This window comes from Oryzias latipes, chromosome 1 (assembly GCF_053564925.1).
Source record: "Oryzias latipes strain Hd-rR chromosome 1, Olatipes_Hd-rR_3.1".
NCBI classification, from domain to species: Eukaryota; Metazoa; Chordata; class Actinopteri; order Beloniformes; family Adrianichthyidae; genus Oryzias; species Oryzias latipes.
This window is the reverse complement of record NC_136237.1, coordinates 2,334,813-2,403,562: the sequence shown is the minus strand read 5'-3', so window position 1 is coordinate 2,403,562 and position 68,750 is coordinate 2,334,813. Positions and strand designations below refer to the sequence as shown.

The window sequence follows — 68,750 nt, the reverse complement described above, 5'->3', positions numbered from 1 at the left end:
TCAAAGCGGCTCTTTTAAAGACAACTGTTTCCGAACGCGGCGTAAATATTTACACACGTGGAATGTGGTTTCAGAACTTTTTTATGTCACAGAGATACGTAATTTTTGCTTACTTTAGAAGTTTGATGACAAGCGAAACCCACGCAAGAAAATGCTTTTTTTGAAGGTTTCTTTCTATGAGAAATAAAAATGACGCTAAACTAAACTTTCCTAGCTTTTTAAAGGCCTATATCCTGCTTTTCTTGAGCCTTTCAGAGGAAACTATATCCAGATAAATGATAATATTTGTATGTGTCTTCTTTCTCTTTCGGCTTTTCCCATCAGGGGTCGCCACAGCGAATCATCCTTTTCCACCTCACTCTATCATGGACATCTTCTACCCTAACATTAGCCAACTTCATGTCCTCTGTTAAGACATCCATGTATCTCCTCTTTGGCCGTCCTCTTGCCCTCCTGCCAGGCAGCTCCATCTCCAACATCCTTCTACCAATATATCCACTATCCCTCCTCTGAACATGTCCAAACCATCTCAGTCTGGCTTCTCTGACTTTGTCGCTAACACAGGCAACATGAGCCGTCCCTCTGATGTACTCGTTCCTTATCCTGTCTAACCTGGTCACTCCTAAGGAGAACCTCAACATCTTCATCTCCGCTACCTCCATCTCAGCCTCTTGTCTCTGTCTCACTGCTACCGTCTCTAACCCATAGAGCAGAGCTGGTCTCACCACTGTCTTGTACACCTTTCCTTTGAGTCTTGCTGGCACTCTTCTGTCACACAACACTCCTGACACTTTCCTCCAACCGCTCCAACCTGCCTGCACTCGCCTCTTCACCTCTTTTCCACAATCCCCATCACACTGAACTGTTGACCCCAAGTACTTAAACTCCTGCACCTTCTTCACCTCAGCCCCCTGTAACCTAACGCTTCTACCTTGATCCCTCTCGTTCAGACACATGTATTCTGTCTTACTACGACTGACCTTCATACCTCTTCTTTCCAGAGCAAACCTCCACCTCTCTAGCTGTTCCTCCACCTGCTCTCTACTCTCACTGCAAATTACAATGTCATCCGCAAACATCATTGTCCAGGGAGATTCCTGTCTTACCTCGTCTGTCAGCCTGTCCATCAGCATAGCAAACAAAAAGGGACTCAAAGCTGATCCTTGGTGTAGTCCCACCTCCACCTTGAACTCCTCTGTCTGACCTACAGCACATCTCACCACCGTCATACTTCTCTCATACATGTCCTGAACTACTCTGACATACTTTTCTGCCACTCCAGACGACCTCATACAGTACCACAGCTCCTCCCTCGGCACCCTGTCATACGCCTTCTCTAAATCTACGAACACACAATGCAGCTCCTTCTGACCTTCTCTGTACTTTTCCATCAACATTCTCAAAGCAAAAATGGCATCAGTGGTGCTCTTACGGGGCATGAAACCATACTGCTGCTCACAAATCTCCACCTTCTTCCTAAGCCTGGCTTCCACTACTCTTTCCCACAGCTTCATTGTGTGGCTCATCAACTTTATTCCTCTATAGTTGCTGCAGTTCTGCATGTCACCCTTGTTCTTAAAGATCGGAACCAGAACGCTTCTCCTCCATTCCTCAGGCATCTTCTCACTCTCTAAAATCCTATTGAACAACCTCGTTAGAAATTCCACTGCTGTCTCTCCTAAGCACTTCCATACCTCCACAGGTACGTCATCAGGACCAACGGCCTTTCCGCTCTTCATCCTTTTCAGAGCCTTCCTAACCTCATCCTTTCCAATCTCTGCTACTTCCTGCTCCACAACAACCACATCTTCCTCCCTTCTTTCCCTGTCATTTTCCTCGTTCATCAGCTCCTCAAAATACTCCTTCCATCTTTTCTGTACACTCTCCTGGGTTGTTAGCACCTTTCCATCTCTGTCCTTAATCACCCTTATCTGTTGCACGTCCTTCCCATCTCTGTCTCTCTGTCTGGCTAGCCTGTACAAGTCCTTCTCTCCTTCCTTTGTGTCTAACCTGTCATATAGCTCATCGTAAGCTTTCTGTTTGGCCTTTGCCACCTCTCTCTTCACTCTACGCTGCGCTTCCTTGTACTCCTGTCTACCTTCCTCAGTCCTTTCTACATCCCACTTCCTTTTAGCCAACCTCTTCCTTTGGACGCATTCCTGTACTTCCTCGTTCCACCACCAAGTCTCTTTACCGTCTTTCCTCTTTCCAGATGACACACCTAGCACCTTCCTACCTGTTTCCCTGATAATCTCTGCTGTAGTTTCCCAGTCCTCTGGAAGCTCATCCTGACCACCCAGGACCTGCCTCAACTTCTGCCTAAATTCCTCACAAGTTTCTTCATTCTGTAGCTTCCACCACTTGGTCTTCTTTTCTGTTTTCCCTCTCTTCTTCTTCCTGACCTCCAGAGTCATCTTACACACCACCATGCGGTGCTGTCTGGCTACACTCTCTCCTACCACCACTTTGCAGTCATTAACCTCTCTCAAATGACCTCGTCTACATAGGAAGTAGTCCACCTGAGTACTCCTACCTCCACTTCTGTATGTCACTCTATGTTCCTCTCTCTTCTGGAAGTAAGTGTTGACTACAGCCATTTCCATCCTCTTCGCAAAGTCCACCACCATCTGTCCCTCCAGATTCCTTTCCTTCACACCAAACCTGCCCATCACCTCCTCATCACCTCTATTGCCCTCACCAACATGCCCATTAAAGTCTGCTCCAATAACAACTCTCTCTCCTCTGGGAAAACTCTCTATGACCTCATCCAACTCACTCCAGAATCTCTCCTTCACTTCTAACTCACAGCCAACCTGTGGCGCATACCCACTGACTACATTCACCATCACCCCTTCAATTTCTAACTTTAGGCTCATCATCCTGTCTGAGACTCTTTTCACCTCTAGAACACTGTTTACAAACTCCCCCTTCAGAATCACACCTACCCCGTTTCTCTTCCTATCAACACCATGATAGAACAGTTTGTATCCTCCTCCAATACTACGTGCCTTGCTGCCCTTCCACCTTGTCTCCTGCACACACAGTACATCTACCTTCCTTCTCTCCATCATGTCTGCCAGCTCTCTGCCTTTCCCTGTCATTGTGCCAACGTTAAGAGTCCCTATTCTCAAACCTATGTTCCTGCCTTTTCCCTTCTCTCTCTGGCCACGGACCCTTCTGCCTCCCCTCTTTCTTCCACCAACAGTAGTCAAATTTCCACCGACACCCTGTAGGTTAACAGCATCGGTGGCGGTCGTTGTTAACCCGGGCCTCGACCGATCCGGTATGTCTAAAGTGTTGTGGATGATTCGCATGGTTATTTTGGCAATTTTTTACGCCGGATGCCCTTCCTGACGCAACCCTCTCTATTTATCCGGGCTTGGGACCGGCACAGAAGTTACTGGCTTGCAACCCCTGTGGCTAGATGTGTATTTAGGAAATTATTGTTGTAACACCCCATTTTCCAACCCGGATGGAGGACTCTTCGATCTCTGAGGCTCCGCCTTTTTCTCCTTGTGGGTGCCGACCATTTCATGACATCACCATAGAGTCGGCCTCAGCAGCGTGTCTGCGTTTCTCCCACGAAACATTTGAACTTTTGCAAAGAAGGATGTTCATATCTTTAATAGAAAATAAAAGCATTTAGCCGATCACCGCTAGCTCCACAGAGAAAGTGGGCGTGTCTGTTAGCCGAGGGGCGGAGCTGGCAGCGGGGACTCGTCCTGGAAGGGGCGGTTCCTCACTTTGTGACATCACAAAGTGAGGGCCCACTGGTTTTGGTGGATTAGGAGAGGCTGGAGATCAGAGAGCAGGTTTTTAGAGGAATACTCAAAAATGCATGAATGGATTAAATTGCCACTTTTGGTTGTTTTTTGTGAGGAATTAACATAATAATGCATTAAAAAGCTGATTATGCATGATATAGACCCTTTAATAAAGTTAGTTAGTAATTCTGTATGTATTTATATGGTGCCTTAAAATGAATACAGTCACACCAGGCGGCGTACATTAAAAACTTAGAAACATTACAAACAACAACTAAGAGGTTAAAACAAATGGTAAAAAAAAAAAGTATAAATAAATGTCGTAAAAATATTGAAACACAAGATGAAAGCAAAACAATAAAAACAGTAAAACACAGCAGAGCATTACTGCTTTTGCTGAAAGCCATAAAGTATCAGGCGCTCATTTACTGGGAAAGACAATAATTTAAATAATTTAAACGCATGAAACATAATCAGGCACAGAATCTGTTCTGCACAGCGGCCCTTAAAGTTTTTCATTTACAGTTTGATCATTGATTTTGTGATTGATATTTACCAGACCTTAATGCTTATATTTATGATAGTTATTCAAACAATCTAACTTTTCTTTTTTTAATCATAACTTTGTGATTCTTTCTATGTTCTGGAGGTGTTTGGGGACAGCAGAAGAGGCAGAAGGTTAAACATAACCTGAAGACAAACTTCACTTGTATCACCTAAAAACCAAACAAAGGAAACTGAACTGCAGGAAACGTCCTCACGCACCAACCAGAAGGGTTTCACTGCAGTCTGAGCCCAGAGTCACACACTGCTGCTCTGCCAAAGCTGCATGAAGGGAAGCGTTAGCAGGAGCGTTAATGAAGCCCCCTCATTAACGCTCCCTCCCACCCATTTGGGTCAACATTTCTTTCACTTCCTAAACCCACTTTGGGGTCGCAGGGTTGCTGGAGCCTATCCCAGCCACTTTGGACAAAGGCAAGGTACCACCCTAGAACAGGGGTGTTCAGCTAAAATGTAAAGATGTCCAGTTACAAAAAGTTACTTGAAATTAAGGTCTGAAAAAAAAAATAGATTTCTAAACATTCAGTGTAATATATTTCTAAGTACATTTCACATACACACACACACACACACACCCACACACACACACACACACACACACACACAACAAGAACACTACCGGAAAAACTGCTGACATCACCAAGAAAACTAGGTAGAGGAGGATCCACAGCCCTCATCAGCTTCTTCCACAAATCAAACACCTCCCTGGAAAAATGTACCTTTGAACAAATGTTTGGAGTTATTAGATCCATCAGGGTTGCATTTCCAAACTGGAGAATTCCTGCTTAATTCAGCCGTTCAGTAGGACAAATTCCTAAAAGTCCCTTTTTCCTCGGCTCAGAAACATCTTCAGCAGGTCCCCAACTTTATCTGATTGAATCTTCATTTTCAAATGTTTGCGGCTGGTTTAAACTCAAACTTTGTGATGAAGATTTTCCCTTGTGACGGATAAATAAAGCAAAATAATACGACACTACAATTATCTGAAACACACATGAATCCATCGTGTGTGCATCTGTATTATTGTGAGGTTATGTGAAACATTCAACAGTCAGTCGCTGCATCTCATGCAGAGCGACTTGGTACGTGGAAACAACTGTCTCCACAAACCGTGGAGGAAAACTCCTGGTTTTGTCGGTTAACAGCAGCTTCATGTTTCTTTGAAGTTGAAGCTCTTCTTCAGTTTCCTCACTGACTTTTTTCTCCCCACAGAAACTTTCCAAACACCTTTTTGTTTGGCTTTTGTTCACGTTTAGCTTTGGGCTTAAAACTAGCTAGCGCTCTGAGATTTATGTCATGCGACGCGACAAGACAAGCATGTCAACAGAATCCGGTAGTTTTCCAAAAGAAAACTTCCCTCTGAGTCAGAAAACAGAAAAGCAGAAAGAATCAAAGTTAGCGTTTCCGTTTTTTCCTGTCTGCAGCCGGTACCAAGTGGACCGATGGTACCCCATGGGGACCCATGATGAACATCAAAGGGACGCGGAGGGGGCCCCGAAAATACGTTCATGATGAGTTGAGGCTGAGAATGTGTTGGTTGCAACGACAACAAGAGCTACTTTATTTGAAAAAGAGCTGCACATCGTGTTAGTTTTGCGTCAAGTTTGAATCCGGGTCTGGGTCCACATGACCCAGCGTCTGGAGGAGGAATTATGGTGTGGGCTTGTTCTTCAGGACTTGGCCCCTTAGTTCCAGTGAAAGGAACTCTGAATGCTTAAGGATACCAAAACATTCTGGACAATTCCATGCATGGGATAAGTTTGGAGCGGCCCCTTCCTCTTCCAACACGACTGTGCACCAGTGACCAAAGCAAGGTCCATGAAGACATGGAGGACAGAGTCTGGTGTGGATGAACTGGACCGAGTCCTGACCTGAACCCCATAGAACACCATTGTGATGAATTAGAGCGGAGACTGAGAGCCAGGCCTTCTCCACCAACATCAGTGTGTGACCTCACCAATGACCTTCTGGAAGAATGGTCAGAAATTCCTAGAAACACTCTCCTCAACCTCATAGACAGTCTTCCGAGAAGAGTTGAACCTGTAAAAGCTGCAAAAGGTGCACCAACATAATATTGAACTCTACGGGTTAGGAATGGGACTTTAGTTCATGTGTGAGTCAAGGCTGGTGAGCAGAATGAACTGTACCCTGCTCTGACATGTTCTAACCGGCTGGACATACCTGAATCAGGAAACAGTCATGAGTTGGGCTTGAAGTTTAGAAGTTTAGACCTCCTTCAACATTTCCGTGTCACTTCTGCTCTGAAGGCTTATCTTTCTCGTTTTGACACTTTGACAGTGAGTTCCCACCTCATCAGACGTGCTAACGGGACTCCGCCACAGAAATGCAAGTATCTTCCAGCAGCGGCTGACCGTGAGAGAAGGCCAAAAATGTCAGTTTGAGGTGGATTTGAAGCGTGACGCCTTTCTGGATTGAGGTCAGAAAATGCAGCACACACCCACGCATGGTTTGTGAGACGGAGAGAGGAAAAAAGCCACGGCAGAACGTTCCATCTGTGAAATGTTCTCAACCCCTCCAGTTCACACGTTCTCTTCTCAATCCGCCTTCATTCTGTCCCGCGGCGTTCTGGATGCAAACACCAAAGGATTGTTTCAGATTCTTCTTTCTTACTGCGTTGTTGAGTAAATGTTTGACAAACTCAAAAACTAACCAAAATTTGAACGCACCAAGTTCCAGACGAAAAGGAATTTTGGGCAAAAAATAACGATGACATCACAGTGGGAGAAACCATCAGGAAAAAGATTGGGGCCCAAATCTCTTGAGAAAATCCACTAATGAAACCACAGGTGTTGGCAGTGGCGGTTTTTCCATGGGCAATGTGGGCAGACGCCCAGGGCGCAACCTTGTGGGAGGTGCAGAAACATTGACAGTTTTTCTTTTTTCTGCAGTTTCGCTAGGCTAAACCCCCCTTTTCCACGTAAAATTAATGAAATTTGCACTGAAACGCTCCTACTATCGTGTCAACTTGCTGCTATAATGACAATATGGGGGGGTGAGGGTGGGGGGCACCGTCCAGTGTTTCGCCCAGGGCAATATCCAAATGGCGTTTTGAAATTATTATGGGGAGGACAACAGCTCCTACAACTGGGCAGCCATTTTGTTGCCAAGTGTGAAATTTTGTCAATTTTTTTACATTTTCCCACAACATGACATACGAAAACTTTTTTTCGAGCGATCTTCACGAAATTCCAAACGCACACACAGCCAGGTTAAGTTTACAATCATGACTGATGTTTGTTCAGTCATCTTGAACTAAAAAACAAAAATCCCCTTTAGCGCCAGCTATAAATTTAAACTCCTCCTTCGGATTTGGATCTAATCCCCCTAACTCCTCGAGCATCACTGGGAAGTTACTCGTGACATTATGTTGGAATTGGAGGTGGTGGATTTTAAAAAGGGGTCAGCGTGGTGAGCTCGAAAAAGTCATGTTTACCCTGTTGCACATACATTTTTTACAGAAATATTCTAAAAATGAAATCCATGAATCCCTGGCTTAAGATAAACGAAACGATGTGACATCCAATGTGACTATATTAGGAATGTGGTTACCAGAAAACCTGCGTTACCAAGGAAATCCAAAAGTTTACTTTTGCAGATTCTTCTAAAAATTACATGGGTGTGTTTTTCAGACCCAGGAGACCAAAAAATAAAATGGTTGCTATGCATATAAAACCTACAGAAAAGCTGCTATTTTGGAAAAACTGTTTTTTTCACCAATTTGTCATAGACAGATCTGCCCGGGGTGGCAGAGGCAGAAGTGGAGGGCCTAAAACAGCCGCTCCACCAGTGAAGGCGGGAAAAAAGGCGTAATAGAGGGCAGGTTGGCCATAAAACACCAGTCCCAGCAATAGATTGTAGTTCAGCAACCTGATGGGTCAGAGTGGTGTGTACAACGCTCTGAAAAAAGGCTGACGTCATGGCGATGAGCGGTACTTTACTTCTGCGTGTGAGAAAGCGAGGCTGCATTGGTGCAGAGCAGACTGATGTAAATAAAGCCCCTTTACCTCATTGAGGCGTCTCCTTCATTCTGTCATGTCTCCTCATCTTCACACGTCATAGTTTCTGCACAGAATTAGTGCCCCCCCCCCCCCCCCCCCCTTATTTTTTAAGCATCATTCAGGCTCCTGAACCGTTTAAAAGTACTGGAGAAGCTACATTAATGTTGAAAATATACAGAACTTTATTTCCTCAATCTTACTTTTAGAACCTTATTGGTTATTTGTTTGGGTAAAAGCAACTTATATATGAGATCCAGTTGCAGGGCTTAATATTGTGATCATTAAAGAAACTAAATTTTACCATTTTATTACAATGGAAGGTGTATTGATTTTCAGGTAGAGTTTTTTCTAAGTCATACTTAAAAAAAGAAAGAAAATGTGTTCCGGTAGAATATCGTGATACGTATCTTATTGCCAGACTCTTGTCAATATGAATCCCTATTCTCAATCATCCAGGTGACATTGTCTTGAAGTTTGGTAATGGCTTCCGGACTAAAAGTCTTCTTTCTTGTAACGTTTCACCACAAGGATGAGACTCTGTGATCTGAGGTCAGCCGTTCTACCACAGTCGCCCCACGGGTGTTCTCTGAGTCTCTGCTGGAGATTGGATTAGACTTAAACTAACCTCTCTGATCAAATCTCTTCATATCTGACCCTAAGAAAAAGACCAAAACACGGAGTGACTTGATTCACAAACCTTCTGGAGCAGCAACAGTCATGGGGTCCATGTCAGAGAGAAATATCAACAGACGGGTTAGAGACATGGAGGTGGCATGGCAGATGAACACACCTACCCTGACCATCATCCAGGACCACGTGTCTGAAGGTGGGAGGCTGCTCACTGACTTGAGAGGCAGCAGTGGCATATGTCCACCAGCAGAGGTCACACAACAACAAAATACTTTGGGTAAAACATTGTATTTCTCTTGTAAAAACCACAATAAGTCAAACTTTTGGCTTTTTGAAAAATTAATTCCAGCATTTATTTATTTAACATAAATTCTGAGTACAGGGTGGAAAAAAGCTGGGAAAAAAGGGGATTTTGTCTGTGTTCCTGGTGAATAGAGTACAATGTTATTGCCTTTGTGTTCTGTCTTTAGTGAACATGTTAAATGAAGATTATAGAACCGATCCACTTTGTTCTGTGAGGGTAAAAGCCTCTATAAAGCTGGGGTGACCCTTTTGGTGCTTTTCAAATAAAAAAGCTTAGGATAGGACAAATCCTGCTGAGAGTGAAAACTCCTCTCCATTGGGATTTTTTAGGGTTTCATGTGGCTAAGAGAGCAATCAAAAATGCATCTACAATAACACATTAAAGGAAAATAATTTGGTGTTTTGTATTTTTTTTTTTTAAACAAATAAAATAAATAGGGATTTAGCTTTGAAATGACTATTTTCTTACTGCTAGCACAAACCAAAGGTCAAAGAAATCCACAAACCCCGCTAACCTGATAATGTAATAAATAACAGGTGTTTTTCCTCAGAAACAAGTGAACCAGGCAGTTAGGATTCTGATCTCTGACTCATGGCCAGGCCTTCTCGGAGGAAGGCCAGCGCTTGAGCCGCCTCCAGCAGCTCCCGGTTCAGCTTGGAGCAGCTCTCCAGCACCTTGGACAGCTCCTGCAGCTTCACCTGCATCTCGTCACTGTTCTCCTCGTAAACCGTGTACATGTGCTCCTTCATCTGCCGACACGTCTCTGTCACCTGCCGGGGGAAATGAGGTTGATTCTCAGATGTGGGTAAACGCTCCGAAAAGCACAAGCATCTGTGTTTTTGAACTTTTTTACCTTAAAAAGGTACAACCCAGCACTAACTCTGTCCTTGCATGGAAATAAAGTTTTGCACCTTTTCTGCTAATTTCTCCTGAAAGTCGTCCATCACTTTCTGGTCATTGGTGCGGCTGTGGTTGATGTCCTCCACCGTCTCCTGTGCTCGGCGGCTGATGTCCTCTATGCCTAGACTTTGATGAAATGACAACGCGTCACCAGCTGCTCTGAATGAGAAGAGCCACAGGTGAAGTCACCTGTGTAATGTGGGGGCGTGGCAGATACCTGCTGCTCTGCTCTGGAACCTCACACATGCTCATGTTTGAGGACCTGTCCTTTGAGGAGTTAAACTCTGCGTCTTCGGACTCCATCGTGTTAAAAATAAAAATGTTTCAAAGCATCAGACATACTTTAGAAATAAGGAAGTAACAGAAGTGGTTTAATTCAATATTAGCGGCAGTCTCAGAAAGAGATCCTTCACCCCGGAGCGTTTAGTGAGATCATTTTCACATCTTACCATCTGCGTGTCATCCTGCGCTTTCTTCGGGGTGGACTGTGAGGTGGAAGGTAGGTCATCGAAGTAGAAATCCATTTCTTTCTTTTTCCTCTGGAGAGCAGAAATTGAAAGAAAAAAACATAAATAACTGCATAAAACAGGAAAACAGCTGAAGATAAGCATCTGCAAAAAGAACTTCCGAATAAGTCCCACTCCGATCATTTCAAAGTGGTCTTTTCATTCTGATGATGCCGTTTTAGACAAAATCCAAAAAACGTGTTGTTTTCTAGGACATAGTTTCTGCAGAGCAGCAGGAGTTCATTAGAAATTCACCTCTGAATTCTGGGCGGGAAGCCTGCACTAGTTTCCCATCATCCCTTTGTTTACACTCTCTCCCGCTATCTTACAGCCCCTCAGCCCCCCAACCCAAAATTAGCGGTGCCACAAAAATGGCGAGCCGTCCAGTTCAAATCCAGATTCCTGCTCAGACGAAGAAAACAAAGACGTTCGTGGATCTGTTGGTCTGACCGTGGATGCATCAGAATGGAGTGGAGCAGCAAGCTCGTGACCCGTCAAATGTGGTTTCTACGTCACAAATACAAGCAAAATTTTTATTTTCTGCTCTTGATTCACAATGTTTTGTATGAAGAAATACTCAGAAACACAAATTTAACCGTAATTTTCTTTATACATACTCTCCATTCTGAGAAAAATGCCACAAGAACATATTAAAAACACGATTTTTATTAAAGCGAGACTTTCAGGGGATTTCTAGGTTATAATTGAATGAAGATAAAATTCAATCATAATACATAAACCTGTAATTACTGCTTTATTATTATCAAAGTGTGTTTGCTGATTGGGTTGTTTAAAAATAAATTAAGGAAAAGTTTAACTGGACATATCTTAGCATTAAAGCGGAGACAAACAAGTAAACTGGTATCTTTTTATTTAATAACATTATATTGACTCTCCTTCACAATGAAATCCTCAGTTGAAGAAAGAAAAGGAAAAAAAGTGTTGTCAGTTTGTAATCTGAAAGAGATTACCTGATCAAACGGAATGATCTCGTTACAAAGAAGCGATTAAAAGTCATCAGTAAACACGACAATCCCGGCCAAAGATCACACAGCAGCACATTGCATGTTGAGCCCTGCACTTTTTGGAATTTGAAAGATGATTCTTTGGAACATTTGTTTTTCTCGTGTTCACAAACCAGGACTTTTTGGGTAAACATTAGAAATGGGATTAGCCTTCAACTTTAAATTCCCCCTTTTTGTGCCTCTGATGTAATAACATTTGTGCATAATTTAGATCAGGGGTCGGGAACCTTTTTGGCCAAGAGAGCCATAAACGCCACATATTTTTAAATGTAATTTCGAAAGAGCCATACAATAATGTAGTGTCTCTTTCCCACACTGAGGCACGGAGACTTAACCTCATTTAAGGTTCTTTATTCTGGTTACTGCAGACCACAACAAACGCCGTACAATTAATTCAGCAACTCCTCAATCTCTCCCGCAGAGACGAGAGCGCTTCTCCCAACTTTATATTCGCTCCTGCCGCGTCAGCCCTCCCATTTCCCTTATTCGGCCCACAGCTGAACCTCATTGGTCCAAACTACCTAACAACAGGCTGAGCGACAGAACTGAGAGCCAATCAGATCTCTGCTTGATGCGTTCATGAACTCCAGAACTTTTAACGCGGCCCAACAGTCATCCAACTCAGTCCGCGACAATATGTTTAAAACTAAATATACAAGTGAATGTGTGCATTTGATGTAATTTCAACATTTTTAAAGTACAATAAGTCTGTGGATTCTTTTTAATAACATTGTTATGCTGTTGCTAATAAATGATGAGTATTTCTCGTGGTGGTTTTGCTGATGGTCTAGTCTGGTTGATACGTGGTGAGTTTCTGCTTCATCATGCAGGCGTTGAGACTTTAAACGTGATCGTAGGTCTGAATGTTCTGTAGATGTGAGACAGACTGATCACATGCAGACCTGGAGCCAAACACACACTCACACGCTGCAGTGAGTGACGGGAAGCGGGTTTTATGTTATTACAATCCCTGCGCGTTTCACCTGCTGCTGGACCCCTCACCCCCACCCTCTGGTTTCTCCCTCACACATCCCGTCCCCGCAACTGCGCGCTCTTTCTCAGAGACGGGAGCGCGCAGTTTTAGGCACGGCAATTCACAGGTTTCCGGCTGGTACAAACTCTGTGAAATAATAGATAATAGTAACTGATAGCGCTGGCGCAGATTTCTCTCTCCAAGCACCGCTACTACTGCGCGCCTCTGGCATCGCATCGCGCCCTAGATGGACTGGTCTAATGAAAAAAAAAGTATAATTAAAGATTTGTCTGCGAGCCACATGTGACCATCAAAAGAGCCATATATGGCTCGCGAGCCATAGGTTCCCGACCCCTGATTTAGATGATTCATTCTCAAATATGATTAATATCATCTTATTATTCAGCAAATATCACATTTATTGTTGTAAATGGAGTGGTAGCAAACCGTCCTTTCCATGCATTAACAAAGTAAAAACATATTATAGCTCATTAAAAACCATACAAACCTGGAAAACTGCCCAATTAACCTTTCAACAAATCTCTACTTGGTTACTGTCTTTATTTTTTGGATCCTTCTTTATTTTATATTTTTATTATTTATTCTTATGTTATTTTATTTTGTTTCAAATATTTGGTAATTTGGTCATGATGCCTATTGTACAGCCACTATAATGTTAAGTCCTTATCCTCTGTCAGAAATATTATCAAGTGTGTTGTGATCATTTTTAAAATTAAAAAGAAAAAGATCACACAAGACCAGCTGGGCTCCTTTACCTCATTTAAAATAATAATAATAATTTAACTACAACATTGTATCTAATTGAATTAAATAATGTGAATAAATTAAAAATCTGACACACAGCCTCAAAACTCGCATGAACTTCACTTTTACCTGGAAACAGGCTAAGCTAACGTAGCCTAGCTTAAATTAACTATTTTGCTTCAGAAAATATTAATATATTCGTTTACATTTATTTACTCCCAAAAACCCACACAAACACAGCTCACTTGTTCGTGAATATACATATAATTTTGTTAAAAGCCAGCCAGAAGATGAACTTTTCTTCTTTAGCGCAGGTTAGCTTCATGCTAACGTTTGAGGTTGTTGGACTCTCTTACCTCGACAGCAGGATCCGGTCTAACGGCGGCTGTGGCGGAATCAGAAGAGACTGTTTTAGATCATTTGTGACGTCACCGTTGCTGCACGGGCGCACGTGGGAAAGTTAGGAGGCAAAAACAAACAAACAAAAGCGCTGACTCAGCAATAAAGGTTTTTGTCAGATTTGATCCCTAAAGTTTACTCTCACCAAAGAAAATAGGCCCGAATCCAGCCGGTAAAAGCCTTTAGTTTGTTTATTTTACCTTAATTTAACAGACCTGACACCATCCATCAGATTGTGTAAACGTACACGTCAGACGAAGCGCGTGTCTATCATAACACTGCAGCCCAAGCAACACTGCGCGTGCGTGCGTGGAGCTGCGATGTGTTTTTAGTTTGCAGAGTTATTTGTGCGCGCGCGCTATAGACTTATTTTTTTAGTGTGCCAGGGTCCGTCTGAGCGCGTGCTTCGGACCCCTTCCATAAGGCACGCGCGTTAGAACCTTTCAGTTTGCAGTATCTATCCGTTACTGAGTAATTACAGGACTAGTATAACCAATATCAATACTGATACTTTAAATCAATACGGAATTTAAATATTAGTGTTAATTATAGGTTTATTAAATCATAGGACAAATACTTTCTGCAAATACAAACATTTATTGACTATAACTACAACCATCTACACGGAAGATGCATCAAATATAAAACAGTTTAACAGTATTTGAATAGAGACATAAATCAACAAGAAAACAGTTACTACTGCAAAAATTAGCAACAATTTAACAGTGATGTAAACATAACAGCAACTCAAACTATTACATTGTAAAAGTAAAGGCAGTCATAAATTAAAGAGCCTATATCATAGTTTTCTTAAGTCTTTCAGAGTAAACCATATGCATACATATGATCATAAATTATTTTCTTCTCAGAAGTAAGACGCTTCCATCTCTGAGGCTCCGCCCTCCGCTCCTTGTGAGTGTCTGTGTTTCTCCCACGAAAAAAAACATCCGAACTTTTGCAAAGATGGACGTGCATATTGTTAAATAAAATAAAAGCGTTTAGCCCAATGAGTTATATCATTAGAGGAGACACGCCTGCTTTAGAAGCCTGGCCGACGGTGGCGGAGCGCGACGCCATCTTGGTGAGGTCGACGACGCCCACATGACAATGATTTCTATTGCTTTTAGTGGTGTCTAAGTAGCTTTTAAATACTATATATATATATATAAATATACGGTATATATATATATATATATATTCATCATTTGTTGTTGTTAAAGAAGAGAAACAGTCAGCCTTAAAAGCTCAAACTTTAATGAAAATGCATTGTTGCAGGACTTCTTACAATAAAAAAATTATTACAAAGAATTTTTAAAAATAATTTCTAAACATTCAGAAGTTTTAGACCTTTTTGACATGTAATTTAAATTATTTAGAAAAAACCCAACAATAAGTCAATAATAATAATAAGAAGAAATCAATACTAATTCAATACAAACAATTAATAATAACAATAAATAAATAATAAGTCAATAAATAAATAAGTCTATTAATAATAAAAACACAGATGTTGTGGTGTCGGGTTTCAAGCGAACAGTCTGGCCTCTTATCAAAATCTGTTTCCCCAAAATCTTGTGAACATATCCAGACTGTATTACTAGTTGGTTCCACAATGATCCATCTGGATTAGCTCTTTTTATTGCTAAGATCCACTTTTCCCTGAAGTCTGAATCCTTTGGAAACCTGCAAGAAAAGTTCAGCCACTGAGTCAGAAATGTATAAATCTATATTACTATAATAGCCTAGTATGCTGTATACAGGTTTAGCAAAATAAAATGTAAATTTATGTCGACAGCAAATTATACGTACATCATGCAGCATGTTGATAACAGCCCTGCAGCATCATGCATGTCAACATGTGTTCTATTAATGAAGCCCCTGCAGCATAAAAAGAAAAAAATTATAGTACTTACCTGTGAAACGATATACCTTCCTCCTTCATGGACTCAGTTCTCTGATTTTGGCAGTTGAAACCCAAACAATGAACTGGTATTATGCAAAATATGTGTTCACATGCTGCACTGCAGCAGTGACTGGACCTCACCAAGATGGTGGTGCTCTCCTCCCATGAGGAACCAGGTGATGTCTCCGCTAGCGATAGAACTCATTGGTTTAGCCGATCACCGCTAGCTCCACGGAGAAAGTGGTCATGTGTGTTAGCCTGGGGGCGGGGCTGGCAGCGCAGACTCTTCCTGGAAGGGGCGGTTCCTCACCTTGTGACATCACAAGGTGAGTAACCTACTGGTTTTGGTGGATTGGGAGGGGAAGGTGCTCAGAGAGCAGGTTTTTAGAGTAATACTCATAATGCATGAACAGATCAAAACACCACTCTGGGGTTGTTGTTGTTTTAGAAATGCACATTACAATACACTTCAAAAACCTCAAGAAATTGATTTTGCGTGATTTAGGCCCTCTAACAAAGCCACCAGTGCAACATAAACAAAAGCAGCACTGTAGCAAGTATAAAAATAAAAACAACACCAAAGAAATCCAGCCATTGGCTGCAAATATGTGAGAAAAATGATGTCAACAGTGTAAAAATACTGCCAGTGGTTTGTAACTTTTGGATCTTTGATCACAAACCCTCCCCTGAGGTGGCCTTTAGGCCGTGTTCCCCTGTTGGAAAAAAGATTTCAAGATTTCTGTTCAGGAATGTTAACATGTTCACACTCTTCCCTTTCATTGCACTTCTTTCAGTGATTAACTGAAAATCTCTCTGCGGGTACGGATGATGTAATTACACCCAGGTGTTTATTTTTATCTTGCTCAGAAAAGGAACAGCTGGCTGGCTGATTTCCCCCCAAAGAAGTGGGTCTTCATCCCATGGAACCGGCTTCTCTTCTGTGTATCGTCGCACAATGTCTGTGCTGCTGTGATTCCAGGATTTGAGTGTCAAACTCTGTTTCAGCTGATGGAGAAGCTCTTTCAGGGTAGTGTGAGGAAGTTGCAGCCGAGGCAGACGTGGTTTGGGTTGAGGATCTGATTCTGAATAGACAGGAATAGTGACACGGCGCCTGCATGAACTCTGTGAGCAAACTGGAGTACTTCACAGCACATGCTGAAGAAAAACTGTGGTGAAAGTTGTGACGGTCCTTCAAATTCTTGAACTTTTTAAGATATTCCAGGATTTCCAGGATTTTTGCCTCCTTCTATAATTTTTCAGCTATTTCAACCATTTAACTATTCGGATGTTCAGCTCTTTCAACTTTTTTCCAGCTATGACTTTTGCTCCTTCAAATCCTTGAACTTTTCAAGATATTCCATGATTATATGGATCATATGTCCTTCTCACTGTACCTGGTTGGTGGTGTCATGGCATGACATGTGAGCTGAGGCGCACTACTTCGCTGGTTCCATACCTGATGCTGGCATTTTCCACTTTTGTTATTGTGCTGTTTTCACTTTATTTATGGTCAACTTTGATCATTTCTTTATTGTGCCAAATCTTATTCTTTAAGTTTTCATTTTCATTCAGCAATATAGCATTCAACCCTGGAAATGCAGCTCCTTTAGTTAATAACGATTATCAACCTTATAAAACCTGGTCTCCAAATGTACATAAATAAAACAGGAGCTGCACAACCCGAGTGTCACAATCAGAAAAAAGAGGGAAGTTATTGCAGACGTATAACTGAGTGTGCGCTTCAGTCCCGAGAGGCAAAAACTGATGAGCTCATCACCAAAGGAAACTTAAAAGTGAAAAAGTTGTAGTCTTTATGTGAAATTTTCACAGATACATCAGGAATGAACCGTGTTAAAACAACAGTTGTACGAATAAACCACGCAAAGAACACGTGAACTAATGTAGAACATGAACTGTTTGTGATTATTGTGCTGTTTATATGCGATTCATTAGTGATTCACGCTTCAATTATGTCATTTGAACCTGCCGTATGCGTGATATAAAGTTATCCATCGGTGGTTCGTGCGTGAAAGGTCCGTTAGACAGCCGTGGAACGGTCGTGGAAAGACACAAATTTGTGTATGCATCTCACAAAAATCACACACAATAGTGTAAGATTTACGTTATAATTGAGTATGAGCTATGTTGATATGAATAAACTGTAATTTTCAACCGATCAAAGATTTTGAACAGCTCAAAACCGAATTCACGTAAAGACCTGTCTGTTGAAACCCTGGACGGACATCTGCGCACATCGACGAACACAAGAAACACGTATGAATGACGTAGATCACTCATGGATAATGAAAGACCGACGTGTAATGCGTGGAAAATGCGGTAAATGTGCGTGGTGGCTGTGTGACACGGCCTTCAGGTCCACACACCCATCCCTGTCCCTGGTGCTGGATGGCTTGAGCGTGCACGGCGGGCCACGCAGAGCTGCAGAGCCTGACCCCACAGGAACCCTGAGGATTAAAGCCCTCCCTGATGCCGTGTGGGCGGGGCAGTTTGGGTGGAGGTGTTGATTGATGGCTGATGTGATCTGATTTAATCCGTTCCTCCTCTCCATCTGCTGCTTCGTCACCAGGGATTATGTCAGCGGCGCAGAGGCTGCTGGAAACGCACCGGTGCCTCCTCAGCCTTTTCCCTCAGACATCGGGCCGAAGATTATAACATGAGACTGATTGAAGTCATTAGGAGCTGTTGGTGGTGATCAGGAAGAGCGAGGATCCAAAAGGGTTCACAGACTTGCTCCTGGCAGGTGGGTGAGTGGATTGGTTTCCTAATGAAGCAGCGGTACACTCTGTCGGTCCTCTCTGCGTTTCAGCGGCAGAGGCCGTTGAAGCTGTTGTAGAATGAATTAAGAGCTTCCAACCAAAGAGAGAAGACGCTTCTGGAAGTATGGAAAGCTTTAACTTTACAGATTCTGGAGCCAAGTCCTTCCAGTTTTTGGCCCAAAACATGCAGCCTGTGTACGAGCAGTACAAGCCTCCACCCAGGGACATCATCCAGCTCCCCAAATCCATCCTCTACCTCCTCATGGCCGCCCTGGTCATCGTTGCTGTGGCTTACGCCATCGTTGGTCACCTCATCAAAGATCTCATGCTGGACATCACAGGTATGACTGGATTGGTGTGGGTTTTTAGTGTCGCAGAGCAGAAAAAAAAGGTTTTCTGTTCAAACCAAGCTTAAGGTGCATCCAGAAAAGCAGAACAACATGCGGCTTCTCCGTCCTTCTGGAGGTTTTCACCTCCACCAAAGGGAGCAGCCACAAAAATACAATCGCAGTTTCTCCTTCTTTTCTAGAATATCGTCTCTTTTTCTAAAGGAAAACACGAGTAAAGAAACATCCAAGTTGAGAGAACATTATGCTAAAAAAGCAAATAAGAAAAGTTCATGTCAAAACTATTAGGATAGAAACACTGTCTTTGTGTTAGCGTGAGTAGATGAGAGGTCTGCAACCTTCAGGCGCAGGAGCTCCGCCTCTTTGGCTTTGAAGGAAAAAGGTCATCATTAGAACAAATCGTAGTTTAGCCTCGTTTTCGTAAAGTTTAGTCCAAACTGAGCAAAATAAGCTGTTGGGTTTTTTAACGTCAGCTGTCAAAAGTAAAAAGTGTGAGCATGACCTCTACTCCAAAACTGCAGGAAGGAAGATAAAAGGTTGAATCTAAGTTTTTGACACAAATTCTTCCATTCTGCTGCACAGCAGTGACTATTCAGACATAAAGCCCTTAAAGTTTACAATCTACATAAATACGTTTGAAAATATGAAACCAATCTTAGGATCGTGATTTGAGTGAAGAGAAAAAGGTGGCCTTTAACTGCCTGCTTGGTAGAGCACATTTCCTGTTCCTTTTTTTTAAACTGATTGTGTCAGTAACAAAGGCCAATATGGATTAAAGCAATAAAAATATGATATTTTTTCCCGGTTTGGGTTGTGAAAGACCCACTCAGATGAAAATCTTTGGTGTTTTTAACATGTTATTGCGACATTTCTGAGTATTTTTTATTCAAATCGTTGTGAATCAGGAGCAGATGAAAAAAGGACGTTTGAAAAAGATCCTATAGAAAATACGCTGCATGGAACTCAAGCTTCCTGCTCCAAGGTCTTTGCAACGGCGAGAGAAAGAGGGGACGGGGTTGCTTCGTTCTTCCGCTCTGCAGAAAATTAGCACTAGAAAATGACAGGTTTTTGGGGATTTAGGCTAAAATAATTTTTTTAAATTAAAATTATAATTTTATAAAGAAAGCACTGGGAACACTTTGAAAGCAGATCAGAACATGATCACAGTTGGACGTGTTCAGGATGGTCTCATCTGACTGATGGTGTGGTTTTTTGAAAGTAACTTGGATGTGCTGCCGTCAAAAATATTAAATACAGGGGATTTTTCTAACGGCTGAAGTGGGACTGAGCAGCTCCAGACCCTAAAGACTCTTTTAGTGCCATTTTCTCCATTTATTTTACCAGTCTTTGATCTGGATTGAACTCTTCTGAAAGGTTCAAACTCAAAGAAGAAAGAAGATGCTGTCTATCATGTTTGAATGAAAATGCATGTGCGTGATGAGCTTCCTCTTCTCTTGGCTCCGCCCACAGACTGTTTGCTTGGACCACTTGATGAGGATCTGGGGAAAGACAGGAAAGCAGAAGGCAACAACCCCCTTCACATGCCTCCGGCCCTCAGCCACTCCCACCCGAATGCCTTCCACGTGTGGGACCAGGACGACATCATCATCCCCATGACGCCACTGCACGAGAGCCCACTGGCGAGCCCTATGATGTCCGTCATCCCGTACATACCCTCGTTTTTCCCGCACACGTACAACCCCAGCAGCCCGTCCTACAACCAGCCGATCCCCAAGGAGAGCGAGGCTTGACACTTGGGCTTCACCCGAAGCCCCACCCCTCGTGTTCTTCATGAGCGACCTCCAGACCTCAGGAAAGTGTGACGACGACCAGCCTCCACCTGCAGACTTTTCTTCCACCGGGAGAAGGGAGCAAAGACCGCCAGGAGCTTAAACTCCACATCCACCGCTTTACTTCCGGTCCCCTCCAGTGCATTTGTGCCAAGTCAGCACTGTGAGCATCCACCTGCCAAAATCAGACGTGGGACTTTTACCTGATTGCCTTCGTGACTTCACGGCTTTGGAAACACGCTGCAGACGACGCACGCCGAAACGAATCTTTGATGTCAACAGCTGAGATCTGCCCTCATCTCCACCCGACCGAGCGGCTCCTTCAGAACGGCCAACCTGGATGTTTGATGCTGAAATGGCAAGAGAAACATTTGGATAAAACCCACCCTCCCAAACAAATGGAAGACATTTGGAAGTGTTTGTCCATCCAGACGCAGGGATGGGCAACTCCATGCCTTGATGGCCGGTGTGTCTGCATGATTTCCCGGTATCCAAGCCCTATTCGTGACTGATCACCTGGTTCAGGTGCGTCAGGTCAATTGGAAAATTTCCAGAGCAGGGTATGTTGGAAAACATGCAGGAATGCGGCCCTCGAGGCCTGGATTTGCCCACCCCTGATCCAGAGGAACTTTGAACTCTTAGTGAGTAATTCTGACACATGTTGAGTTTCAGGAGCGGGATTCACAGCCACACACGTATCGTTGTGTGAGTGGTGACATTGTGTTGATCCGGTTCATGTCAGCTCAACGTTTAGATGTGATTGTGTTTGTGTAACAAACCGGTCCCTTCTTGCTGGTCTCAATTAAACGGCACAGAGCAGCAACGTCCAGGCGTCTTCATTTGGGGGGAGTGTTGGCAGAGATGCAGAAATCTGGGACGTCTGGAACAGATAACAGCTGGGAGAAAACAGGTTTGCTCCTCATCACTTAGCTTTATTTGATTGACCTGTTCGCAGCATGACAGAACAGATCAGAACGTTTGCACAAAGCGGTTTCCGTTCAGAAGAGTTGGGGATGGGGGGGCGGCTGCATCGAAGGGACTTTGCTCGGCCTGTATTTGGTGAGGGATGGAGATTAGGGAGAGAATATTAGATGAGCAGCTTAGCCCGTAGAGACATCCTTTTATTGCTTTGGAGTGAAAAGTCTGAACAGCTGCAGCCTCAAGGACAGACCTCCTTGTATTAACTGTTTCTTCTGAGACCCTGACGGTGATGCAGCGCTAAGCAAAGCTGACAAAAGGATGATTGTGGCTAAACTGCTGGTGTTTGAGAGAAGAAACCTTGAACTCTCAAAGCCCAGGGGCAAAAGTACAGCAACACTTAGATGGGATGTTGTGGGGCTTTTCAGTACAGAATTGACCCACAACTCGTGCCTTATTCTGTGTGACACCTTCTGAGGGACTCTTCCCAGGTCGTGGTCATGTTGATAATCTGTAGAATTGACATCCGTGCTGAGAAACCACATGGAACCGCATGGAAGAACGCCCAAAAAACCAGAGCTATAATGGGAACGACCATGAGGACAGAGGCTCAGAGACAATGCCCAAGCGGCCATTTTCTGTGTCAGTGTGTTGATCCAGTTTGTTGAATCAGATCCTGTTTCCAGTTGGGAGGACCGGGCTGTTTCTCTGGTTCTCCCTTTTCCTGGACTCAGTCCTGCAAGCCCGTGAAATTCCCCAGAAGTCCAGCTGGAACAACTGCAGCTCCGGAGTCGGCCTCGTTTCTGCTGCGATGCTCTGATTCCTCCTAGGGGCATCAAACATGAGAGACTGACTGGAGTTTGCGGGAATCTCAACCTGTCTTGATGTTTGCAGGCGTCTTCTACAGCATATCTGGTGAATCTACAAACCGCATTGACGTGAGGCTTTCACCTCCTGAGTTTTAAACTCCTGCCACATCCGTGCCTGAAAGAGTCTCTGGGTCTTTTTCATGGTCCGACTGACGCCTGTCCCCCCTAAAACCAAAGAGTCGGTTGTGGATCACAAACACTGAAAGATCGTCTGTCAGAGGGTTTATTATCTTATTTCCTTCAATTCATTTTAAATAATTAAGTCAAATGGAAGTTACATTAAGATAAAAACATTTAAACGTTGTATAATGTATAACTGCTGATTGGATTGTTTTGTGCAGTATTCTTGCTTTGATTGCTTGAAATAAACCATTTCAAATTAATTTTAAAAATCAAATCATGTACAAATATTAACAAAGGAAAGATCAGTAGAAGACCATCCAGAAGGGAGAACCACGCTGGGAGTGAGAAGAGGGGAAAAGGTCAAGTTTTGACAAAAGATTAAAACACCAGAAAAGATTAAGTTCAAATCAGTTAAACTGCCGTCTTTAGAGAAAACAACTTTATTTAAACGGAATCTTTGACCCGAGCAAACGTGATCTGAGGGCAGACCGGTGATCTCCAAAAGATCTGATTGATCTTAAGTCCACATCCACGCTGTGGGAGCTGTAGAGATGTCAGCTGATCCGTCCAGCTCAGCGTCTGGCGCCGAGCCAGGGGAGGCTAAAACAGCAACAGCTGAACGGCGTTGGAGCAAAGCAGGCCAAAAACCCCCAGATCTGTGAAAAAACCCCTCTGCTGCTCATCCTCAGGTGTTTGTCGTTACGGCTCCATCTGGGTCGTTCACGTGACGCAGACACGTCAGGCTGGAGTCACGGTGAAAACAATGGAAAGAATGAACCCATGTGACCAGGGCGTCTGTCACCTATCAAGCAGTCAATCAGTCGATCAATCCTTTACTCAACATCTTTGTTAAGAACATTCAGGCAAACAAACCCGGAACACCAGAGCTGCACAGGCCAACAACACAAAAAATACACACATAAACCAATCATCACACATCTGTTAAACACTGTTACATGGATGGATGGAGAAAATGCAGTTTTTGTCCTGATTTGCTGTCTTTATTTGAAATTAAATAAAACCTTAAATGTTGTCCAAAGTAAACCAACAAAGTAAATAGGTTGTTTACTTTTTCAATGTTTTCCTTCATGCCTAAAAACCCACAGCAGCTCTTTCATTTCTGTTGCAATGAGATGCAAAGCCGTGCTGTGTTGGACTTTGCAGCTCCTGCTGGGTTCAGGTCAGCGAGGAACCGACCTGATTGGATGTTTTGGTCCTGAAGGTGGAACATGGAGAAGATCCGTGACGCTGCTCTGCTGTGAGGCTAAAGGCTGAGTGGAAAGTCCCTGGAGCAAGTTTCAGAACATCTTTTAATAAATACCGACATTTTTAACCTCCAGCTTGTCACTGCGCCATACGTAACCTGGCGAGGTTAATTTAGGTCTGCTCAGATCTGCGTCAATCGGGGTTAAGTGATGTCCTTTATCCTCAGATTACCTCAGCCTGCTTCTTCAGTACCGACTGGAATCTGTCAATCCAGCTTTCGACCCGGTGGAACATCACACCGACAGCCTGTAATTCATCCTGATTGGATCTGGATGGGGTTCACCTTGTCAGGGACCTTATAATAGCCTTCAGCGAGGTCACAGGGAAGCGTCACGTGACCGGAGGAGACCGCGTGTGAAAGCTGTGAATGTGAGGGAAAAACACGGGATCAACACGTTTGGACCATCGGGGAAACTTTAAAGGAAGCTGCAGTTCTGGTCTCCGCTGTCCTCTCAGGCTGCCATTGGTTGGCTCAGATAACTTTTGAAGTGAGTCTCTACCAATTGGCTGCCGTCCTGACAAATCCTCCGTCGGCAGGCCGGCCGGGCGCCAGAGTCCTCCGTGCGTCCTCCACGTCATCAACTTTTATGATGACAATGGAGCTCTGAGGACGGATGGAAGCATTCCCACTTATGTTCACCTTAACAAGATCTATTAATGTCTGTGCTTTCAAGATCAGTAAAACTGCTGTTTTAGTGAAACTGATAAGAAAAATACACAGATTTTCTAGACAGGGAGTCAAAAGCTGATAGACACGCCTCACTTTGAGTTTTCCTCATGGTCTCACCGTGTTCAGCGTGTCTGACTGATTGAAGTAAGATATTGAATAACCGTCTCGGTGTCGACCTTCTGTGGGTCTAAAAATCTGATTTAGTCAGCGAGTCGCTCCAAGTTCATCGTTCTAACAGCCATGAACACGACGCCGCTGAGCAGCTCCACCTGGTCGTGGTTGGTGGTAGACGGTCAGGTGCTGCAGGTGAACTTGTCTCAGTGTCATCAGCAGACTTGGATCAAGACTCTGAACCACTGTCAGAGGTTCTGACAGACCCAGGAGTGTCAGACCACCACCATGACTAGAACCTAATGACCTCTGACCTCAGACCTGGTTTAGCAAACGCCACACAGCTGCAGGCCATTTACCAGATGGGAGGGGTACTGGGGTCTCCAGACTAACCAATCACAACTGACTCCACCGCTTTGACTGGAATGACAGACGACCGCAGCAGCTGACTCCACCCACACCAAGATGCCGCTGTGAGCGTTTGTAGTATAGACCATGTAACCTGGACGATGCAGCCACGGTCTACCGTCCTGTTCACGGATGAGGGTCATCATACCATCAGGCTGCAACACATTTAGACTCTGAGGAACATTGTAAATTGAACTAGTCTGTATAATGAATACATCATGCAGTCATGGAGCTCTAGTTCTTCCCCAAATCTGCAGCTTCCCTAAAGCTGTGGTTGGAGTCGGCTGCAGGACGTCAGCTTCCTCAAACCCAAAAACAACAAACCAGGGACAAAAACCGTGGGTGGACTTTGTTCCAGACACCAGAAAAGTCATTTCAATTTTTCTGAACACATTTATTGCACATGAATCAGTGATTACAGATCAGTTTTCACGGGTTTTACTCAAAGTTTATGTTTTAAAGGTAAGAGCAGTACACGGTTCCAGATTCACATGAGACCAGAACCTGATGCTTCCCCTCAAAGTCTCCACAGCATTAAACCATCTCTGCATTCTGCACACATCCGGCTTTTCATCCGGAGCTCAGCAACAGAATCACATAAAAAAAGGTCAAATGTGCACGACCGGCTCCCAGCGCCCCCTTCATGCAAACGTGCACATTTCTACAGGTAAAAGAGGAGATCTGCAGAGAACACCTGAATTTTCCTCACGAGGAAACCCCCGCAAGCGTGAGGAGTCACATGACTCAAACTGAAATATAGCATTTATTTTACAACTAGGCCAAATTTAAAATTGAATTCTTTTAAAACAGTTATTATACATGAAGCTGAAAGGCATCTTTAAAAGCCAAGACTTTACCTTCTCTTAATCTACCCTGCAGATTTTTCCAGCTTCTCACCGACGGCCGGTCTATTTAAACTGCCTCCGGGAGAGAACAGTCTGGAACAAGGAGGTGCCTTTGGCCTGGAAGTAGGTCAGGATCATCTTGTCATTTGTGACCTCTGCATGGACGAAGCCTCCAAGCGTCGAAGCCTGGCCCGTGAAGAACTTCAGAGAACCCGCGGGAACGTGGTCCTTGTGACGGACGTCAGGATCAAGGAAATTCCCGGCGCCGCTCACCACATATCCCACACCGAGCTCCTCCAGGTACTGCAAGGAGAGTAAGAGCGGTGAGTGCAGCTGCTCCTGCTGCCCCCGCCTGCCGCCCACAGCTGCCCCTGCTGCCCCCGCCTGCTGCCCACAGCTGCCCCTGCCGCCCACAGCTGCCCCTGTCTCAACCAACCTGCAGGTTGTGGTCGTGGCCGCAGAAGTAAGCAGTGACGTTGTGCTGGACGAGCAGAGGACGGACCCCCTGCAGCAGACACTCTGTGGGGCCGTGCTCAGAGATGGACCACACCGGATAGTGGCCCGCCACCAACAGGAAGTCCGCCTTGGAGCGCGCCAGCCGCTCCTGCAGCCAGACCAGCTGGCGATTGGCCTCCACCTCCAACACGGGCCCTCGGGGCTTCTCGTCCTCGTAATCCAGAGAGTTTCCACACAGCATCACGGTGTCCAGCATGATGATGCTCAGAGTCTTCCCCGTGTTGGGAATGCGAAAGTCCAGCTCGTAGTAATACGAGGGGAACTTCCTGACGGGGTCAAAGTGAACGCATTAAGCTAAATTCAAAGTGGGAAGCAGAGCGCATCATCAGCTGCTTACCATCTATCAGACCTCTGGGAGTACTCAATCTGGGCCTTCACGTTCCCCGCATGGTCATGGTTACCAGCAAGAACGTACCAGGGGACTCTGAGGGACTTGGCGGTGTAGACGGACTCGAAGGTTTCCTGCCAGGAGGGCGAGTCAGAGGCTCTGTAGGTCGTGACCTTCACAGCAGTTTCTCATTTCACAGAAACACACCTGGAAGCGAGGAGAGTCCACGCTGTTCACACCTTTGAAGTAGAAGTTATCGCCGAGGGCCAGAACAAAGTCGGCGCCCATCTGCTCTGCCACTTTACTCATCTCCCGAGCCGTGGTCTTCTGCACAGGCGTGACGTACGGCGGGTACGGCACGCCGCCCCAGTCCCCCACCGCCAGGAACCGGATGGAGCTTCTGTTTCCTGCAGGAAAGAGACGCGTGGCCACAGAGGGTCTCACAAACCCACCAGAAACCCGAAGGTTCGCGTACTTACTGCTGCTCGGCTGGAGCTCCTGGAAGGCGGCAGGATAGCAGTGAACCACGGCAACGGCGAGGGCGAGGATGGAGAGAAAAGGGACTGCCATCTTTCAACTGAAGCAACACACCGTCAGTCAGAGAGAAAAACACAAACCAGGAAGAGGAACCCCAACCAGCACACAGCCCTGCCTCTGCTAACCACATCTATCTCACCACGAGCACGGCTTGTCTGACTTTAAAAGCTGCTGATGAGCTCTGATTGGCTGCAGCCAGACCGACTGGTCCCAGCTGGAGCCAATACAGGCCAATCAATGTGTTTATGTGGCTAGGGGGGTCAGAGGTCACCTGCTGTTACTGGTCAGGGAGACGGCTGCATCTCTGTAAAGGATAAAGGTCAGTTTCATCTGCATGCAGAAACTCACAGCTGACGGCCGCCGGTACTTCCTCGCGCCGAGTCCGTCTCCGCTCAACTCAGCTCCTCCTCTTCGGCTTTTATCAGAGGAGAGGCGGCTGGAGGTCACGCCGAGTAGGCATGATCCTGACTCAATGCTCAGCCAGGACGGGGGGCGGGGTTACGACGCTGCTTCCTCCACGTTCCTGTTATTCCTGCATCTTTCCACCCCGTGACTCTTTTTTTATCCATGAAAACACGGAAAGTATAGACAGGAAGCATCACGAGGGTGCTGGCGTGCCGTCAGACCCGTTTTTCCTCTTTGTGGTTGGAGTCTGCTCACACATCCAGCTGATCCACCTCTGACAGGTTCCAGAGGCACTGCAGATGTCAGGTTCTCTGCGGCGTCCTGAACTGCCCTCCCAGACGTGACCTCTGCGACCCCTGCGCTGCTCGCACGTGCAGGGCCGACAGAACGCCATCACAGCACGCTCAAGGACTCTGGAGTACGTCTGCGGCACGTTCCCCCCCTCGACGTACTTCTGAGGGGCAGAAATCGCTTCTCTGTTCCGTCTGTGACCTGAGAGACGTTCAAACGCCGCAGGAGGAGGAAGTAAAGACGCTTTCTGGGCTGATTTAGGAGAACAGCCTCCAACCTTTAATACACAGATTACTGCTCTTTGGAAAGTAATTCCCATCAATATTACTGCCTCAGAAATGTTACTTCCAAGTTCCTCAGATGATCTGAAAACACTGAGGTGAGGAATGTTCTGGAGAGCATTATCAGATGAGGATGTATGCATTTCACACCAGGAACACAAACAGGAAGTATGACAGGAAATCTGGTTTAGGGTGAATTCAAAATGAATTTTAAAAAAAGGTTAAAAACTAACCAAACCAAAAAACAAAAATTGTATCTGTTTGCACCTTAAGGCATCACTACTTTAAAGTGTTTTAGTTATTTTTGTGTTATTGTACACATAAGATGGATTTATTATCCTTTTTTTGTGAAAACATTTAACTGAAAATGAGTTAAAAATAGAAAACGTCTGCAGATCCTCCACTGCAAAAACAAGCCCACAGAAATAAAATAGCTCAAACATTTCTAACATTTGAAAAAACATCTTTAAAAAAACAAAAAAGAATCTGCCAATGGCGTCAGAAAAATGGTCGCACCAAGAATTTCTGTAACTCTAAAACCCCATCGCCGGGTGATTTTTCACCCGAGATAAACGGTTTACATGAATCTTAATGTGTTGCGTGTCGGGGCGTCTGTGCCTTCACCAGGGAATTCTCACATGACCCACAAATGGGAGGACCAGAGACCAAGTGTCTACCATCATTTTATTATTTTTTAGGACTTTTTTGTTCTCAAATTCCTCATTTTTTTAGTAATTTTTGAGCACGTTTTTAGGAACTTCCATTGTTTGTCTTCATTTTCTACACGTACCACAGTTGGAAATGAAAACTAATCTGTTCTCGTGTGTTGTCGTGTTTTTTATGACAAGTACTTTTTGTTTAGATATACTATATTGGGTAAAAAATGACCCAATATAACTTGGCTCCAAAAATGTTCACACACAAACATGTCAACATGCACACAATACAACTCATGTTCACACATGCATACTTGTGCGTTCAGACCAACACATTTCATTCAGTCATGCAAAATGTTTGTGCAAAGGTGACACAGTGAGTGTTTCTGTTCTTCTCAGGTGGATGATGGCATATAAAAAGAAGGAGGGACAGTGTCCAGCCATCCCCACACCAGACCCCCTTCTGGGGTCTGCAGCTGTGGATGGGGGTCTGCAGGTACCTGCATGGTAGCAGATAGAGAACTGCCCCCCGGGCGATCTCATCCTCCACCCGGGCCAGGCCAGCGTGATGACATAACTTTTTGCAGTCAGTCTTCTAGGGTTAAACGAACATTCACATCACAGACGTGTTTTCTCAAACTCTGATCATTTTGCGGTTACAAAACTTTCGTAATTTTTCTTGAGAGAAAATAAGCGACAAAGTCTTTTTACGGTTTTATGTTTGTTGCAAACGTCCACTTCCTGCATGGAGAGAAGACCGCTCTCCGCCTTCTGGATGGGCAACATGAACCGATTCTTCTGCTCTGTCCCATTTCCTCTTTGACAGCCGAGGGCAACGCCTGGGAATCTAACCTCCGACTGGAGCAGGAACGTCCAATTCCCCCCCCCACGATAAAACCCCCCTAATATGTGCAAAGCTCTGAACTTGGCTGATTAGCAGCCGACGCACAAACAAAGTTAGTATCGTAAAGCGTGTTTTTGGAGTTTCTAAAGATTTAAACTCCTCCCCCTTTGGAATGGGGGGGGGGGGGGTAGTTAGATAAAGGTGGGGGTAGTACAGACCAAACATGAGTGGATGTAAATGCCAGGGATCTGCAGAACACGGTGCCGCCAAGCGGCAGAAAAGAGACTTTTCCTTATAAAAAGATGAGAAGATCTTTATTGAGACAAAACTTCCAAACGACGAGCAGGTCGGATCCGGTTACGTTCTGCTACAGAACCACTACAGCAGATTAAAAACAGAAACCCTTGAAGTTCACTCTTGAAACATGGATGTGATGCAGTGAGACGTGGACCGAAGCGCCACGAACCCAGCAGGACGCTGCAGCTTCGGTGCTTCAGACGACGCGTCCCAACGCCGGGACGGAGACGCCATCAGAAGTTGGAGCTGTTGTATCCAGAGTGCGAGCCCCGGCCGCGACCTCCGAAGCCTTGGTACGTGAACCCCTGCTGGCCCTCCCAGGACGGCTGCTCTCCCCAGCCTGCGAGGAGACCAAACGGCGCTTTAAAACCTTAAAAGGCAACAGCGGCCACTCCAAGCCGCCCTTTAACCCACCGTGACCACTGTAGCCCCGCCCTCCGGTCACAGAGCTGGGGTAGGCCGTGCTGAACATGGAGAAGTCCGTCTGGCCTTCCCCGGGGCCTTGGATCAGCATCTTCTTCTTCTCGTCGCCGTAGCCGTAACTGTACGGGCTCTGCTGGTCCGCGGGAGGCGGCATGGACTGGTAGCTTTCAGTCTTTATGCTGGTGGGGGCTGGGGTGGGCGGGGCGGAGAAGGTGGAGCTGCTCTCGGGGTAGAAGGTGCCGTAGCCGCTGGTGCTGCTGGAAGCGTCCTCCGGCTTCACTGCAGTGTTGTCGTACAGTTTATCTGAAAGAGCAACACTCCAAACCGTTACAGAGCCTCCATCAGAAAAATTCAGCTTTGTGTCTTTTAATGTTCACTCCGCACTAAAAACAACACAAAGTGGTGTTTTAAACGTGCACCCATCTCTGAGTATTCCTCTAGAAACATGCTCTCTGAGCACCAGCCCCTCCCAATCCACCAACGTGTTCCATACGTGTCCTATGGAACACGTATGGAACACGCATGGAACACGCATGGAACAGCTGTTACCACCTTTTAAAGGCAGAAACCTTTAGTTTCTTCAGGATTCGGTTTGTTCATGTTTGGTTTAACAGAATCAGCAGCACGGGGCGGAGGGGGGCGGGGTTACATAAACTCCTATTGGGGGGGGGGGTAGTTTTACATAAACTCCTATTGGTGGGGGGGGGTAATTTTACATGAACTCCTATTGGTGGGGGGGGGTAGTTTTACATAAACTCCTATTGGTGGGGGGGGGTAGTTTTACATGAACTCCTATTGGTGGGGGGGGGGGGTAATTTTACATGAACTCCTATTGGTGGGGGGGGTAGTTTTACATGAACTCCTATTGGTGGGGGGGGGGTAGTTTTACATAAACCCCTATTGGTTGGGGGGGGGTAGTTTTACATGAACTCCTATTGGTGGTGGTGGGGGGGGGGTTCTCGGGTCTTGACTTCATAGGCATGATGGAGAAGGCAGCCTGCACACAACGAACACACACCCCACCCCACCCCACCCTCGGTCGGACACTCACGGTATCCGGCGCTGGCGCCGCTCTCGTAGCTGTAGTTGGCTTCGGGACGAAAACAGAGACAGGGGGGTGTTGGTTTGGTGTGAAAAGCCGAGCCGCCTCTAGAAACCGAAAACGCTCCTTACTTTTGTTGTAGTTGGGTCCCGGGTTGAACGGTTTACCGCGGCCCCGGCCTCGGCCCCCTCTGTTGGGCCCCCAGCCCCGGGACCCCGAGTCTGAGGGAATTCCCCGGATGGTGCCGAATCCCGGGATGTGCTGTCCAACATGGAGGAGAAGGTTGACGTGGGCCAAAGCCCGGGAGGAGAGAGTGCGGCGCTCTGGTTACCATGTCGGTGTAGGTGACCTTCTTCTTCATGCCGCTTTTGTAGAAGCTGGAGGCGCCGTCGTTTTCGGGGAACAGCTTCTCCAGAGCGGCCAGGGCGGCGTAGGCCTTTGCTTCCTTCTTGTTGGAGCCCCTCCCTTTGAACTTCTGCCCATCAACCTCCACCTGAGGAGCAGAGCGCCGCTTTAGCCGCCATTCTCCTCTCCACGCCGCTCGCAGGGGGTAAAATCTGATGTTTGCGCTTTTCAGCCTCTGATCCCCTTAAAACGAGTTTATTGATGTTTAAAAATATGAAAACGTGTTTGTGCGACCACATTTATAGATGACATCACCAGTTAATACTGTGAAGTCTAAACCGTCCTTCAGGAGCTCGCCGCTCCACGGCCTGAAGAAGACGCCGACGTCTCCTTTGATAGGCGATGAATTATCTGCTGTCAATCAAAGTATCAAAGTATATGTCAGTTGGTTTGTGTTTTTTCGCATAATTAAGATTTAATGGAAACAGTGAAATTGTGTTTTTTCAGCATTTCAATAAAGTGTGTAGAAGAGTTTTACTGTGTTAGAACATCCATAATCTTACTTGGATTTCTCTTATCGTCGCTTATTTTTTAGAACTTAACTTTCAAAACAAAGGAGGGAAACTTGTTTTTCAAGGAAAAGTGCTACACATAAAAACCGGATAGATTAAAAAACATGAATGTTTTATTGTAACAGCAGCTCTGAGCGTGGAGAGGCTGACCTCCATGACGAAGCATTTCTCGTGAGAGCCCCCCGTTTCTGACGACAGCTCGTACTTCAGGCTGCGGCGCTTCTCGTTCAGCTCCATCACTGGGTTCTTGCCGTTTTTGGTCAGGATGGGACCCTGGCCGCTCTGCCAACCAGCAAACACACCAAGCAGGCCGTCAAACGCGCAGCTGCAGGCAGCTTGAAGGAAACCGAGGGGATTTCCAACGCACCGCCTCTGACGGAGGTCGAGAAGCCGCCGCCCCCTCCGGCCCGGGCGCAGCCGCGGCGCCGGCCGATTTCTGATCTTCTGCCTCGACTGGCTCCGCTTTGGGGTCTGGGCCTGTCGGAAGACCCAGATCCTGAAGGACCTGACAATGAGAAGGGCGTTTAGCTGCTGATCGGGCAGCTGATGAGCTACCTTAGTGCCACAGACGTGTCTGGACACCCCCACAATGAGAGAAGTCTAACTTTCTGGTTGGAGGTTTCCATAAAGTGAAACCTCTTCTGGACACAGCATTGAGTTGAGAGCAGACTTCAGCGCCTTGCCTTTATGGCGACGTTGACTTTGGCGGCTTTCTTGGAAGGCCCCGTGGCTTCGTAGGTCTTCCTGTTCAGCTCCACAGTCATGGTGAAGACCGGCTCGTGGACCGGCCCGGTCTGGGAGATGAGTTTGTAGTCCAGGCCTGGTTTGTACTGGTTCAGACGCATCACGGCGTTCATGTTTAGGTCATCGGTGACTAAGAGAAAAAGACGGAAAGGCAAGACGTGATCTGAGATTCTTGGCCAAAACATTAGCGTCAAAGTTGAGCGGAGCCAGAGAACGAGGCGTCTGGCGTCCTCACTGACATGACTTCCTCTGGAAGCGCTTCTGGAACTTGAGGAACTTCCTCTGCTTGTTGTTGAGCTGGGCCTCCTCCTCTCCCTTCTCCACCTCGCCGTGCGGCCTCTTGGCGGGAAGGTTGAAGTGCTCGGACGGGCGGATCTGGGCTGTGTGGGACAAGAGTCCGGCATATGAGGGCGCAGCAGCGACAGAGCCTCAGCCGACATCCACACCTCCTACCTGTGTTTTCTTTGAGAATGGCCGCCATGTGTCTGCGAGCCTTGGGCCTGCTGTCCATCCCCAGAACCTTGTGGATCTGCCCAAAGGCGCACAGCCTCAGCGCCAGCTGCGAGCACATCAGAAGTGAAGGTGAGCCTTAAGGCGCCGGGAGCAGAGCCTCTCTGCAGTCGGAGCAGACCTGAGCGCTGCTGGTGATGTCTTCGCGCTGCTGCGGCGTCAAGGCCGCGGTGGCGTCCACCTCCTCCTTCTCACAGGGGTCTTTGAGGCCAGGTCCATCTTCCGACAGAAACGTTCGGGTTTCACTTCAGCGACTCCAACAAGTCCACTCCTGACCTTCAGACTCACCTTGCAGGAGGATCCCAGAGGCGACGCACTCCAAGACGCGGCGGAAAGACTCCCCCACGCCCATCTGCCGCTCACAGGTGCTGATGGCCTTCTCCACCAGCAGCTCCAGAGGCTGCGAGCAGACGACAGAGGCTGAGCTTTACCGTCTCCTGGATCCTCATCCAAGCAGAAGGTAAAAGAGGATTCAACGAATACAGTCTCATCAGTAAGTAAATGATGAGAGACGGGTGACGTTTAAGAAAGCTGCTCCAAGTAAGATGGTTTCATCTTCATGTCACCGTGCTCAAAGTGTGAATGCACAGAATGTGACGACAAATTTTCCTCTTGAAGGAAAGAAGCTGCCAGAAGTAAAAGGCTGAGTGACATGGCCACTCCGCACGGGGATCATGGAGGCGGCCCCTCGTTGACGGACAGGTGGCCAGTCTGACGCAGGGCCACAAATCACACCTAGGGACAATTTAGTGGACGGTGGGAGAAAACCCACTATGGCGCTTCATGGCTGCCATCAAGTGAACGAATGTTTCCAGGAACTGAGTGAGGAACTGCTAACCGAGGGACCCTGCCTTTTACAACTGCACAGCTGCAATCCAGTTGCCACTTGGGGGCGGAAACCTTTCTGGATGATCTGATTGGCCGAAATTTGCAGGTCAAATTTGGCGAGGCAGCGGGGCGGGACTTTCATTTCTAAAAGGCTTTAATAGGAAAGCTGTGAATTAAAACGTTAACGACGGTGAGAAAGTGCTGCTGGGTTTTTTTTCTGTGCTGTAGGTTCTTCTCATGTGAAAAAGCATCTCACAACATCAGTTGTTCAGTGATTATGGGATTTCAGCTGAATTAAAAGAAAAAGCAGTTAGGATGCGTCTAGAGGTGAGAAAACTTCATCTCAGAAAGACTTTAGAGGATTTAACAGCTCCAAGTAGTGATGATTAACCACCATGTCTTCATTTAACTACCAATACAAACCAAAATGAAGCAGTAAAACGAAGATTCTTTTGATGCTACATGGGTGAGATGCTGCTCCATCGTTAGCATTTGTTAGCTACATGCTAATACACACTTCCTGTACTTTGAGGTGCGTAGTACTTCTGTCTCGGGCTAACTAAAGCAAACATTTACATTTACCTAATAAAGGGATTCTCACATGAGAAAAACTTACAGCACAAAAAAAACACTGCACTTTTTGATTTGAAATAGGTTTATTTCAAGCAATCAAATAAGAATAATACACAAAAACATTACAATCATCAGTTATACATTCATACAAAGACGTATCAAACTTAGGATAATTAAATATATTAATAAAGATTGCTTGAAAGGAAGTGGAAGGAAGTGAATTTATATAATCCCACCCCATTATACTATAACCATTTATGACATGATTTATTATTATCAGGTTCATAACTTTATCAGACAGAATTTAGAAACTTTAGGGATCAATAAATCACATGACAAAGATGTATTAATTAAAATATTATGTAAAAATAACTATTTTATAAATCTACAGATCAGTTATCTAAAATATATGCAGATTACTTATGTATATTATTAAAAAATAATACTATATCAGTAAAATCAACATATTACTGTTTCAAAAAACTTCATAGCAAAAATTGATCAAAAGTTAAAATATGTGCAAATTATGTTTCATTAGGAAAAATCATGAATCCATTTTTGGAGCAAGTGAAGTAATATGATTAGAAATCAATCAATTTAACCATCATCAATAATTGATTAAGCATTTTCTAACCGTCTACCGAGCGCCGCTCAGTCAGGATTGCAACCATGCGGTTGTAAAATGCGGGTCGCTCGGTTGGGATTGCGCGGTTGTTCGGTTCCTCAGTTCCTGAAAACACTCGCTCAGTTTTCTCTGTGCTCGTTCAGTTAATGGCCGCCATGAAACGCCACAACCCACGCATGCACGGGGAGAGCATGCAGACTAAAGGTTCCTCACTGATTCTGATTTCTGCTAGACCTAAATGTGTGTCTTTGCACGACCGTTCAACGTATGTCTAACAGACTTTTCATGCATGAACCACCGAAGTTTAACCTTTATGTCACGTATACGGCGCACATATCACGTTCAAACTATGTAATTGACGAATACCTAATGAATTGCATATAACCAGCCCAATAATCACACGCGGTTGATGTTCTACGTTGATTTGCATGTTCTTAGCGTGGTTTGTTCAAACTCAACATGGTTCATTCTTGATACATCTGTGAAATTTTCAGGCAAAGACCAAAACTATTCTGACGTTTTTCACGTATGTTCACGCACGACCAGTTTTCATCCGTGCAATATGCGCTGAATGTATGCAGCGGCTGTGTGACACGGCCTTCAGGCGGAGAGAAAGGCGGCTGCTCTGGTGGAGCGGTCTTACCCATCCTAAGAGCGGCGTCCAGGACGGAACGCGGTAGCACAGATCCCTCGTGACCCGGATCACCACCAGAGCAGAATTCAACTGGGAGATTTTAGCCTGAAGGTCCAAAGCAGAGTCCAGTTAGCCGTAGAACCAAGCGTCTGTGATGACAGCCCCTCCCCCGGTGCTTTCTGAGTTTCCATGAAATGATCAAGAAAGCTGAGACAGCACAGGAAAGGTTCAGCCTGGTGGGGTCGCGGTCCACAGACCAGCACGCCCCTACAGTTCAGTTAGGTGTCAAAACCCGGGGCTTCGTCACCCTCGGCACAGCTGCCCTGAACTGTGCCCGAGCGCCGATGTTTGTGCGCTCGGGCACAGAAAGGAGCGCCTAGTGTGAGCGAGCCCCGAGAGGCTGGACAGAACAACACAGGAGATCAGTTCAAGGAAACATTCTGACCTTGTGTGCAAATAAGGACGTGAATGCAAACCTGGAAGCACTTGGCGTGGCGGAGAGACGCCAAGGCGGTTAGGCATTTCTGCCTGTCCAGAACGTCCGGCGGATCGTCGACTTTTTGCGTTTCTATTGACGAGGTGGGATAAGAAGAAAAGGTACAGTTTGACCAAGGGGGTGGGCTCTGTCTTGCAGCTCGGGGAGTAGCAGCTTTTCCCCCCCAAGCACCAGCAGCAGGGGAAAGGGGCACCAAGAAGCTAACGTGCAGATCTCTGACCTCAGGAGGTTTCAAAGGCCACAGTCCGCCGCTGAAGTGTTCTCAACACCGCTGTGTCTGTTGTGAATGTATCGTAAGCGCACTACAAGAAACACCCCCTTCCCTCCGCTCCGCGGCTTGGGTTTGCTGCTCCCCCCTCCTCCTGAGACAGCGTATCCAGTTGGTCAAAGGTCCAGCGCTCCTACAAAACTTGACAAACTATAAGGCAATCATTTGTAAATCACAAACATTTAGAGGAAGGTCACGTCCGTCCCAGGCTGCAGCAAAACTGATCAGTTGCTCAGAGAGCGGCCTCCCCGAGACAGCAAACATAAAGAACCATACCAGCTGGGAGCAAGCGTTACTCCTCTGACCCCAAACGCCGCCGGGCAGACCCAAGACACGTTAGGATTCGCCTGGAACGGTACTAGAACGGGTCTGCAGTTCCAGTCAAGTCCCGTTGTGGGCTGAAGCCTTCAGGACTGGAACGGGACTGCAGTCCCGTTCCAGTCCTGAAGGCTTCAGCCCACAACCTGAACCCACTCCAGGAGCAGGATCCTCCGTCGGATTCTGCAGGGAACTTTGGAGGAACCCGAACCTCAATGCCGGCACTCATCAGCTCGTCGTCTTCAACAGATTCTACTCGTGGGACGACTAAAACCAAACGTTCAGCCCATCCAGAGTCTCTGGGATAAACTTAAAGCCTTGGTCCCGGCTGACCTTACGGGCAGATCTGGATTGTCTGCGGGTGAAAATCGGTTATACCCGTGTGGGACACACGGGTATCAAGGAGGTAGAGCGGTCCGTAAACCCGTAGAGACAAAATGCTCATGCACAGGTTTAGTGAGCAGCTATGCGACATGCAAGGATAAGTAGGGTAGGGTGAGACGCAGACGTGTCGTACGGACTTTTCCATCTTTTTAACCCCCCAATCCTGCAGACTGTACAAGGAGGCGTTAGTGGTGTTCACGCGATACTTGCACACTCATTCTGCAGCGTAATTTCAATCAGATAGAGATGGGGTGGACGTCCTACAGGCCCTTTGGGATTACGTGCACACCCCGTGCGTGCAGCATCTGTCCGTAAGGATCGGTACTCACAACTCACTGACGACTAAGAACGCCATGTGACTGGTTTGCCTTACCAATACTTCACCATACACTTACCACACACACGACAATGGTACGTTCCATTTTCATCACGTCCCTTGAGGTAATCGTACGAGCCTCAAGGAAACTGCCCGACACACCTGAGCTCGCCTCAAGATGCAGCCGCTTCTCTACGACCCTCCAAAGACTCGGAAAACCCAAACCCTGCAGCACCCAAACGAGTCAAGAGCACGTTAAAGACGGCGACCACGGCCTCCTTAAAAGCCGTTGTAGCGCCGTCCACCTGACGCGAAAAAACCAACACATCTCTGAAAAAGAGCAAACAACAAGGAAGACTCTTCTTCACAGACAACACAAAACCAACAACACAAATGCTTTGGCTTCAACACAAAGTAGAACAGGAAGACAGCACAGAGGCTGTTTGGGGTAGACAACTCATTTTTAAGTACCGCTAAGCGTCATCCAAATGTAAAAAATAAAAAAAGAGGAAAAACTGATTTCAGTGAGGAAGACTTCCTCTTCTTGGGAGGATCATCTCCAGAAAAATCCGACTCCGCCCTTAGTCCAATAAAAACGCGGAAGTTAAAGTCTGAGAGGTCTGATGATGAATGCGGTCAGACACTGGTATGGTTCTCCATGCCGGACTCCAGACGCTGCAGCTGCTCGTCTGAACACACCTCCTGCTGTTTAAAGACCCACTCCAATGAAAACGGTGTGTTCAACCTATTTTTGTGGCATTTTCCTGACATATAGAAAGAAAATATGGTTGCATTTCTGAGCATTACTTTGTTCAAATCAGTGTGAATCAGGAGAAGCTGAAAACATGCACTAAATAAATAAATAATCGCATTTGTGGCGTAGAAAAATGCTGGGGTGCCACAAGCTCCTAAGTTAGTACAGACAGCTCTCAGCAACAGGGAGGTGAAGGGGGCGGGGCTGCTCTGCACAAACGGCCCCGCCCACAACTCAGAGGTGAGTTTCTAATAAGCTCCAGCCGCTCTGCAGAAACTATGTCCTAGAAAACGTCAGATTTCTTTTTCATGATGAGAAGGTCCCTGCGAACGCTTTGGTAACAGTCGGAGTGGGTCTTTAACACAACAGCTGCACCAGCAGCCCCGTTAGCAGAGCGTCCCTCTCCACCAACCACGCTCCACGGTTTCCCTGACGGTCGATCAGGTTTGCTGCAGCCGGCTCCAGATGTACAAGTTCAGCATCAAGTATCATGCAGGCCGCGCTTTTGTTATTCGTGGAAGAGCATTTTAACATGACACTAAGAAGAACCAACAGTGTTCAGGACTGAGTCTCCGATGACAGCTCCTCACGGAGCGACGGCGGGATGTTTGAGCAGGAGGAGCGTCAGCCGGAAAACTCCCCCCGTCTCAACCGCACTCCAGAATTCCACTGGACACGGGCTGTGGTTCTGACTGAACAAGACTCGCAAAGGGCGGGCTGGTCCCACATGGTCCCACCTCCCAGCCAATCAGCAGCTTTCAAGAGTCAAACTGTTGTTTACATTCGAGGACGTTCAGACCAGCAGGGCGGCGAGCTCCTGCCGTGTTCATGAGTGAAGCAAAATCCTCTGAAGCAACGTTCACACGTTTATATCTACTGTTTTCTAGCGCGTGTCCGCCACCCACAGGTGGAAGAGGTTTGGTGCGATGCAAATCTTTAATGATTTTAATGTACGTCGGGCATACAAACTTGTATGGCGACGACGATGTGACGGGAGTTTTAACCAGGAAAACACAACACACGCGTGTTTAATCGGACGTTGCCGCTAGAACCCGCATTGCCGAGGGCGGTGTGAGCGTAGCTTGAGAGGCACGCGCTTTGACCCCGACGCACAGAGACTTCCCTTCTACCACTTTGATAATCTGTGTAGATGAGACTCAAACGCTTTGCAGCTAGATGCTGAAGGGCATCGCTCCCCAGATGTCAACCTTCCTCAGCCGAGAGGCTCCGCCTCCAACATCTGTTTCATTTCTAAGGAAGTAACTGAACCAAATCAGTTTTATCTGGGATAATTCCCTTAGGTTTTTTTTATCCTTCTGCATTTTGGGAGGCAGTTGTTAAAGCTTCTGAGAAAAAAACCAAAGGAAAACAAGACTAAAAGTTTTGCCGTTAAAGAAAATATGAAGAATGTGGATCAGAACTTTGGCAGCGAGACGCCGCTGAGCCGAGTCCAGTGGAATTCAGAGCGGGACGCTGAGCACGAGCCGCCGAGGTCTAAGAGGAAGCTGGCCCCCGCACGCACCTCCACCCTCTGACCCTCTACCTGTCTGCTCCATCCTGAAGAGCGGCGACGTCAGGCGGATGATGAGACACAGGACCGACTCGCTGTTGCTCTTCACTGTGACGGCCGCATCCTGAGGACACTCGTTTACTTTGTACGCCCCTTTGGAGATGACCTGGAAAAGATGAGCGTTAGAGACACGGAAGAAACCCAAACGGCTGAACCGTGGTCCTGATCCCCACCTCCAGCTGCTCGGAGAGTTTCTCAGCAACTTGTTTGAGGAGAGCGACCGTAGGTTTGTTGGAGCACAGCAGGACCAGCTCCAGCTCAGCGTCTCCCTTCAGGAGGAGTCCTTTAGCGACCAGGCCGACCCTCATGACCCCACGCAGGACGCGGTCTTTGGAATCGGCACTTGTGCTGGCAGAGCACGGCGAGAAAAAGGGACGAAGCAGGAACACATGAACTCCTATTCCAAACATGTGAGGCTTCAAGTGTCGCCTCCTGTCTTTGCATTTGCTCAGGTCGGCTGCTATCTTGGGAACAAACCCGGTTACAGAAGGAGGAAGACTCAACGTTTTGATTGGTCAGTTGGTTGTGATTTTTTCTTCTTTAAAGCATCCGTTTCAGATGCTTCTCTGTTGGTCTAAAAGTGTCCGTTTGGGTTTTGAAAGCATCTGTGCTCCAGACTCAGTCCAGTTGTTAAATAAAGTGAACTGACATCTTAACGTTTTTATCTGCTTGTGAAATTGTTCACAAACTGTGAACAATAAACAAAAAGTGTGAGTTCTGTTGTGTTTCTGTGTCATCCAACCAACATTGAGGTTCACCAAAAATTCCCTAATTGTCTAAAGATATACTTTATTTATGACTTACTGAACAAGTCGCAGTTTTTTTGTGCAAAGTTTAGCCAGAGATGCAACTTGCGTGTTTTAAAAAAAACAAAAAAGGGGGGGGGGGGGGGCTGGTGTTCATTATTCTCCTACCAACAGCTTCTGGAGGCGCTGCAGGTTGGTCAGTATTTGCGACTGACAGCAGCGCAGAAGAAGAAGCGCATCTCAATCTGATCAGCAGATGGACTGAAACAGAAACCGTTCTCTTCCTGTACCTTAAAGTTTTGTTTCTGTCAGCGAGACGTCATTCTTATTTGTATTTTTCCCTCCGTGGACTCAAGCGGGACGTCGTCAAACTGGGTCACAGAGAGACAGAAGTCCCGCTGAAAGCCTGTCATGCAGCAGATGGTAAGCTTAGCGTACCGGGAGAGTCTCTGAATGATGTCATGAACCAGACGTGAAAACGTCAGACTGATGCTTTGTAGAACGCCTCAAAATAAGTCGATGCTTCCGTGTAGCTGAAAACGTTTGGTTTACGAACACGTCTAGCAGAGGATTTAACTCGCTTCGAGAGGCGGCGTACGTGAATTTGACATGTGAATCGTGTTCGGCATGAACGCAGCTTTAGGCCAGACTTAGTGGAGTTTTTCCAGAACAGTTTTCTCCCCAAAGTGCGACTTACCGTATTTTCACGACCATAAGGCGCCTTAAAAGTACGAAGCCCCCTATGGTTCGGTGCGCCTAATCTGTTGTTGCGTGACTTCGGTAAGGAGGGCGTAGGAGAGGACAGCATGAGGACGGGAAGGAGGGAAGTGAGGACCTGAAAGAAGACACCCCCCAGAGTGCAGGTATGTGCATTATGCATGTGTGTACATGCGTGTTGGAAACCCTGATGAAGCACAGTTTGAACTGCAGCCATCAGCTACACCAGGGGTCCCCAAATCCTGGCCTGGAGGGCCGGTGTCCTACATGCTTTCCCAACCAACCTGCCATTGAAGCTCCTTATTGGCTAAACACACCTGATCCAGGTAATCAGCAGCAAATAGGGCAGGGATCCTGGAAAACCAGCAGGACACCGGTCCTCGAGGCCTGGATTTATGGGACCCCTGAGCTACACGGAGGAACACGGGAATCCAGCAGCTGCCAGAGAATTTAAGATGAATGAATCCACGGTTTATAAATGGAGGAAGCTGGAAAACTAACTCCAACAGTCAAGAAGACGCAGCTGAGTTTCCATGGAAACAAGGCGAGGCGGCCCGAGTTGGAAGACGGATGAATGAACGATCAGAGAACGGATGGGAGAAGTGTCTCTACCGCCACCATTCCACTGGAGGCAGGAACGCTAGCAGAGGAAATGAAAAGTGAACATTTTCAAGGAGGTCCGTCTTGGTGCTTTTGTTGTATGAAACCATTTTTCCACCTGGGCAACGACTACTGTGGCGCAGCAACTTCCAGCAGATTACAATGAAAAGCTGTCCGTCTTCCCCTCCTTGTACTGGGAGGCGGCGCCGAGCGAGTGACGCCACACTTTGTGAATGGGTGGTAGAGGCTTGGACTGGTGTGTCAGCTTCCACTGTTCTTGGAGCTTTCCCAAAAGCCAGCATCATTGATGAGGAGCCGCACGACAACGAGTCGGACTCTGACGAAGACGAAGGGAAGCTGGCGTGTGTTTGATAGAAACTCAGCCCAGCTGCTCATTTCAGACACAGAAGATGACTGATGGATTTTTGGATGCTGACTGAAAAAATGAAAAATAAATCACAACCAACTCAGTTTTGCTCCTGCTGCCTTTTTTAAAACAAACCCTAGTATGTTTTATCGTGTCCTAAAACCCGGTAAAGCCCCTTTTGTGTGTGTTAAATAAAGAAAAAGCTCCCAGAACTGAAACCACGCCCTATAACCCAGGGCGCCCTATGGCCGTGAAAATACAGCACATATGTTTTTTTTCTCCTTTATTATACTTTTGTTTTTGAAGCAACAAATAGCCTCAAAAATAAAATACAGTAAACTAAACAATATTTACTAAATGGCACAAACTTCCAAACCATTTCAAAACACGCAGAAGCAGTTTGGAGACAAACGTTGCCACGTAAAAATGCAACTGTGGCACACACATGTGAAACGCTTACATACAAGATACCCCGGACATGTGGTGATGTGTCCAGGTTACTTAGAAGGAACCGTATCTAAAACGGAGCGAAAGCTAGAAAAAGCTCTTCTTGTGGCGGCAAAGAAAGCCAAAACTAAGAACTGGCAGAAGGCTGAAGCACCGACACACAACCAATGGAGAGAGAGACCTACAAACTAAAAATGAAGGAAAAATGGTTTATGTCCAAAACAAGAAGTGGTTATGACATGTAATCAACTTTGTATTCTGTTTTCCTGGAAGGAGGAAAGTCTCAACCTGACAGACTGTTTCTCCTTTTTTTGAGTTTTTCTTTTTCTTCCTATATATATGGTTTCAATGTTTCTAGGTTTGTTCATGTGTTAAAAAATAATAAAAAAAATAAAAAACGGAACTGTGGCTGCAGCTCACTGAGGTCCTCCACGTCATTTCATGACGACTTTAAGTTACTCCCCAGAACTGAACTAAAGCCAAATCCAGGAAAAAAACAGACGGACAGTAAACGTCTCCGGTTTTACACCGGCAGCACAAAGTACGACGGCGGGGGGTGCTGACCTCTCGGCCTTGGCGGGGTCGCCGTCAGCCTTCGGAGCATCGATCTGGTCGGACGCAGCCTTGAGAGCACATTCCACATGAGAGACGATGGTCTGCACGGCCTCCAGGTCCTCTGCTGACGGATACACCTCCGAGTGTTTGGCCATCACGATGCGATCGTGGGCGCTTATGTGTTTGGGGGGGGCAACAGGCTCCTACAGAGTAAGGCGTAGATCAGACAGGGCTCCAGACTAACTTTTTTCACTAGGAGCACAGTGGCCCCTAACTGAAAATTTTAGGGGCGCAACCAGAAAATTTAGGGGCGCATACCGTAAATCAACATTCTAACCAAATCTACTAATTTCCACTGTATTATGTAATAAATACTTTAATAATAGATGCAGAAATTACAATGTGCTGTTTCAAATGCAGTGTCACATTTTATTCTGCACTTTTGAAGATGCAACAAGAAGGTAAACTGACAGGACCATCGCTGTCATGACAGTACAAATAAGTAAAGAAAACTGATGGAAATTTATCTTTGTGACACCAAATAGGTGCAGCCAAGATGCACAATAAGCGTGTTTGAGATCACAAAAATATCGCGAGAAAGGGGTGGGAGCAAGGGGCAAACCTACCCGGACACAGCTGGAAACTGAACTGACTGAAAGCTGCCCTACAGACTACAAAACAATGCATTATGGGACACGTGTCCTGATGGTTTTTGTAGTGGAGTGATTAATTAAAATAATTTAAAATACCAATTTATTAAAAAAGGCTACATACATCACAAAACCTTAAAATAATCATACAATATATAATAACACAGATCATACTAAGGGGGAGAAGAATATTAAAACTAAATTGAATGTTAAGGACAACTCAAATTTCCTGTTCTCTTTCAGTCTTGCTGCAGATTCGCTTTCATCTCACAGCCCCCCCCCCCGGTCTCCCCAACGATCTAGGCGAGCCGCCGGTTCATCTCAAACACGTCTATCGTTGCATTTTCCCCACGTATTTTCAGTGTGTCTAAAACTAATGTTGTTGTTGCTCGCACGTGTTTAAAGTTCAAGCCCCGTTAGCTGTCACGCATGTACGCGTGGGACATTTATTCTCCTCAGCTGACCCGACTCCCGCGGGAGCGGTGTGCTGCCGTAACGGCCGTGCATAAACCCTTTGATGCGCCGCCGTAACCGTAACCAAAACCTAAACCTTCCTCCGGTTCTGTGCGGCCCAGAGAAATGTTCAGCACGGACTGCATGTATTTAGAAAATTACGAGCGAATAAATACGTTCTAAAGGAAAGTAAGGAACTCCTTAATGTGGTCCGGGGAGGGAGGGGGCTGTCAGGTTTTTTTTTTAACGCCCCCCAAGAGTCATATACCCCACTGTGATTGGTTGGTCAGCTTCGCGCACGACAATGAAAAAGTGTCATTCATTAAAACTGGCGGGCTGCAGTAACATTAAACCTTCATATTAAGGCGGGGACCGCAAAATATCATCTTGGGGGCCGCAAATAGCCTGCGGGCCGCGAGTTTGAGACCCCTACTGTACACTCTGGCACTGGTACACTAGCCGCAGGTGGGAAGAACGAATCAATAGTTCGCTTACTCATAGCTCAGACGCACATATCAGGTTGTGATATTTATCTCAGTCTCCTTCCCACAGATGTTTACGCGCACTCGATTATCTCTAGGCCCCTCCCCCTACACGCATTTTAGCCACTCACAGTGGCTGTCCCTATTCTTCTCACACGCAGTGGCCGCCTCGCACACAGGCATCACGCGAGAGTGTACGTGCTCGCGTTTCATGAGTATGTGCGCGAGTGTGTGTGTGTGTGTGTCTGCCTGCGTGCGTGTGCGCTTGCGTCTCATTAATTATTTCATTGATCATTGACGTGCCCCTTCCACGTTTGATGTATAAAAAATACGAAGGGTGGGGGAGGCAAATTTACTGGTCGCGCATGTGCGACTGGATGTAATATTCAGTCGCACACTCTCAAATTTTGGTCGCAAAATGCGAGCAATTGGTCGCAGTCTGTCCGAGGTAGCCCTGTCAGAGGTAAAAGTTGGAATGTGAGAGAATAACAAGCCAGCTTTAAAAACCCACTCCGATCATCTCCTGATCTCTTCCCAGCGGTCTTTTAATGCAGTTTTTTAGACAAAAATCTGTCGTTTTCCAGAACATAGTTCCTGCAGAGCGGCAGGAGTTCTTTAGGAATTCCCCTGTTGGTGTGGAGCAACCCCGCCGCCCTTCCCATTGCCAAGACCTGAGGGCTTGTGGCCCGATCAGCATATTGTCCAGTTATCTTTTATCTTTTAAACAGCATTTTTCATCTGCTTCTGATTCATTTGAATAAAGAAAAACTGTTAATGTTCATTTTCTTCAGCGATGTCCTCCATCATCAGAAAAACGCCACAAGATTATGGTAAAAACACTGGAGTGGGTCTCCAAAGCAGCCACAAAAACAGCTAAAGGAAGACCTGTCTTTATCAGGAGAACAAAACTAAAAAGGTTTTAAAGGAAAAATTAGCAACATGTTGAACCTAGCGTTACCTCAACCTGTGGTTTTTCCTCCACAGTCCCAATGGAAGCGACGTATTCGTGATACTGCCGCAGCTCCTCCTCGTAACACAGACAGTCGTACCAGTATCGCAGCTCCTCGTATCTGTGAGGACAAAAGCACAAACGGCCTCGTGAAGGTCGGACCTCTGCAGAAACCAGGGATTCTCCTCAACCGGACACGTTTGCTCATGCGTGTGCTGGGAGTCGGACACACGGCCGGTCAGATGCCAAAGACGCGGTGAATCCTGAACGGATCCACAAACGTCAACGTTGTTTTCTAAATTCTACCCGATGATGAGGCCGAAGGAGGAGAACAGGTAGGAAAGTAAAAGCGGTGTTGGATTAAAACGGTGCTTTTTAAACATGTTCTGACATTTTCCTGATGATTGAAAACTTTTTAAGGAAAAATAATTTGTATTATGAGTGATTTTGTGTAGTGTGGTATATATTCAAATTTCATCTGAAACTGTGAGTCAAGTTTGTGATTTATAAAACGTGTACATTCTTTCCAACTTTTTTTGTAATATTAGGATTCCAAAATAGGTGAGTGATTGTTTCTGCGTGTTCGTCCAAATATTTTTCCAGGGCAAGTCAGGGATGGATAGATGGATGGATGGATAGATAGATATATAGATAGATAGATAGATAGACAGACAACTTTATTTATCCATTTGGGAGGTTCCCGCATGGAAATTGACATCTCCATCGCATACAGCACTATTAGACATAATCAGAAAAGTAAAAACAGTAAAGACAGTTTACATTTCTGCAAAACAGCATTTAAGAAAGTCAATCAAGGCCCTTTCCTTTCTGTCCCCCTCCCCCCTCCTAAGTGGTGGTTGAAGAGTTTGATGGCCCGGGGGACAAAGGAGTTCCTCAGTCTATTTGTCCTGCACCTTGGGAGGAGCAGCCTCTTGCTGAAGGAGCTAAATGTTTTCTCTCCAATAGAAAACATACCATTCCACCTCCTTTTAGTAGATAAAATGACGTCACCATGCTGCGTTTTCCTTTGCTTCATTTGGGCTTAAGGAACTGCATATTTTCTAAATAATAATGCAGTTTTTATTCTATTCTACTAACTTATAAAAGGCAAACCTCTGGATGTCTCGTGTCTACTTCTTTAAAACTTTAAAGACATTCAGACTTCAGGTGAGGGTTCTGCGGGGTGTCGGCTGCAGGAGCTGCTGTCAGCTCTTGCGGTGTTCTGCGTGCGTGCGTGCGTGCGTGAGGGGGGATCGGGTCGTACCTGTCATAGTCCTCGGGCAGGAGGCGGTGACCCCGCTGGATCACACTGTCCCAGTACAGCAGCTCGTCGTAGGCCTGCTGTTCGTCCCATCCCAGCAAGTGAACGGCCGCCATGCTGTCGCGACAGAAGCTCCCGTTTATCTACATTCACCTTTATTCACGTCCGGCCTGGTTTAGGACCAATATCCAATGAAAAAAGACCGCACGCGACCACCTGGACACGGGTGCAACGGACGGCTAACATTAGCGGCTAAAAACTTTGCGTTGCCGCAGACGGTTGAATAAAACACAAATCAAAGACTAATCATCAGATAGCATCACTGTAAACCAAAACAGGGAATTTTTAATTGAAACAAATGCGATGCTTCTATAAAATCAGCACGAGTTGGTTCGCGTGTTTTTCGCTGCTCGCTAATGTTAGCTACCCAGCTGCACCCGTTGGGTTCACCATCAAAGCTGTTCTTCTGCTAAAAGCTGAGATTCCGTTGCTTACCGGAGTCGCAGAAAAGAGGCAGACTTGTTAACTTTCACTTATAACTAAACTGCGTTTGGAGAATTTTGAGGCTTCAAGAAACTCCACTATTTTCTTTTTTTTTTTTTTTACGTGAAACCGCAATTGCGATCAACGTCTATATGAGAACAGCGCCCCCTGGCGCTCTGGAGTTTGAAACAACCTCGATATGAGAACAGCGCCCCCTGGCGCCCTGGAGTTTGAAACATGCTTTGCTTTCAACCTGGAAAGACCCGCTCCAATAAAAAAATGTGCTTTTGGTGTTTTTACATGTTCTTGTGCCATTTTTCTGAAGGGGGGGGGGGGGGGTCCTAAATCCGTGTTAATTGAGTCCAGCAGGGATTTTTAAGGTCCAACAGGTGTTAGTGTCACAGCTTTGACACAGAATACAGTGTTGGCAATGTGTTGAAACGCTCAACACCTCATCTATCATCACTTCAGATTTCTTATTGCAGATACTTACATTTCTGGTGTCTTCAGACAGCTCCTTTGTCTTTACCATTGTCACTCATAAAGAGGGAATACCGGTGGCTTTTTAAACACAACAACATGATCAGTCTCTGCCTATATTCACATGAGATTGGAGGAGGCAATTAATCACAAGTTATCCTAATTTGTAATTGGCAAAAGGTAAGCCTCAGAATCAAAAGGTTTAATAAAAAGGGAAAGAGGTGGCAGGAACAAATGAAGGGAAGGTGGTTGTGTGGGATGCAGAGGACAGTGGCAACGATGCCGCTTATAGGCAGGAACATAAAGGATTGGGACATACCCCCCCCCCAAATAAAAATCAAAGTGTTGATCAATATGCTCTGTCTATTTGGGATACACTGTACAGGGAACTGCAGGCGTTGACAGACTAAAATAAAGGTGTAGTTCACTTAAGTCGCCACAAGATGGAGACAGCTCAACATCATCGTTTTTTTACTTACATTTTATTTCTTCTTCAATGCCCCTTTAGGGGCTCCGTAAGTAAGTGACTGGTGAGCACCAGTTAGTTGTTTTTTTTCCTTTACTTCAATTTAATCTTCTTCCATGTCCCTTTAGGGGCTCCGTAACTGCGAGACCTTTAACAAATAGATCCCTGTTTCAGAAAGTTATTGCAACTGCACCATATGTGACCCACTATTGGAGAAAATTTGCCCCAGACATTGGTAAAATGGAAGAAGGTTTAGACTTTGTCCTCCAAATATTTGATCTCAAATAAACCTCGGGACGATTGCTTTAAACGTCTTCACGGATGCTACCCAGGCAAAGCCTCACTACACATAGACGTTGATAGAAACTGCTCCTCTTGTAAATTAGACATTGAAACAATCACACATTTATTCTGGAAATGCCCCCAAACAGCAACTTTTTGGAAAGACTTCACCTCTTTTGTACAAAGTTAAATGTATAACCTCAAGCTGAGGTTGGCCATTCTGAGTTGAAGCGTCATGGATTCAACTCAGAAACGGATAAATCCCTTTAAGGTGAGTCAGTCCAAATGCTAACAAACTTGAAGACCCACTCTGATGAAAATGGGGTTTTTAACATCTTCTGGCATTTTTCTGATGACATCTGGAGAGAAAATTAAGCTTAAAATAGTATTTCTAAGCATTTCATTATACCGATTGTTGTGAACCAGGTGCAGACCAAAAAAGCTGTTTCAAAAAGATTGTATTTGTGACGTAGAAAATAAGATGGGGGGGGGCACAGTCTCTCTGCTCTGCTCCATTCTGATGCATCCGCTGTCTGTCAAACAGATCCATGAACGTCTCTGTTTTCCTGGTCTGATCTGGAATCTGGATCTAAACTGGACGGATGGATAGCTCAGATGTCGCTGCCCTTTTTGTTGCACCGCTAATCTTAGGATTGGGGGTGTGAGGGGCTGTAAGCTGGTGGCAGAACATGTAAACAAGGCAATGATGGGAAACAGGGGGAAGGTTTACTCCCCGCCAACGGCCCCGCCCACAACTCAGAGGGGAATTTCTGAAGAACTCCTGCTGCTCTCCCAGAGAACAACACATTTCTGTTATATTTTGGCTAAAAACAGCATCTTCATAATGAAAATAGATAAAAAGATGAACAGAGTGGGACTTTAAGCTACCAGAAATGTATAGACTTTGCAGAAGCAACTGTCCTCCACTACACATCGGACGCCTCAGTGTTGTCCGTCAATAACTAAAAAATGGTTACAACAGTGGGCATCGTCCCATATTTGTTTTGGGTTTGATGAATGTTGTCTTCCGTCTCCCTTCAGCTGCTTCTGTGCAGAGCTTCAGGTAGCTGCCAGCTCGCCACAGCGGTGCCTTCAGAGCGTTTTGTTGTGACAAAACTGATGTTGTGTGTCAGCTGTTGCACCAACAGAGCCGGCGTCTCGTCCTCGTTACAGGAGAACAGGTGTCAACAGAATAGCACGGTGACTCACGGCTTTCATCATAAAAGGCTGTATAACTTTACAGCCCGGATGGGCGCCACGTCACCCCGAACGCCAGCGAGGAGGTGCAGAGAAAGGATGGGTGGGTAAAGGAACAGAACCTGAGAGAATCCTCTGACATTCACCTGTAGCCTTTTCCTCGTCTCTGTTGCGCTGCTCCAAACAAATCCATTGTTGATGTGGAAAGTTTCAGCTTACGAACATTTTACATGATGCCCTTCAGCGCTTTGAAATCCAACCCTTTTGATCCATTCTACCTTTATTCCTGGTTGAACATATTGTCCAGTAAAACGGAGCTCAACACAAGATGCAGAACCTTTTGCTGTTACAGTGTTTGCAAAGTCTAAAATGATGATTTTTAAAGAGCAGATCACAGAAAAAAACCCAAAGCACTTCTAAAAGGAAGATTTTTGCGAAAAATAAAACCAAAAAAACATAAAAACGATCATTTTTACAAGTCTGTATCTGAGCTTAAGGCATCCAGCGTCTGAGGGCAGAGCTCCCAACACAGAATTCATTTATTTTTCTCTTTAATATTTGGTGGCAAACTAGCAAAAATGGACTTGAAGATATCAGATCCAAATAATTACAAACATCTGAAGCTGACATTCTGATTCTGGTACGGCCGTTGAATCCGGACAAACAAAAATGAACCCTAAGCTTTCTGTGTTTTTCCAGATGTGCAGCACATTAATCATCTTAAGTTCTGTCCTTGACACCAGAACTCTTATCTTTGAGATTTTTTTCCTATTAAAAAAAGCATTTTGAGCCTGAATGACGCTGAATTTGTCCATGAAGACGCTCAAAAATATCAAATAAGTTCAAAGAGAATGAAAAGTCCCCCTACAATCATCTTTTCATCTATTTTCAAAGCGTTAACAGTTGTCTTAGCTATGTTCATGTCGTTTTTAGCCAAAATCCCAAAACCTGTGTCGTTTTCTAGGACATAGTTCCTGCAGAGCGGCAGGAGTTCATCAGTAATTTTGGGCGGGGTCATTGGTGCAGAGACACCCTGCCACACTCTCTCTGCCCGTTGTTGAGAGCCATATGTTTACATGCTCTCCTGCTAGCTTGCAGCCCCTCACACCCCCAACCTAACATTAGCACATTAGCGGTGCAACAAAAGCGGCAGCAGCATCGGGTTTATCCATCCGTCCAGTTCTGATCCAGATTCCAGCTCAGACCAGGAAAACAGAGACGTTCATGGATCTGTTTGTCTGCATCAGAATGGGGTGGAGCTGGAAGACTGTGGCCCCGCCCAGCGTATTTTCTACATCACTAGTGTTTTTTTCAAACTGGATTTTTTTTGTCTGCTTCTGATTCACAGCGATTTAACCAAAAGAAAACTACTTGAAATTAACTTGAAAATCAAATGAACTGAAATAAATCTGAAAGTCTCAAAGGTGAGAGAAGCAATGGAAACCAGAGGTGCTCTCAAAATGACCAACTTTGGCAGAAATAGTACACGATTAGCTTTTTTTTATGTTTGATTTATTTATACATTTTTCAAAATAAGAAAAACAAAAAACAATTCAAAACCACAATTTTAAAGAAAGAAAAGGAAATAATAGAATAAAAAAATAAAATTAAAATAAAAAACAAGTACACAAATTAATGAATAAAATCTTACAAACAATATACTGTGCTACCAATCTATGAACAGCAGAGACACTACACACCTTTAACCGTTAATGTACTTGAAAGTTCACTGGGTCTTTCTAAGGTCAAGGACATGACATGCTCTAAGAAAGGTGACCACATTTCAGAGAATTTACATGCAGTACCATTAAGAGAATGTCTGATTTTTTCCAGCTTAATAAAAGAAAGAGAGTCTTTTATCCACTTTGAGTGAGTGGGTGGGCGAAGATGTTTCCAGTGCATCAGGATAGTCCGACGGGCAAGTAGTGTCAGAAAGGCAATAAGGTCCTCTAACCAAAGAGGGAGAGAGTGATTGTCCGGAGGTATACCAAAAAGGGCTGTCATTGGGGATCGGTGTACTTTGACGTTACAGACAGGATAAAGAGTCAAATACAGAGTCCCAGAAGTCAGAAAGCGACGGGTATGTCAAAAACATATGAGTAAGATTTGCAGGGCCTAGATTACATTTTACACAGTTAGGATCAGTACCAGGAAAAACTGTGGCAAGTCTGCTTCTAGACCAATGAGCTCTATGAACCACTTTACATTGAATGATACAGTGCCGGGCGCATGTTGATGAGGAGTGAATTCTCCCAAGCACAGATCTCCACTGATCATCATTTATGTCTACATGAAGCTCTTCTGACCAAGCCACACATAGATGGTCAGATGACGAATCAAGGGTGGATAGTAAAAGGTTATACATTTTGGATATTGTACCCTTCAGAGAGGGGTTCATCCCCATGAGAGTGTCAATCATAGTGGCTGTTGGGGCACTGGAGGGATCAGGGAAATGACGACAGATAAAATTACGAGCCTGCAGATACCTAAAGATGTGAGTGTTGGGCAGATTAAACTTTTTAGCTAATAACTCAAACGGAGCTAAAGTTCCATCTGTGTTGAAGTCTTTTACTGAAACTAAGCCACGACTTCTCCACAGGGCAAAAGTCTTATCAGTAGATGATGGAGGAAACAGAGGGTTAAGATAAAGTGGGGACATGAGAGAGATGTTTTGAATTCCCAGGTGCTGTTTCAGTTGAGTCCATATGTACATGATTTTCAAAGGTATTTTAGTAAAAGTAAGAAGTAAAATTACTACTACGCTGTACTCGTTTGTGTCTGGAGCTTCTTGCAAAAGGAAACACGGTGAGAGCATCGAGGCAGATTTATGATACATGATGTCATGACCGTAAACAAAGCTGACATTTATCTGTTTGATCCTCTTCCGCTTTTCAGAGGTTGAGGCTTTCTTGTTGAACTGAAAAAAACATGTTTACCTACAGAGAGAAAGAGATTTGAATGTTTGCTGATCCTTCGGTTTAGCCTGGTTCACAGCAATGACCTCAAACAGGCTGCAGACTGTTCCTCACAGGACTCCTCCAGCAGAGATCCTCAAGTCTTAAACCTTTAGGAAGGCAGTTGGTGTGAATGCAAAAGCTTTAGTCAGGAAAGGTTTTTGTTTTGGAGCGATGAACTGCAGATAAATAAAAACAAACAGATGAGCACGCTTCACAAGTCTCAAGTCAGTGAGGTCAAATCTCTGCATGCGAGACGCCTCAGATCCCCGTCTCTGCTCTCCGCTGAAGTGTTTCTAAGCATCAGTGGAAGTCTGCAGCTGGAAGGCCCACTTTCACAGCCCTTTCATCCTCGTGTGACAGACGGGGCTGGGTAGTTTGTCCCTCATGGTGCACCATAGGCTGACCTTCGTGGCCACCACCTGTCTCATGAGTTGGGATTGGTCCATTCGGTTGATCAACAGCAGCTGTGGGAATCCCAGCTAGATTCTGGTTTGTCAATGGTGAGCACTTATTTTTTTCCTAAAGTTTTTGAAAATTTGAATTGGCAACATTTTAAACTGTGTTCACATTAACGTGAGAGAGTTGCCACTGCTGTTTTTCTTGTAGTCTTGTTCACCATTGTCTTTTCTATTTTAATTGACCTTGAAACCCCTGTGTCTGTCCATTTAAATTGTGTTTATTTGTACCCCTCTTAGTTTCTTGGTGGCTGGAAGTGGCTGCCTTGTCCCTTCATCCTTGCTGTAGCTGGTGGGTGCCATGTGGTAGTGTTGTGTTCGGGGGGCTACAAGTGGTGGTTTCCTGCTCAGGGGTTTTTCCAGAAAGCAGGTTATGATAGTTCCCACGGTAAGTTTGAGGCTAAGGAAGTTCATAACCTCAGCTTTCTATTCCAGAAATGGAGGTATGTTTCAGGGTGGGTCAAGTTACCATGGCAACTCATGCTCTGAACATAACCTGGTCTGGAGCAGGTTTAGTTGAAGGTTAGTTTGTTTTCAGAGAGGTGAAGCAGCATGGTGTGTCCATTTGAAGATGATTTAGTGGATGAAGAAGCTCAGATAATACTTTTTCCACCATGAGAGGCTGATAAGACCACATATGGTTGTTGGAAAGATAAACTATTTTGATCTAACTTTTTTGATCTAACTTAATTATATGCTTAAGTTAAGATAAAATCCTTTTTTTAGTTAAGTCATCTTAAAATTAACACGTTATCAGACATTTATTTTACTTTCATTTACATTAATTCAATGAAGTAGGTGTAACTTTGGTGCTGCTGTTAGATCGGCACCGCAAGGGATTGTGGGATACCATTCCCTTTGCCTGTCTGGACGGATTGGGGTTTAAGTGTGGGTTTTTGAACAAATGTGTTCAGATGTTTAGCTGTTTTACTGTGTTTTGTCTAGTTATTTGTCCTGTTATGTCTAATTCTTTCTGCACCATGAGTGAGAGGGAGGAAGAGGAGGATGATGATATTTAGCAGACCTACAGTACTTATTAATGGTGTACTGTTAAAGTCCGAGAAAAAGTAAATTGTTATAAAAATGAGAATATCTGCAGGCTCACACGTAGACATATGAGAGTTAAGAAGTACAATAACTTAAGATAGAAAAACATTGAAGTAGTATGACATTTAGTTAGATAAATATGTAAATTTGAGTTGTAAAAAAATATTGAGTTGGGTAGACGTAAGAAATTAGGCAGAACAATTTAACTCAGTAATTGAAATAATTCATTTAAGTTGGATATGTTATATATATAAAAAAAAAAACACCTCTCTCACCCTCCGCGGGTGGTTTCTCCTCCAAGCTGGGGTCCTCTACCAGAGGCCTGGGAGCTTGAGGGTCCTGCAGTATCTTAGCTGTACCTAGAACTGTGCTCTTCTGGACTGAGAGGTCTGAGGTCTTTCCAGGTATCTGTTGTAGCCACTCCTCCAGCTTGGGGGTTATTGCCCCGAGTGCTCCAATTACCACAGGCACCACTGTCACCTTCACTTTCCAGGCTTTCTCCAGTTCTTCTCTGAGTCCCTGGTATTTCTCCAGTTTCTCATGTTCCTTCTTCCTGATGTTCCCATCGCTTGGCACTGCCACATCCACCACAACGGCTTTCCTCTGTTCTTTATCCACCACTACAATGTTTGGTTGGTTCACCATTACCATCCTATCAGTCTGGATCTGGAAGTCCCACAGGATCTTTGCCCTCTCATGATATAGAAATAAGATCAGAAACTTGTGCGTTTACTTTGTCTGTTCTTCTACTACAAGCAGAAATTCTTTTAGCTGATGATGCAGCCGTATTACTTTATTGATGGACGTATAATCTTCATACGCCGTCATTTAAATCTCTGACTCCGTCTCACTGAAGTATAGCTCTCTCTTTTGTTCTCCACGCGTTTCCATGGTGACTCTGGAAATCGGCGATCCATTGAGAATGTCTGTATGTACCTGCTGTGCACGTGCATTAACCCAGGGTTACCAAGTCTAGCGTAATTACGCCAACTCGTATCCGGTTCAAATCCAGAGTTCAGGGTTAAAGTCAGGGGAGTTTAAACATGCTTCCTGGAATACCCCCTTGGTGTACCTCCACTGTTTTGTTTTCTTTTAGTCAGTTGAGGTTGTGTTTCTGTGTGAAGAGGTTGGATTGGACATCTCCCTTGGCGCAGTTAGTTGGCTACCCACAGTGAAGTGGGGCTGAGTCCTTGAAGGCAGCCACCGTCATTCAGTATTGGAGCGCTGTCCGAGTAAAATGTTAAATGTTGTTTGTTTATTTTGTGTGAAACTTCTGTCAAGCTTTTAATAAAATTGTGTACTTTTACTACCATCAAATCTAGTCTCCTCCTAATGTTTGGATCCAAAACTTGAAATGGAATCAAATATGAGATTCAACACATTTTGTAAAGATTTTGATGTGTCTAATCGTGTAAAATGCTGTCAGAAATGTGGCAGGTCAGTCAAATGACATTTTGGTCACTAGCTGCAGCCATTTTGGTTTCTGTATTAACCCAAAGGCCTTTAAGCGCATCTGTGATTGGTCAATCAGTAAGCAAGGCTGCAAACGCCCAGTGATATTAGATATGATAGAAAATATTTGAGTTTAACTCAAAATGTGTTGAATGAAAGGGGATCTGGAAAGAGCCACGTTTGAGAAGAATGAAATAAACTAACTTGAATGTGACAAGGAGGTTTACTTTACACACATTGCTCCTTCAGAGGCTCCTCCATAAAACAGTTGGAAGTTGTCATAGATCAGCAGCCACAGCAAAACAGGCTGCTGGAAATCCTAGTTGTAAACAGTGATTCAGTAGAAGTTGGGAACGAAATCCTCCGATTTTCAAACAAGCTGAAATAATTAAATAATAGTCCAGATGCCTGGAAAATACAAAAAAAAAGGCCCTAATTTTCCACATGTTCCTACGTTTGTTTTCGGGGGAGAAGTGCTGCCGACTCAAGGAGGATGTCCTGAAATGGGCGGCATCCACAAGGAGAGACAGGCGGGGCCTCAGAGATAGTCTTCTTACTTCCTGGTAGGAAAATGAATATAAATAATATTTTAAAAAATCCTTTATTGTGCCAAAGGTCATACGTTAACATATATGGATATAGTTTCTGAACGGCTTAAGAGAAGCATCATATAGGCTCCTTTACGGTGCAACAAAAATTGCAAACAATATCGCTATCGATCCAGATTCCAGTTCAGACCAGGAAAACAGACGTTCGTGGATCTGTGTCAGCAGGTGGACGCATCAGAATGGGGCGGAGCAGGAATCCTGTGGCCCCGCCCAGCGTGTTTTCTACGTCACGTTTTTTCGTCTGCTCCTGTTTAACAACAGCAAAAACCTCTCAGAGATGCAGTTTCTATATTAAAGTTCTTAATGTATTTACTTTTTTTTTTTAATTATACAACTTTATTTGTTTACATTTATTTTGTTTTTATATTATTCTTTTTTCTTTGTATGATTGCAATGCTGCTACGGTAACGCCACCGCAAGTTGGATCAATAAAGTATTTCTGATTCTGACATGTCCATCATCATAAAAATGCCACAAGAAGATATTAAAAAACACCAAAAACACAAACTATATATTTAGGAAGTTTGCTTAAAGAGACTATCGGACCCTCCTGAATCAGTCAGAAAAAGACGTGAATTCCTGGAAAGTCCTTTGAATAAACCTTTACAAAGAGCGTCCCATTATGAAGCCTGCTTCCTGCTCCTGCGCCCCCGTCACCTGGGTTAGGCTTCCTGACAATAAGGTTGACTGTGACAAAGACATTTGATCTTTATTACAAAGTGAGGATGGTCTTTCAGAATCTGTTATTCGTTTTTCTGACGAAAAAATATGTAGAAAAAAAAAACGCCCCTCTCGCCCTCCGTGGGGGGTTTCTCACCCAAGCTCGGGGCCTTTACCAGGGGCCTGGGAGCTTGAGGGTCCTGCAGTATCTAATAGGAACTGCTAAGATGCTGCGCAGGACCCTTTTATAACGAATAAGAAAATAAAAATGTAAAAAACAAGTTGTTCTTCCTTTTTTCTGTTTTTAATTGGAACATAAATGAACCAATGATTTACGGATTTTCCAGGAACCTCAGTTTGTTGAGTTTGCTGTGGAACCCGCAGGTCTCTGACTGGATAATTGGACAGACACTCTACCACAGGCCCTGTGGTAGAGTGTCCGCCCTGTGACTGGAAAGTCATGAGCTCAAATCCAGGAACACAATGCCTCCCTGTTTGACACTCAGCATCAAGGGGTTGGATTGTGGGGGCAATCCACCAAATAGGTCCAATGTCTGCAGCTCACCGCTCCCCCAACGCGGAACAAATTGCACAATTTGTTCTTTGGGGGTGGGACTTCAAATGACACGTGGATTTAGATCCCAACTTCTAACGGGACTTTAAATGACCAGCGCGCGAAAAGCTTTACGGTCTTCAGGAAATGCGTAAACAATTTTAGCAAATAAACATAAATCACCAAACAGTTTTACTGCATTTTACTAAAAAAAAAAACCTCTCTGAATGTGACAAACCATCAGGGCGATGAGGGGTCTGCACCTGCTGCGCGTGCTTCTGCGCAGACGCAGTAGGAACGCCTCGGCTGTGCACTCGCCCAGCTCGACGCACGCGCTCAGGTATGACACCTGGATGGAAGCAGCTGGTTGCTGCTGTTCTGTTCTTCGGCGGGAGTTCAGGTGAAGAAGGTGATGACGTAGTCGGAGCGCGCGGAGCTGCGGTGAAGGGAGAAACTGTTGAATAGACAGCGACAAACGCAGCCGGGGAGGAGGCCAAATCCCCCACACAAGCACGCACTCGCGCGCCCGCGCCTACGCATGCGCACGGCATCATCCGCCCACTGAGGCAGAGAACAATCAGCCCTCAGAGATAAATGCCTGAGTGACTCCTCCAGCTTCCCCAGAACAAACATGCACATCCAGCCCAGGAGGAGCAGCAGGAGCAGTTGAGTGTGCCGTGACCCTTCACCTCCACGGAGTTTCAGACTGAATCTGAATGTTTCTGCTTATCTGTCTGATTGTTCTGGAGCTCCGGAGGAACCTGAAGAAGCCGAGTCTGCATCTTTTCCGCTGATTTATCTCCTTGAACTGAATGATGTGGACGTTTGTCCCTGCTTGCAGTCAGCATCTTTAGGTTTTTTTAAATCTGCGTTTCACCACAGACTGCAGATCCAACAGATCTGGTGTCACGAGGAAACTCATCTCCAAGTTCTCCTCCTTCTCACAGATGATGAAGCCGATGCTGGAGAGAGCTGAGGAGCGCGTGATGCAGCAGAGCCACAGATGAGGACCGTTTTTCCTGTGTGCCGAGGAGGAGGAGGAGGAGGCGATGAGGACGGGGAGCCCCACGGCCTCCGCGGCAGGATGAGGAGGATGCAGTGGCTGAAGGCCGCTCAGTGCGAGGGCGTCCACATGGACACGGAGCCCGGCGTGTGGCTCAGGAGCTTCCAGCTGCTGGACGCCAAACCCAAACCTGAAGTAAGATTTGAACGTTTCCGTCTGCCTCCTCCCTGCTGGGAGATGTCACCTAACCATCAGAATCAAACAGTTTGAAGACACAGAGGAGCTGAATCTTTGAAATCGTGATGCTCGTGGGGACCCTTCAGCTGATCTTTGGCTCTCCATCGGCTCCTTCAGGCCGTTCCTCCTTTTGGTTTGGTCCGCTTTCATCAATGCCGTTAACTCGTGGTCTGTTCTCCGCTCTTATTCATCCTGATCCATTCGGCCCGGTTCTGTTCGCTGAAATGAGGAAAGGATCTGTTCTGTTTTCTCTAGCTGGTGATTTACCATATTTGGTTGAATACTATAAAGCATGAAGCTCTAAAGTATTCAACCAACTGTTTTCCTGTTTCCCTTTCTTTATTCTAGTATCTTCCTCCATGTTTTGCTGCTTAACTCCTCCTACAATGTTTCAGCTATTTCAACCATTCAACTATTCAAATGTTCAGCTCTTTCATCTTTTTCCAGCTGTGACTTTTGGTCCTTCAAATCCTTGAACTTTTCCAGATATTCCAGGATTTTTGCCTCCATTTAAATCCATGGGGGATCCTTGGTGCAGAAGCTCGCCGGTTCAATACCTGTCTCTGACATTTTTCACAAGCATATCTATTTTGTTATTGTGCTTTTATCACCTTATTTATGGTCAACTATGATAATTTCTTTACCTATTTTGCCAATTGTGACCCTTTAAGTTTCATTTTCATTCAGGAATATAACATCAGCCCTGCAGTTTCTTCTGGAAATGCAGCTCCTTTAAAATTGTTATCATTTTTGCCTTTTTTCTTAAAACAAAACCTATTTTAGCTAATAATACTATTTTCTAAAGCCAACTTCTAGCTGTTTTGGGGACATTTGTATCTCTGTAAACCATTGCTCAGGTTTATCTGAGATCTTTTTTTGAGATCTTTGAACTCTGAGAGCAAAATCATCTCGACCGTCGTGTTTCTGAAGAACAGGAGCCGCTCATTGTGTCGTTGTTTATTGTTCAGAAACGCCGCTGCAGCTCTCCCCGTGACTCAGCGGCTCATGATTCCACCTCAACAGCAGGAACATGAAGTCATTGTTTTCCCGCCATGTTATCAGGCGCTGACTTCATGCTTCAGGAAGGACTTTTTTCCGCAGCTGTCCTGAAGTTCCTCCAGACCTTTCTGAATTTTGATTGGACCTTTGGCAGAAGGCGCTCATCTGTTCAGCTGATCTAGCCGTTCTGGTGGTCTTCAGATGGACTGAGATGGATTCTTTTGATGGACTGCCAGAGGGTTTCACAGACCGTTTAGTCACTGCAAAGCGAGCCCCTACCATGACCCTCACAACACCATGCTTGACAGTTGATTTTAGGTGATTTTTTTTTTTAATTTAGTGTTTTATTTTTCACTAGAAAAGCTTCTGTTTCTTCTGAAGCAACCTTCAAAAAATTATTTTAATTTTGTCCAGAATTGGATTTTTAAACGTTAGATTTGTCTTTTACTTTTCCCTCATTTTTGACAGTGTTATATTCACCTCAAGGGAACTCTGAAGAAGAAAAAGATTTCTTAAATACCTGAATACCTTAAATACCTTAAATACCATAAACGTCCTGTTAAAATAAAAAAACTAATTTTACTCAATAACATTTATATTTTAAAGTGTTAAGATGTCGCCGTGTCAAACACCAGTTTGAGAACTTGACCAAACATCTCACAGATTGTTTGGACCTATTTTGGTCCTTGAGTTCTTGTTTTTTTCTTATTTTTTCTAACTTATCCTGTCCAACAGCTGAGTGCCGTTTGTATTGGACAGATTTTATTGTTACAATTGGGGTTTGTGGATCTGCAGACAGACTGAGTGTATATTTGTTTAAACCCCTTTTGTATTTGAGGCTGAGCTTTATTTATTCTCGGTTTATTAATTTTATTTATTGACTTCTTGGTTGTTTTTTGTTATCAGACACAGGTTGTTTTTTCACATACCTGACATGTTTGGACGGACGTCTTCCGTCTTCGTCATCGCCGTCATCAGATGGTAGTGATGTGACGTATACAAACACAGTTGATCGTGACCGAGGCGGAGTCGGCTGTCAAAGTTTGACAGGTGACTCCGCCCCCTTGATGTCCGTTTTCTTTTGGAGGATGTTGCTCCAGGTGTGAGAGAGCAGGAAGGCCCCCCCCTCATCCCGGTTCATTAAGTGTGGGCTCGCTTTCCGATCTCCGCCGCCTCCATGATCCATCTGTGGCGTCTGTTGTCTTCACAACAGGAAAAGCTCAACCCGTGTCTGATAACAGAAGAAGTCAGTTAATAATACAGACACTGTGAACTTTATTGCACTCATGTTGGTCATAACTATGCAGGTATTTGGGTTTCTTCTGGTCAGAGCTGATGGATCTTCTGGTTTTGTCATTCATGAACGCTCCAGTGTTCTCACGTTGACTCATTGTTCTCAGGCTTTCCCTCCGGGAATCTCCATCATTGTTTTCATGTAGAACATCCTGGAGGAAAAGTTCTGTGGAAAAACTCTCAGATTTCAGTCTGATCTTTTTCTAGCAAAGAAAACAAGACTTTGATAAGATCTTTTCTGTTAAAAAGCCCCGTGTTGATATTTCAGTGGCGCTCTTTTGTTCCTGTCGCCTCATCACCCATTCATGCGTCTAATAGAGACTAATTGAAGTTTCTCCTTTTGTTACTGAACTGCTGAGGGCAAATATGTAAGAAGACAAAGACTCATTAGATGAAGAAAAAGATCATTGTGGGCTTAATGAGGGCAGAAAATAATGACTCGAATGTTCAGAGAGTTCATGGGTCTGCAATGTGAGGCTCTGGAGCCACATGGGGGTCTTTTGTAACTTTGTTGGTACTCTTACCCCTCTATAGTGGCTCCTTTGCCCCTCTGTTATAATTCTCTTACCCCTCCGGTGTGTCTCTCTTACCCCACTATTGTGGCTTTTTTATTCTGTCCTTTCAAGCGTGACTGAATTATAAGGTCGGCTGTCCAGTTTTGAAAACAACCAAAGAATTTTAAAAGATAAAAATGAGACAGTAACTCATTTAAGCCCCGATTAGATTTTTGTTTGTTAGGTTTACAGTTTATGGCAAATAAATTTTAAAAATGAATTCATATTACAAAAAAGGTTTGTTTCTCTTTATGTGTTATTCATTTATTGTTAATTTTGTATTTTTGTAATAACAACAACATAGATGCAAAGCAGCCCCGTTCTTTTCTTTAGGGTGAACTAAAGTTAGGCTTTGTGGCTCTGAAATGACTCTGTAGGGGTTAAAGGTCACCGATCCCTGGGCTAGACTCACTTAAAAAATATTTAAAATGTATTTAAAAGATTTTTCAAAAAGTTTCATTTAATTTAAAGTCTTAATAAACTTTATGGAATACACAAAGATTTAAAATGTGTATTTAGTGAGATAGCAGAACGATCCCCTGGTTCTTTTTTTTGTGTTAAAGTTGTCTTTTTCTCAGAAGCTAAAATAAGATCTACCGGTAATTATTTTCTGAGTTTATGTCGATCTATTTATAGATCAAGCAAAAATAGCCGCGTGCTGTTTCTGTTTGTTTTCATTGAAGTGAGTTTGTCTCGTGACTGAAACCAGCTCTGGATGGAATGAGGACCGTGAGGTCGGACCCGTTTTTCAGGAGCTATGACGTCATTCTTCCCTGAACGACGGTTCGCTGCTGAGCTGGACTTTTTCATGACGTCACGGATTTGTTCTGCAGACGTTCGGTGAAAACCGGGAGTTTTCTGCGGGAGGAGCCTCTCTGTGACACCGGCCGCAACTGTGCTCCTTTTACCGGAGGCGCGCGCGCGCACGGTCTCACGTAGACGAGAGCTGCGATGCTGGGCGGGGCTTCTTCTGTCAACACAATGTGAACGCGCGCGCACCGATCATCAGCTGTTAGCCCGTGCGCTCTATCAGTCCGCGGCGGGACCAATGAGCATGCAGCTGGCTGTTGGCTCCGCCCCCTCAGCCTCCTCCGGCGTGTCGTCCTCGCCCCGTCAACCCCCCCGCCTCCTCCTCCCGCGGTCAGACCGTCGCCGTGCAGCGCGAAAGGCGGACGGTGTTTGGAGAATTATCCGGTATTTGAACAATGAGTCTCCCAGCGGAGCGGCTCAGGCCGCAATTAACGCCCTAATTACCGGAACCCCCACCCCCCCTTCCCCTCAAGACGGCTTCGTTCACGTCCGCAGCAGAGATGGGGAAGTGGGACTTCAGCATGGTAGGTTCCCGTTTCTGTCCGGTTTCTTCTGGCGTCCTCAGCCGTGACGCAGGTGACCGACCACCTGCAGGAGGCTGAGAGCTCTTCGTTTACAGCCGCAGCTGTTTGCTGGGAGCTCAGCTGGTGTTTGGCTCAGCTGTGGTTGCAAAATGCATCTCCTATAGTAAATGTAATATATGAGGCTGATTTAGTGATGAATGATGGGAAAATTGTCTGAAGCTGCTGCTCTCATGTTTGTTCAACAATCATTTCTGAAAATGAAGACAAAACAAACACGAGTCCAGGTGCAACCTGTCCTGTCTTTCCAATTATTAATAGAAAAACTGATTTTATGAGTAGATTTCTTTAGGTCCTTAGAAACTAATTTATCAAAATAATAATAATAATAATCTTCACCAAACTGTTTAAAGATTCAGAAAAGTACAAGTATTCAAATAGGATTTAAAAAACCGTTAATATCTAAATATGTGACCAGTAAAGCGATGCAATTTTGCTAGATGTGTGTCTATAAAAAGCATAGAAACAATGTAAGTTAACAAAAGTTATTACATAGCAAAAGTGAAATTCTTTGCAGAAACAGCTCTTTGTTACTTGGAAAACGTCTCCACAGTTTGAATCTTATTGACAGACAGCTGAGAAACCTTTAAGATGAAGAGGTAAAGGTTGATCTGGAGGAAGGACGGCGGCATTTTAGCTTCCTTGTGGCGTTCCGGCAGACGGGTGGTTTACCGAGTTTGTTGGTTGGACCAGGCGTCGGTGATTTCTGCAAAGTTGTGGTTTTTTTTCTTGATCCACAGAAACCGAGGCGCCCAAAAACCTGCAGAAAAAGCGTCTTTTTTTTTCTTTTTGTGTGACTCTGATGTAAAATCCTGACCGCTCACGTCTGCGGATGTAGATTACATAAAGATGCAGCGATGTATGGACTCATCCGTCCATTTTCCGCAGACGTGATCCGTTTTCTGGTCTTAGGCTTCAGTTTCCTGCTCCTGCTTATCAACCAGTGGTTCTATTTTTACAGATGATGTCAGCCATGTTTCAACCTTTGACCTCTCAAACACTTAATAACTTCCACAAAGACCAGTTCTGGCTTCTTTTTTTTCTGATGATGGAGATTTATTCAGATCCTGGTGAATATGGAGCAGATGAAAAAATGCCGCTCTGCAGAAACGATGGTCTGGAAAACGACCCGGGTGTTTTGATTCCTCTTAAAAACGTCAGGATTAAAAGACGGCTGGGGACTCTTTCAGGACGGATCCGGAGGTCGGGGTGGGACTTTGACCATGTGATCGCCATGAACATCCGTTCTTTCTGTCAGTCGCCCGCTGCAGTCGTCATGTTTTCTCGCGCGAGTCATGGTGGGTGTTCGATTCTCGCCCCGCAGGACCCCGTGCAGGAGTGGGTGGACACGGAGGAGGAGGACGCGGTGTTCGGCGTCACCCTGCGCAGGGAGCCCGTCCCGCCGGGCGCCGACCCCGCGGAGCCTTCGTCGTCCCCTTTCAGCTGCGTCCAATACCACGCCGTCAAGGTGCGCAGGTTGAAGGCCGGCACGCTGGGGCGCCTGGTCGCCCACCTGCTGGACCCCGATAGCCGCGAGCCGGACTTCATCCACGTCTTCCTGTCCACGTACAGGGCCTTCACCTCGCCCAGGACGCTGGTGGAGCTGCTGTTTCAGAGGTGAGAGGCAGTCGGCTGCGCAGCCGGCCCACACATGAGCTTATTGTTTCTGCTTGACTTAGAAAGCTTTTTGTTTAGCACAAAACAGACGCAGCATGACATTTTCAGAACCCCCCCCCTGAAAGCGAATCCCGTCTGTAGCGGCGGCTGTGAAATGACGTTCCTGCTGCTCTGCTTTCCTCTAAAGCCTTTATTCTCTCGGGACAATGGCTGTTGGCTGTCCTTATCAGGACTCTGCCGGATTTTGGCCTCCGGCGTGTTCTACTTTCTCAAGTCGTCACGGCACAGGTGAACGGCGGCGTCACGCCATGCCACACGCACTCACGCCATTTTTCAAAGGAGGAAGAAGTCTAAACGTCTTCTCTCAGATTCTGGGACGTGAGGCAGATTTCTGTTCCATTCCTGACAGCGGGACACGCCCAGCAGAGGAACTTGCCACCAGTTTCACTCAAGACTCACCTTAGGAATGTTCTGAAGCTGCCGCTTTGTTCCGAGGCGCAGAGGTCAGGGGTCAGGGGCAGACTGGGAAAGGCTTTCCTTCCTCTGAACTTCAGGGTTCCACCTTGCACTCTGCAGGAAGGTCCTCCTTGTTGCCGCCATTTAGCGCCCAGCTGCGGCGTTTCTGCCCACAGGAAAGACTTCAGATGCAGTTTGTGATGATGTCGCTCATCCCAGAGATGTGCCGCGGGGTGGGCGGGGTCTCTGTTTGCTCTCTGGTACCAAGGCCGGCGTGGATCTTGCAGGACATTTTCCACAGGAAGACGAGCTCAGATCTGTGACGTTCACGGGATGCCTTCTGTCATCACGCGGCTAAAATATCCACTCGATGATCTGTGAATGTGCCGCTTGGTTGACGCGTCCGTGTCTTCCTGTTTCCTCTGCAGAGACGTGACCTTCTCCAACCTGGAAAGCGCCGTCAGCTCTTGCAGGTGAGCGGATGTTTGGACTTTTGCTCCCCGCGGGAGCAGATGTTTCTGGTTTCTCCTGACCGCCTTTCCTCCCGTTCTTCCCCCGCAGTCCGCTGCTGCCGGTGGTGCGCCTGTGGCTGGACGAGTACAGCAAGGACTTCCAGGAGCCGCCGGACTTCCCGGCCCTGCGGCTCCTCTGCGCCCACCTGCACGGCCGCCTCTGCTTCAGACGCCTGGCCCAGAAGGCCGACGTCCTGCTCAAGCGGCTGCAGCAGCAAGGTAGCCTGAGATCCGACCTCAGGATTCTTGTTTAGTGGGGAGCTCCGCCCACTCTCCGTGTCTGATTACATGGACGCTTTTATTTGACAGATTGCAAACAGTCAGACGGCCACGAGTCTTTGGAGGATGAAGGACAGATTTCTGGCAAACACGACTTCATGGACTTCTCTGTGAGAGAGGTGGCGGAGCAGCTGACCCGGCTGGACGCCGTAGGTTTCCGTTCGGAACATCTTTTCTGTTGGGGGAGGGCTCCTCTTTAACGCCGCTTCTCCTCAGGAGCTGTTCGTCCGAGTCGTTCCCTTCCACTGCCTGGGCTGCGTCTGGTCCCAGCGCGACAAGAAGCAGAACCGACAGCAGGCGCCGTCGGTGCGCGCCACCATCTCCCAGTTCAACGCCGTCACCAACCGGGTGATCACCTCCCTCCTTTGCCCGTCCTCCCCCAGCCCTTCCACTTCCTCCCCCATTTCCTCCCCCTGCCCCGCCTCCACCTTCCTGTACCCTCCCTCTGCGCCGAGCTCGCCTCACTGTCCGCACAGCAGCCCCGCCCACCGAGCACGCATCATCGAGTGGTGGATCACCGTGGCACAGGTGGGTGAGAGTCCGAACTCCCTCGAGGTTGCGGTCGGACATGGCGGCTAAGCTAACACACGTCTCCGCAGGAATGCAGACAGCTGAAGAACTTCTCCTCCTTACGGGCCATCCTGTCTGCTCTGCAGTCCAACGCCGTCTACCGCCTGAGAAAGACCTGGGCCGCCGTGAGCAGGTGAGCAAACCGCCGTCCGGACCGCGTAGCTCTGAACCTTCAGGAAATTCACCGCCTCTTTCCGTTCCAGAGAAAGCATGAGCGTCTTTGAGCACCTGTGCGAGACATTCCCCGATGAGAACTGCGTGCTGACCAGCAGAGAAGTCCTGGAGGTAACCACGCCACGTCTGACCCTTAACGCCGCCCCACGCGAGCCGAGAAAGAAAACCGCACCTGTTTTAACCAGAACCAAACCAACAACGGAACCAGCAGAGATGATTTATCCTGAGGGCACCACATAGCACCGCACTATATAGGTTTTTTAGTAGTTGGGGCGGGGGGGGGGGATTTGGACACACTTTTATCTTCGTTAGAAAACTACGGTGGCCCTGAAGGGCAAATCCTATCAAAAGATCACAATGTCAGTTAAAAACAAACAAGTATCTAAGAAAAAAACCTTTGATTGAAATGATGGACAAACGTCGTCCAGTCAGCGACGTCCCACAGTTCCAGTAACTTTTCATTTTTAATTTTCTGGAAATTCTTCTTGTTTTCTGAAATGTTTTTTATTGTTCATTTTGTTTTTTTCTTTATGCTTTGGTCTCTAGAGTTCTGTTTCGTTTTCAAAAAAGCAAAGCTGTTTATTTTCCTCTTTTAATTGCCGTTGTGATCGTTAAAATGTGTTTGCGTCCAGTGATTTGTCCTTCAAGGCCACCGTAGGCGACTGTCGGTCTGTTCCTGCAGAACTCTCCTTTAATAACCAAAAAAAGGGTAAATCTTTGTATTTGTCCAATCTGGATACTTCATCACTCCTAACATTTCATTAAATCACTTCAAGTTGTCAATATGAAACAAAACCCAGACTGATCTGTCGGTTAAACCAGAATCCGTTGACATTTCCTTCATTAACCATAAATCCTGGTTTGCGTGTTGGAGACAAACTCTCATGACGGCCGTCATCGTCAACAACCTGCTGAGCAGAAAATAAGGCGAGACGCTCCTGGCTGAGGCCACTGAACCGCAAACAAACAGAGTGGCGTGTTTCCTGGCAACGCTCCGCCAGCGAGCACGCCCTGTCCTTGCAGCGCAGGATGACTCCTGGGAGGAGTTATGCAACTCGCCGCTTTCTCGCTTTGACAGCCTGACTCTGTCTGCAGGATGGGAGTCACCCCGACGGCATCAGACCCCCCCGGGTGTGCCCGGAGTCCAGACACACGGTGAGGGCCGCACGCCGTCACCTTTGCCTCCTGACTTTAAGCTTTAGACGCACCAAACTGTCGGATGTGCGTTTCCCTCTTTAGGAAGATTTCCGTTCTGTTTTCTTTTAGGGGGACTTTTCTCTCAGTTGATTGGTTTACAGAGTGTGGGCGGGGCATGTTCCATGCTGTCATAGATCATAGATGCGGACGGTGTTTTCACAGATGAGAACG

The 68,750-nt window shown here is 45.7% G+C and overlaps 5 protein-coding genes across 15 annotated transcripts in view; 2 read left to right on the top strand and 3 right to left on the bottom strand.

Annotated features, from left to right (window-relative positions):
• Window positions 1-9,295: 9,295 nt before the first annotated feature.
• syce2 (synaptonemal complex central element protein 2) lies at window positions 9,296-14,145 on the bottom strand. 7 transcript variants are annotated; one of them, XM_078949465.1, is made up of 6 exons: window positions 14,047-14,145; window positions 13,804-13,832; window positions 10,632-10,717; window positions 10,396-10,482; window positions 10,190-10,304; window positions 9,296-10,048 (listed from the first exon to the last, which is right to left on the bottom strand). In XM_078949465.1, exons 3-6 carry the CDS (start codon window positions 10,700-10,702, stop codon window positions 9,848-9,850), a joined length of 474 nt encoding a protein of 157 aa, XP_078805591.1. In that variant the 5' UTR covers window positions 10,703-10,717; window positions 13,804-13,832; window positions 14,047-14,145; the 3' UTR covers window positions 9,296-9,847. The 7 variants fall into 7 exon arrangements, with proteins under 7 accessions (XP_078805591.1, XP_078805592.1, XP_078805590.1 ...); XM_078949466.1 differs by having other exon boundaries at window positions 10,396-10,475; window positions 10,628-10,717; window positions 14,047-14,135; XM_078949464.1 differs by having other exon boundaries at window positions 13,992-14,112.
• A 4,165-nt stretch (window positions 14,146-18,310) lies between these two features.
• LOC144993601 (uncharacterized) lies at window positions 18,311-21,486 on the top strand. The gene is made up of 2 exons (XM_078949461.1): window positions 18,311-18,867; window positions 20,344-21,486. The coding sequence occupies exons 1-2, from the start codon at window positions 18,651-18,653 to the stop codon at window positions 20,622-20,624; spliced, it is 498 nt and encodes a 165-aa protein (XP_078805587.1). The 5' UTR covers window positions 18,311-18,650; the 3' UTR covers window positions 20,625-21,486.
• A 3,915-nt stretch (window positions 21,487-25,401) lies between these two features.
• Window positions 25,402-28,796, bottom strand: acp5a (acid phosphatase 5a, tartrate resistant). Its single transcript, XM_004066311.5, has 5 exons — window positions 27,197-28,796; window positions 26,925-27,124; window positions 26,727-26,851; window positions 26,310-26,655; window positions 25,402-26,176 (listed from the first exon to the last, which is right to left on the bottom strand). The coding sequence occupies exons 1-5, from the start codon at window positions 27,285-27,287 to the stop codon at window positions 25,937-25,939; spliced, it is 1,002 nt and encodes a 333-aa protein (XP_004066359.1). The 5' UTR covers window positions 27,288-28,796; the 3' UTR covers window positions 25,402-25,936.
• Window positions 28,797-30,017: 1,221 nt separating this feature from the next.
• On the bottom strand, window positions 30,018-48,318 carry LOC101160220 (interleukin enhancer-binding factor 3). Its single transcript, XM_023965171.2, has 20 exons — window positions 48,153-48,318; window positions 47,661-47,774; window positions 46,406-46,517; window positions 43,872-44,065; window positions 40,604-40,778; window positions 40,404-40,536; window positions 36,801-36,892; window positions 36,334-36,429; window positions 33,953-34,064; window positions 33,786-33,883; window positions 33,608-33,713; window positions 33,394-33,534; window positions 33,094-33,284; window positions 32,778-32,915; window positions 32,561-32,692; window positions 31,825-31,986; window positions 31,625-31,754; window positions 31,503-31,541; window positions 30,443-30,754; window positions 30,018-30,368 (listed from the first exon to the last, which is right to left on the bottom strand). Exons 2-20 carry the CDS (start codon window positions 47,771-47,773, stop codon window positions 30,262-30,264), a joined length of 2,583 nt encoding a protein of 860 aa, XP_023820939.1. The 5' UTR covers window position 47,774; window positions 48,153-48,318; the 3' UTR covers window positions 30,018-30,261.
• A 10,267-nt stretch (window positions 48,319-58,585) lies between these two features.
• LOC101160466 (ral guanine nucleotide dissociation stimulator-like 1) overlaps window positions 58,586-68,750 on the top strand; it is an 18,651-nt gene continuing 8,486 nt past the window's right edge. Inside the window, exons 1-10 of one of the 5 annotated variants that reach the window (XM_020706287.3) lie at window positions 58,586-58,962; window positions 59,245-59,495; window positions 65,099-65,391; window positions 66,276-66,320; window positions 66,409-66,578; window positions 66,669-66,787; window positions 66,855-67,166; window positions 67,238-67,341; window positions 67,412-67,493; window positions 68,478-68,537. In XM_020706287.3, coding sequence (XP_020561946.1) covers window positions 59,301-59,495; window positions 65,099-65,391; window positions 66,276-66,320; window positions 66,409-66,578; window positions 66,669-66,787; window positions 66,855-67,166; window positions 67,238-67,341; window positions 67,412-67,493; window positions 68,478-68,537 — 1,380 coding nt within the window. In that variant the 5' untranslated portion in view covers window positions 58,586-58,962; window positions 59,245-59,300. Of the gene's footprint in view, window positions 59,496-63,383; window positions 63,718-65,098; window positions 65,392-66,275; window positions 66,321-66,408; window positions 66,579-66,668; window positions 66,788-66,854; window positions 67,167-67,237; window positions 67,342-67,411; window positions 67,494-68,477; window positions 68,538-68,750 lie in introns of those variants that run through there. The other 4 variants (XM_011480791.4, XM_004066338.5, XM_078951123.1 and 1 more) reach the window with 4 other exon arrangements.

Excerpts from the sequence above, each read along its gene's own strand:
- LOC101160220 (XM_023965171.2), bottom strand. The coding sequence starts at position 47,773 with ATGGCGGCCGTTCACTTGCTGGGATGGGACGAACAGCAGGCCTACGAC. Across the intron at positions 33,714-33,785 it reads ACATCACCAGCAGCGCTCAG|CTGGCGCTGAGGCTGTGCGC; the intron begins GTCTGCTCCGAC and ends ATGTGCTCGCAG. Across the intron at positions 33,535-33,607 it reads CATTCTCAAAGAAAACACAG|CCCAGATCCGCCCGTCCGAG; the intron begins GTAGGAGGTGTG and ends TGTCCCACACAG.
- LOC144993601 (XM_078949461.1), top strand. The coding sequence starts at position 18,651 with ATGGAAAGCTTTAACTTTACAGATTCTGGAGCCAAGTCCTTCCAGTTT. Across the intron at positions 18,868-20,343 it reads TCTCATGCTGGACATCACAG|ACTGTTTGCTTGGACCACTT; the intron begins GTATGACTGGAT and ends CTCCGCCCACAG.
- acp5a (XM_004066311.5), bottom strand. The coding sequence starts at position 27,287 with ATGGCAGTCCCTTTTCTCTCCATCCTCGCCCTCGCCGTTGCCGTGGTT. Across the intron at positions 26,656-26,726 it reads TCCCAGAGGTCTGATAGATG|GAAGTTCCCCTCGTATTACT; the intron begins GTAAGCAGCTGA and ends TGACCCCGTCAG. Across the intron at positions 26,177-26,309 it reads GCCACGACCACAACCTGCAG|TACCTGGAGGAGCTCGGTGT; the intron begins GTTGGTTGAGAC and ends CTCTCCTTGCAG.
- syce2 (XM_078949462.1), bottom strand. Across the intron at positions 10,305-10,395 it reads GTTCCAGAGCAGAGCAGCAG|TCTAGGCATAGAGGACATCA; the intron begins GTATCTGCCACG and ends ATTTCATCAAAG. Across the intron at positions 10,049-10,189 it reads AGGAGAAATTAGCAGAAAAG|GTGACAGAGACGTGTCGGCA; the intron begins GTGCAAAACTTT and ends TTCCCCCGGCAG.